Below are 66,915 nucleotides of genomic sequence, written 5' to 3' on the forward strand. Positions count from 1 at the left end.
GAGCTGATCCTCCAGAGTGTTGACTTTAAGGACTGTGTCAAACTCAAGCTGATGAATCTGAGTCTGCATGGCCCTCAGTTTTTCCTCGAGCTCAACATTATTTTGCAAGTCCTCCTGCACGTTGAGCCACTTCTTCTCTTTGGCTTCAACCAGGCTCTCCAGCTCCTTGGTTCTTTTAAAGCAGATGGAATTCTCCGACTGACCATTCCATATCAGACCCTCAAGGTAGTCGACTCTGAGGTTACAGGCAGTCTTGCAATCACGGATCTGATTCTCTGCGGTCTTCAGTTTTGCCATGAGCTCATCATTCTTATTGACCAGCGCAACCTTTTCAGTTTGGAAAGTAGCGATTACTTTATCTCTTTCCCTGCCGACATCCTCCTTCATTATCAACATGCTGTCCTTTTTCTGCAGCTTGGACTTTAGTCGTCTCTGTACCTGCTTGAGAGCTTGGTTCTCCAGCGACAGCTTCAAATTCTTTGACTTTGAGGCTTTAAATTGTTGCAGGAGGTCCGCCATTGCATTCACTGAGTTTGGCTCCAAATTGCTTTTGGAGCGGTTGTCTAGAATCATGATTCGCTCAGCTGTTGTCAGATGGAGTTGTCGTTGTGTTCCTGATGTCTGACTTGTAGAGCTGTCTTGACTTGTTGTCATGTTGAACTGTTTGATTAAACTGAGAAGTGTCTCTTCAGTGGTCAGTTAAGTAACCTGCGGATTAAAGATGGCACCAATGTCTCTGTTCTCTCTGGTCACCAAAGGAACTCAAAGGAAGTAGCTGCTGATTAAAGATGGCGCCAATGTCTCTGTTCTCTCTGGTCACCAAAGGAACTCAAAGGAGGTGTTTCACTGTGTGGCTGTTTTTTTTCTTTTATATAAACGTTTGAGTGTAAAATTAGCCTATTTAGCCTAGTTGGTTACCATGGTTACAAAGGGTCCTTTGGAGTCTCCAAATGGCCTTTGTGGAAAACGCCTAGACATGCCCCTAGGAAAAGATCTGTCAAATATACATTTTCTGTGGTATTGTTATCAAATTTGAACTTGGGCTATTCAAGGCTTCATGCTAGGGTCCCATTGTGTTTTCCAGCTCATAAGTCCAAGCTAGAGTCATCTGCAGGCATCTGTTTATTAAAAAATATTCAAGCGGAAATAAAAACCTTCTACTTCACTGTGTGCCAACTGCTTTTACTCAATGCCAGTAGCACTTCAAGTGATTGTGACTTTTTTTGCGGGGGAATGTTCAGAATGTTACCTTTCAAAAGAGCACAAGACCATACTTGTTTGAGTCCATGGGAATGTGCTATGTTCAGTGTGTGTATGTGCGTGATGGTGGGAAGAGGGGGGAGCTAAGAAAGAATATTTAGTTTAATGTAGTGCTGTCAGTTTAACGCGTTATTAACGGTGTTAACGCAAACCCATTTTAACGCCGTCAATTTTTTTATCGCGAGATTAACGCAGAGCTGCCAACTCTCACGCTTTCGCCATGTGAAACACGCTTTTGCATGTTGGTGGTTGACTAAGTCACAATAATTTTTAAATACATCATCGTATCAGGCCGTCATGAAGTACAAGGAGCGGGCGAGTGTGTGTGTGCGTCTGTGTGTGTGTTTGTGTGGTTCCAGATAGCGCACCATAGCCCCGCCCCCTGCCCCCACGCACTCGCTCAGAGAGACACAGTGAGGTCAGAGCTCAGTGACTGACTGCTTCTTAACTATGGAAACAGTGAAAACACAGAGTTTCTCTGGTCTCAGCTGATCAGAGATCAGCGCATCAGCTTCTCGATCAGAGCAGAAGCTGCAGTTGGTTCCTACCGAGCTTCAGTATCTGTGCTCGCCTCCAGTCTGACCTGCTCTCGCTTTTGTTTTAATATTTCGCCAACTAAAATATATATTTTTAAGCTACTAGGCTGCAGCTATATGTTTTTATTTATTTAAAAACAGGGTACTTCTTATTTCATACATTTTCCACAAATATGGGGAGGACTCAAGTAGCCCTACACAGTTCTGTGTTTAATTTGTCTCAAAGTAGGCCGACACTTGCCAAATTTGCGATTAATTTTGAGTTAGCTATGACATAAATGCGATTAATCACGATTAAATATTTTAATCTTTTGACAGCACTAGTTTAATGCTTTACCCTTAAAAACAAAGTGTTGTTGACCGAATGCTTTAACTTGTCCCTCTCATTTGAAAAGGTTAAAATAAAAGACTGACACAAACCCTGTAATCAATTCTATAATATTTAAAGTTGCTCATTCTGGTGCCAATAGTGCGTTTGATGTCTCGACAATCAGACTGCTTCATGTGGGTGTAAAGAATAAACCGACACCACCGTCTCTTAACCCACTGACTATCACAAAGAACGTCTAATCAATTTCAACAGTCAGCTGCCTTCTGAAATTACAGCCTGCTGCTCTTTCCCCATTTCACCAGTCAAATGATTTACAATATCTCGGCATCAATTTCCTTATTTTCTGCTCCTAACAAGCCGTTAGAAAAAAAGACCCGTATGTGTGAAGATAACTTTTAGGGAATTGCCAGTTGTTTCTTTTATTTGGGAACTGGTGTAGAACAAAACTGCAATTAGAAACACACTGAGGTAAAAGTGGTGAAAGGGATGAAAAGGAAAAGGAGACGCTGCCACACACTGAAACTTCCAATCTCCTGAGGTGTTTGTTAGTGAAACGTTTTGACCTGTGTCAGGCGTAAACAACCATGTGAGCAAAAAGCTTCACTTGGTAGAAATGAATGATGACAGCTCTGACATCACATGAAACTCTGTCCCTCTCTTTAAAGAAATGAAAAGTAATATGTTGGATCACGATGTTGTTTACACAATGTTAAAGTGAGAGAAGATGTTTAATGACCTTCGACAAGGTTTTGTTTTCTTCTGCATTTGTTTATTTGTTCAACAGCAAAGAAGATATTTGACAGATTTCAATGACTTTAAGTGGAAAGATGTTATGAGTCAGAGAAAAAAACATTTAAAAAAAAAGAATTCCGTGTCCTTAACATTGTGAGATTGAACACTTTTCAACAATTCCATTGATTCCTCAGTTAATTGTGTATGAATATTGATTTAGAAATTCAGACATATTATCAACTATCGATGAATGTGTGCAAATTCCATGCAGATCCAAATAAAAGTCTGGATCTAGTTTATATGGGGTTTCAGGTATGTTTACCGCTGTACGGTAACTAATAGTGTTTAAAATCACATAAAACAATATATTTTCTATATTAAGACAATGACAATATCTTTATGACGTTTCTGAAGTCCTAAAATTGAATCATAGGTTTAGATTAGTCAATTATTAATGAAGCTTGGTATATGTGTGCAGTTCCTTTTTTTTCTTTAACCTACAAGCAGATACGATAGAAATTTAGCAGGGAAGCTCAGCTTTTATCTTCTCACTCTCAGCTTCTCTATTAATTCTTTTGCAATCTTCTGCTGCTTCTTCTTCTCCTGATGCTTCTTGTCTTTCAGCTCCATCTCTCTTTTATCTTTCTCGATCTTCTCCTGCTTCTTCTGAACTTTTCTTTCTTCCTCCCTTCTTTTGGCTTTGTCGCTGTCTGACATGAGAGCCAGCTCCTGAAAAGACAGAGATGACATGTGTTTCATTATTTTCACTCCAAACCTCTAAATCTGAAACAAACTCACAAGCCAACAAGTTATTGTTCAAACAAAACTGAGCTGATGTCACTTACCTGAAGCTTAATAGACTTCACGATGAGGAACTTAATATCCTCCTCCATCTTCTGAACATTGGGTGGTTTCACTGTGGTTTCAACCAGACTCTCCAGCTCCTTGGTTCTTTGAAGGCAGGTCTCTTTCTCCACCTGCTCACTCCTGAGCTGAGCCTCCAGAGTGTTGACTTTAAGGTCTGAGGTTTCAACCAGACTCTCAAGCTCCTTGACTCTTTCAGAGCAGACGGAAACCCGCAATACCAGACCTTTGATGAAGTCGGTGTTGAGGTTACAGGCAGCCTTGCAATCGTCGATCAGAGTCTGTGCGGTGCACATTTTTGCCCTGAGCTCAACATTCTTTTGCAAGTCCTCCTGCACGTTGAGCCACTTTTTCTCTGTGGTTTCAACCGACCTGTTCAGCTCTTTGATCTTTTGAAGGCAGGTCTCTTTCTCCACCTGCTCACTCCTGAGCTGATCCTCCAGAGTGTTGACTTTAAGGACTGTGTCAGACTCAAGCTGATGAATCTGAGTCTGCATGGCCCTCAGTTTTTCCGTGAGCTCAACATTATTTTGCAAGTCCTCCTGCACGTTGAGCCACTTCTTCTCTTTGGCTTCAACCAGGCTCTCCAGCTCCTTGGTTCTTTTAAAGCAGATGGAATTCTCCGACTGACCCTTCCATATCAGACCCTCAAGGTAGTCGACTCTGAGGTTACAGGCAGTCTTGCAATCGCGGATCTGATTCTGTGCGGTCTTCAGTTTTGCCGTGAGCTCATCATTCTTATTGACCAGCGCAACCTTTTCAGTTTGTAAAGAAGCGATTACTTTATCTCTTTCCCTGCCGACATCCTCCTTCATTATCAACATGCTGTCCTTTTTCTTCAGCTTGGACTTTAGTCGTATCTGTACCTGCTTGAGAGCTTGGTTCTCCAGCGACAGCTTCAAATTCTTTGACTTTGAGGCTTTAAATTGTTGCAGGAGGTCCGCCATTGCATTCACTGAGTTTGGCTCCAAGTTGCTTTTGGAGCGGTTGTCTAGAATCATGATTCGCTCAGCTGTTGACAGATGGAGTTGTCGTTGTGTTCCTGATGTCTGACTTGTAGAGCTGTCTTGACTTGTTGTCATGTTGAACTGTTTGAGTAAACTGAGAAGTGTCTCTTCAGTGGTCAGTTAAGTAACCTGCGGATTAAAGATGGCGCCAATGTCTCTGTTCTCTCTGGTCACCAAAGGAACTCAAAGGCAGTAGCTGGTGATTAAAGATGGCGCCAATGTCTCTGTTCTCTCTGGTCACCAAAGGAACTCAAAGGAGGTGTTTCACTGTGTGGCTGTTTTGTTTCTTTTATATAAACGTTTGAGTGTAAAATTAGCCAATTTAGCATGGTTGGTTACCATGGTTACAAAAGGTCCTTTGGAGTCTCCAAATGGCCTTTGTGGAAAAAGCCTAGACATGCCCTTAGGAAAAGATCTGTCAAATATACATTTTCCGTGGTATTGTTATCAAATTTGAACTTGGGCTATTCAAGGCTTCATGCTAGGGTCCCATTGTGTTTTCCAGCTCATAAGTCCAAGCTAGAGTCATCTGCAGGCATCTGTTTATTAAAAATTATTCAAGCGGAAATAAAAACCTTCTACTTCACTGTGTGCCAACTGCTTTTACTCAATGCCAGGAGCACTTCAAGTGATTGTGACTTTTTTTGCGGGGGAAAGTTCAGAATGTTACCTTTCAAAAGAGCACAAGACCATACAAAATGACAAATCATGAATTTGAACGGGGAACACATTCATATTATCTGAGGTCTAGCTAAAACGTTACGGAGTTAAGCATGCATAGAGCGCCAAATGTGCTAGGGCCGGCCCTGCGTAGCGCAGTGATTCTCAAACTGTGTGGTGCGCCTCACCGATGTGGCTCGGAGGCATAACCGGTGAGGAGCCAGGCGCGGGACCGGGTGGGGAAAATGCCTCATGCGGCTCTTCAGCCCCTCTGCAGTGGCTCCCTCTGCATGTCGCGCATATTTTCCGCGAACAATGAACCTTACGCTCAGTTTTCATTTGTTGAACGTGCAGGTGAGGGATCGTCATCCACTCTATGCAGCATCTACCAGTGAGAATTGACTTGCGCCTTGAACTATGTTTTTCTTTTACTCAGTAACGAATGTAATTTCCAATGTAGCAAAGTACAATACTTCAGTCAAAATCTACTTAAGTAAAAGTAAAATTACCCATTTCAAAAACTACTCAAAAAATTACAAAGTACAAAAAAAACGACTCAATTACAGTAACGTGACTAAATGTAATTTGTTACTTTACACCTCTGCCAAATGGTTCAAGAACAGCTTTCAATATACTTTGGGTATTCCTCAGACAGGCGTTTTACGAGAATCTCACCGCCTAGAGGTTAATCTTATTTGGTTTCACATTTGGATTAAAATGTCATTTTGAAAACAAACACGATTGTTTGGTCCTAAACAAATCCCGTCCACGAATAGTCGCAGCAGATATAGGTCAGTATCATTATCAGAGGCGGGCTGAAGCAGAACAAGGTCAGATAGGACGGCTGTTTTAGTGTCCACTCTGCCAAACCACTGACAATAATAAGAGGAGGGGGGGAAATCAAACTAGCTGTCGACCCACAAACAAAATATTGGCCCCACATTAGTCCAACATACACTTCAACTTCCTGGCTCTTGACAGGGAAGCTTCTGAAGTGTGGTCAGGATCCATCTATTGAGAAATCCAGAGTGAAGCAGGTTCCAGAAAGAGCGAAGGGTCAAATCATTCATGTTTATTCTATTTGATTAAAGGGATTTTACTAAGTTTACTAAGTTAAAACACGACAATGATTTCAGTATGAGTTGAGCCTGAAGTAAAAGAAGAATATGTAGAATTATTGTTATATAAATGTGGATTATTCCAAAAAAATTCTAAAAACTTAACAAAGGGGGTTTTACTTTCAACCCTGACACATGTGTGTGTGTGTGTGTGTGTGTGTGTGTGTGTGTGTCTGTGTGTGTGTGTGTAATTTGGTCCAAATAAACATCTGAATCTAGTGAATTTAAATGTGGTTTCATAAAGAGGACAGTTGGGCCTTGAAGGAAGTTTGCACTCAACTCAGTTATATCTTATTTAAAGAGCAAAAGTTGTATATTAAAAACACGATCAGCTTAAGGAAAGAGACACTGGATAAAAAGAAGAAAGCGTGATTAATACATTTCAACGTTACACCTGAGATAAATCAATATTATAAAATGATATGTTCGGAGATCACTTAGATAACAACGGGGAGATATTATCAAAATAAACTTGAATCTGGACTTTTTACAGCTCAGGCCTGAAAGGTTCTGACCTCTAACATGAGGAGAAAATGAGGCGCTTCCATATAAATCATTAGTACTTAACAAACATCAGCAGATAATAATGTTATTATCCAGGCACACTCTGACGTTACATTAAGCACAGTGGCAAGGAGCCACCTCCAGTAGATAAACCAGATCTTCTCCTGCTCTGTTGTTGCAGATTTCTGCAGACGGCCATTTTTTTTCACTGCTGCCATAGCAACAAGCTAAAAAAAAAGGAAGCCTGACCTGATGTTAATATGATTTGACAGGCAAGAATGTGTGTGTGCATGTGAGCGCGTGTGCGTGTGTGTCTGTGTGTGCGTGCGTGCTTTATTAAGAGAGTATATACCTTTCTTGTGCGTGCACGCTCTCAACCACAGTCGGCACATTTCAGTGTGAAAGCGTGTTTGTGTTTGGGCGTAAAGCTCATTAGCTCCTCAATGTGCCGTTGCTATGCCTCTCAGCTGAGTCTCAAACAAAAATGAGGGCGGAGAGATCCCCCCCCCCCCCCCCCCCACACACACACACACACACAAACACACACACACACACACACACAGCCACTAGGTTTCAATGACTGTGTGCGTGAACTCTCTTAAAACTCAGTTTCGGGGACAGACCTTTTCTCTGGCGCCAAAGCACAAAATGACCTTATCACATCTGTGGTGGATTGACAGGGATGTTGATCAATAATTACCCCCAACCCACTAATGCACTCAGATAATTAAGGACACGCCACAAGCAAGTGGCCAGTTTGGCAATGGATTCTAATACCTGCATCAAAAAATCTGTTAATAGCAGACCCATAACCTTTTGTGATCCTACACAATCATTTCAGAACATTTAAACTTGATCTAGAATTAGTTAAATGTATATTGCTGCAATATTTGACCCCAGAATTGAGATTATTTTGATGACTTACTCCCCTCGCAAGCAGAGACTCGGCGCTGCATCGTCCAGAAGTCGATCCCTCTGCAGTTAACCACACTAACTAATCCAGGGAGTTAAATGCTGTGTTTACTGTCAGTCCAGCTCAGGCAACATCATTTCAGTAAAAACTGAAGTCTATTTGGACAGCAGCTCACGAGGGCTGGCGCAGCTCGTCCCAGTTAATGTCATTTTAGAGGAGATTAATTTACCAAATCTTTCAAATGGAAGTGACAAGTATAGAGTCAGGGCGGCCAACAGTCACCACAAACAGGATGTAACCGGCTCTGTTTACAACCACACATCAGCTTGTTCTTGTTCACGAGCAGGGACAGAAAAAAGATCAAACCAAACTGCTTCCACCACAACTTATTTCTTTCTGATCTTCAGTGGATAAATGGTCTAGAATTGGAGTTTCTTCTCCAGCAGAAGCTTTTCTTAATTTCCTCGACATGATGTTATAACACGAGGTTGACCAATCAGGTATTCCATGACTTTTACAGCCCCCGTGTCACATGTGCACCACTTCCCTGAGTCCAGAGAAGCCAAATATGACATAATTACCCAGCCAGCTCTGCATCCACTCTGTGTCCGGTGTTGTCCTGTTGATCCTGTTCACTGATCAAAATGCAATTTGGTAAATTAAAAGGTGAACAGGGCGGATTAGAGTGACTGCAGACTGACCAATCACATGCTATCACCAGAATAGCCTCTCAGAAAGAATAGAGCTGTTTAGTGATTGTTACCAGTGACTAGAACGTTCAGCTGCAGCCATTTAGGATCAGAACCTTTTACAACTTTGCCCAAGGATTCAGTTTCCAGTCAAACCATCTGCTGAGATCTCTGTGATGTCACTTATCACTTCAACAACAGGGAAAGATTACTATCAAGAAAATGCTTTCAAGAAATAACGTTACCTTCTTAGTGTTCACTTACAACAACCAATAGAAAAACCCTCAGTTAATTATAAGACTTACTATTATGAATATGTGCTGAAAATGTTTTGATGGTGATGTTGTGGTTATATCTACAGAGCAACGTAATTACCTCTGATGACTGACGTTTGAGAATAACAAAGTCTTTAGCCAGTGTTTAGCTCGATGTGGTTATAACTCCGTGAGAGATGCACTTTCATAGATGCAACATATTCAATAACATGGATTAAAACGTTCAGGGCTAATTGTTGTTTTTCTCTCTGACTCCTGCTATTTGCGGCCTAGCTTAGATTCAGAGTTAACATGAAGACGTCTCCTGTATCTTTCTTTCGTTGGTTAGCGAAGCAACCTGTGCTCCAAAGCTACATTAATGAAATGTGCTCCAGACAAACAGAAAGATAATTGACCTTGACCTGTGCAGGAACCTAATTATACCACAGTCTGCACACCACTGAGGATAAATGAAGACAAGCAGGAATGGCTCAAGATAGAGGTATCGCATGGTGGCCTGTGCACCCCCACACTACTGCTGCTCACCCAGTATATAAGATAACTCAACATACATAAAGAATTGTTATGGTCCCTTTAGTTCAGCATTACATCCTGACTGGAGCATTACCCAGAAGACATAAGAATATACACGCTGAATTACAGGCACACTTATTCCATCCTCCAGTTCCTTATCTACGATCTGATCCTTATTGTAAAACCCTCTGGTTTATATATGTACATACATATATTTTTTGGTGTTCCAACCAGAGTGCTCTCTTTAAAAAAGAGCATCGGAGCATCAGATTGGATTCCAGCAGGAGTTAATCAGAAATGCTGCATGGTGCTCAAAGATGACATGCTTTATAAGCAGGGCGGGAAATAACCATCAGCCTCCAGCCTCTAACAAAGTGCTGGCAATTTGTGACAGAGACTCGTAGGTGAATCAACCAGCCACCTTGGCAGCCGATTCTGAAATGCATTGTAAGTGGACAGTCGGCTCGACAACACCTCTGTGGTCACAATGGGGATTTGCTTCTGATCTATTACTCACAAACATGCAGCTAATAACAAATCTAACCAGATCTGTCTGTTCAAAGGGGGAAAGGAGGAGGAGTGTTTGGTCGGAGCCAGACAGATGTGAACATCGCTGGCGGAGCTGGACAGAGTTGAATCGCGGGTCAGCTACACAAACCAACAATTGGACGCTGTAAACTGAGCGGGCACGGCGGCGGATCTGCTTGGAATGATTTGACAGACTCCCTGCTGGGGTCTGTCCGGTCACTGTGGTGTCACAGCAGATGAGTGTTGGTCATGTGCCTGGAAGCAGAGAGTGGCTCTGCTGGATTCCTGCTGGATTGTGGCTCAAGCTCTTTTATCTGAGCTACAACGAATTTATGGATTTTTGTATTTTTCATGTCAAGGCACCAATAATCTCTGTCTGTATGTCTGTATGTCTGTATGTCTGTATGTCGAAATGTCTGTAGCGGCAAGTTGTGGTGTCGATTAATTCACAAATTTACAACAATATGTGCATTCAAGCCGACAACTAATTCTCCAGTTCTGCTGTGTCGAGCTTAATCAAACTTTTGAATAAACAGGTGAACAGCGTCTTTATTCTCCACGTCAATTAGCATCAATTAGTGCAGATCACTTCAAGCAGCAGATGTGATTGTATTTTATATCACTGGGAAAATGCGATGGGGAAAAATGAGCCGTCCATATTCCTAAAAAACTCAAAAATGTGAAACCCTCTTATGGCAAATTCCGCTCATTTAATTCACTTAGCGGCAAACATCACTCATTTGCAAATTACGGATTCGATTTGTTCAACATATTTAGCGAAATCAGACATGATGTGCAGGCGCACGCCCGATTTCTTTCATCCTTTTATCAACGCTCGCTTCTTCCCTTCTGCCGCGTAAAATGTTTGGTAAGTCCTGTGCAGAAATAAATCCTCCTCCTTCTGAGTCTGACCATGATGAATCCCTGTTAAATTGTGTTATATATGCAATTTTTATGTTGTCTCTGTTGGGTGTGTGTATTCCTACTGAGAATCCATTTCAAAATAGAAAAGATGTTGTGCTGTGTAATCCCACTTTATGATAATTACCAGGATGATGCTACGCTGGCTGTATTCTTGAAGGCAGACAAACACCCGTGATGAATGATATTTATGTTGCCAGCAGCCAAGGCAGAGTCAGACTTCTTTATTTATTTTAACATATGATTACTGTTATTACTTTTATATGAGATCAGAAAAATTGTGTCAATTACAGTTGTACCTTTAACTGCATTTGAGCAGTTTGTACAAAGCAGTGTGTTGCAATTCACTTAAGAGGCTGTTATTCTGGGATTCAAGAGAGAGACTGATATGTGATCGCCTCTCAATGAAGCTCAGTAATTTCTAATCACGTCGAATAAGCTCGGTGGTATTTGGTATTATACGTTTGATCATGTCTAATAACTCAAGTGGCCCTTTGCTGCACTGCTGTAAATTGCTGTAATGTACCATGAGACGCTTGTCAATTTAAATATAAAGTGGATTCTCTCGTGAGCCACGGGAAGAAAACAGCAGCAGGAATTCAAGAGCAGAAATCCAGGAAGATTCATTTCTCTTTCACATATTACAAAATCTGAATATCCTCCACTTCACCTCTGCAATATGGAGTTTTACACATTCCCTGTGAAGCCATGCCTCCGGTTTGAAGTGCTGACACCTGAAGTAGGCTGACGTGTCCTCGCCAGTCACTCCCTGTTATCGTGAACACACAGGCAGCTTCCTCACACAGCAGACTGGACCAGCGCTGCCACTTCTTTTAACCTCCCTCCTCAGACTGGAGCTGAGGTGTTTTCATGCGTCTGCCTCACCGCGATTCAAACTGAATTAGTCCTCTCTGTGTACTACAACCCATGCACTGGTGCTGTGAGTTGCACAGACAGGCTGGGGGGGGGGGGGGCGGCAGAGTACTGCGTGAATAAGCAGGACAGGAAGCGAACCAATTTGCCCACAGGCAAGAATGAAGTCTATAACAAGGACGTTGACATTGTGCATTTTCTAGGGTTGGATTCTCTGGCAGGTGGAGGGATCCAATGTCTTCACTAGGACGTCTGTCTTCTCTAAAGCAAGTGGCAGTTTGGTCTGTTGTTAGAATGTGATGCAAACCAACTGCAAGAAACAATAACAACACACAAAGTGTTGTGGTTTTCAGGAGAGACTCAAATACTCTGCCTCTTTATGCAGATATGTGCCAAACTTTAATGGATTCATTCTTGGCCAATGTCCCATCCTTTATGCAAAACCATTTGGTATTGTTTGTGTAATCCTGCTGAAAAACAACACAAAAAAACAACAACCCACAACAAGGTAGAAATAGGTGAAAAGTCCATTCCAACAAGAACTGGAATTTCCACCAGAGCAAAGCGACAGCACAGTCGACCCTGTTTGCTTCACACATCAGGAAATGGAAACCAACATTTTAAAAACCTGAGTGTTAAGAAAGATTAACAAAACAGGAAAACTTTCCCACAATGGTTCAGATCAGATCACAGACAACAAAGTGAAGGTCTCCTTCAGATGCTGCAATCCGAGCTCTGAACAATGGCTGGTAACTTTCCAGATTGCAGAGTAACAAATCCAGCACCACCCGCTTGGACGTAGCTCATGGTAATTTCCAGCCCAGTAAATAATTGAAGAGGAAGTGCTCCGATCCCAAAGCCTTGAATCAACGGCAGCGGATCTGCACCCTCAGTCTTTTGGAGGACACACATTCCGCTTCGCTCACTGTTCACTTAAGGAAATTCACAGTATATATAGGTCATAAAACATCTAGAAAACACTGTGAGTGCACCTAATTAAAAACATATTTTCCTCCAAAGTAGCAAAGCCCTATTTAAGGGGATCTTCAGGCACACGGTTGATGTGTGTCATTTAGCGCTGGCATTGAAAACAAACCTGCTGCCGATGCCAAGTTAGTCATTGTTAAAACCAACCACCGTCAAAAAGCACTTGCTATTTATTTCTGGCACATTTTTTAATGTCCCCGTCAGATGGTCGCTGCACAAGGCGCCTTGAAAGGACTCATAAATGAGTTTAACAATCACAGTAAAAGTATGGAGAAAAAATACAAAACACACAATATCCTTGGTCCTAAATATTTAAGCAAGATCCAGCTGGCACTCCAAACAAACACTAATTGATATTTGCCAGTGTTTCCCTGACCCGGGTCAGTGTTCAGGCATTACAGGTTATTGCTTCAATTAGCTTTTTTCTAAGTGTACTTCTCCCTCGGCTTGCCAGGCCATGCATTATTCAGAGTGGCTGCTCTGACACACGGAGATTAAACCGACTGAAATAAATCTATTATTGCTATAATTTGATGTTGCCTTGTCGTCGAGAGGATTCTCTGGCTCGGTGCTGCTGAGTGAGACCCTCACACGTGGCACCACACTGCCACCATCTGGCTGCTGGAGAGCACATGGATATTACTATTGTCTACCACTTTCTAAAGTTTCCCAGTGTGTTGGGTCTTTATCTCTTTCTGCGACAAATTCCAGGAAGTTGAGACAGCATTAAACAACCAAAAACAAAAAGCAGGTATGGTACCATGTGGGGGGAGGAGACCATATATTTAATTGCAAATTTGATCTGTGGAAGTCTTCAAAAAGCAACTAAAAACTTGTTTATTCAAAATGACCTCTGTCTGGTGTCCTACTGTTTAGTTTCCCAACTGTGTGTTTACCTTTAGCCACTGTGATTGTGTGAAGCACTTTGTGCCTTTGATCTGTGAAATTAGCTTTATCAAATAAATATTTACTTGGTCTACTGCAGAACAAGTGCATTTACCTTCCTGGAGTAATTTCTGACTCAAATATAAACATATCCAAATATTTCACTGTAATATTTTACTTGAGATGAGATATTAAAGTGAGAAAAATACCCTTGTCCCTAAACGTTGGTTTAAAGTAGTGAGAGCAAAACCAGTAACTGTCCAAACAAAATGTTAGCTACTCTGTTTAGACGCCAGTGGTTTAATCCTCTGGGACAGTTTCCACAGAGGAGCGTCTGTTTTGACCAGTGTAATCTAATAACATGGCAAATTCTTGCTGATTAATGGTGACAATGGCAGCGGTTGTGGGAAAACTTGGACACAGCAGGAGCTTCTCTGACATCTGTCTGTCAGCTGAGGAGATTTTTCCAGGAAGTGCCACCAACACACATCATGAATGGTCTGGATCCCAGTATGTGGGACAGTGTTTTCCAGCTCTGTCCATTTGCTCTGAGGAGAAGAACTAAAACTGTTTTAATTGTATATTCAATATCTACTATACAGTTATAAATGTCTTTTCTTATTTATGATGCTGTCCTGACGCCAGTGGCCTTAAAACGTAATATTTCAATTTTTTAAGTACTTGAAGTGAGACCACCTAAATTGTATGGCTTTTTTCGGGCTAACAAGTACTTTTATATTTGATAAATTAAGTGCATTTATCTGGTTGTACTTTTATTGATTTTGAGGACAGGACTTGTACTTGTATTTTTACTATAAGTAGTAAAAGAAGGGACTCTGCCTAACTGGTACTTTTACTTTACTTCAGTAAAGCATCTTTTATCTGATTGCACTTTTCACCAGAGTAAAGTTTAGAATTTTGCAGCTTTAGTAGTATTTTTTACTCAAGTAGAAGTACTTCTACAGTATTGAATCAGGAGGGTACATGTTGTGCTCAGTGTGATGTCATACCACTGTGTTATCTTGAACACTAGTGTGTTGCTGTAACATTACACAGTGTGTGTGTGTGTGTGTGTCTGTGTCTGCTGACTGTGTTGTAACATTATACAGTGAATGTGTGTGTCAGTGTGTGTGTCAGTGTGCGTGTCAGTGATGTTGAGCTGGAGTCTGGACGCCACCGGCCTCCCCTCCGACACCAGCCCGTCCAATGAGCAGCGGAGGGGGCGGCGGCTTCAGTCCTCACGGGAGAAAGAACCATAACAAAGCGGTGGCGACGACCCGAATGGAAACAGAGACGAACTGAAGGATAAAACAGGTGAGATGTTAAATAAAGATAAAGACAATCGAGATGAACAGTAGAGCTGTTTGTTGCTTCACGCGCTGCAGAACGATCTGATCTGCGAACAGCCTCCGATGATTCATGTCAAATCCAGATTAAAAATGCCGGATTAACCCTGGAAACACTTCTCAGAGGATAGTATAATAATAGAATAAACAAATGCATCGTTCGTTGGTGGTCATGGAGGCAGCGAGCGGGATGTTGTGGTCGTGTTCCCCCGGCCGGGACGTCGTGTTCCCGGCTGAGGCTCAGCAGCAGCATGGCGGTCTGAGCTGCTGTTATCCGTGTTGTGTTCACGGACACGACACAGACAGATCCGGCTCCTGCTCCGTCTGTGCTTTCACAGACACTGTCTGTATTACCTGTGTGTTCGTCTGCTAACACTGTGTAGTGTTAGCTGTTAGCATGAGCTGCTGCAGGGGCCTAACACCCAGTACCACCACCACCAGCACCAGCAGGGATTCAGAATAATCCATCACCACTGCAAGTCATGCACTCATGATCCTATTACTGCAGAAGTGCCTGAGTATCATCAGTAATATGCAGTTAATGTGTTTTAAATTATTCATTATTGCATCTGAAAAGTGTGAGTCACTGTAGTAGAAGTACACCAAAACGCAATAATCTGCAACCAGTTGTCATAGTAGTAGGTTCATGAGAAGTTTTTACAGGATTAAGAAATACAGTATTTTCCATAGAAATGTGGTAGAGTAAAGTACAAGTACCTCAAGAAAGTATATCAGTACTTGAGTACAAGTAAATGAAGGTTTAATGAATAAAACAATTATTCCATTAAGATTAATTTACTGTTGATTGACTGATCAGAGAATCATTGCAGTGCTACATATGTATACCAAATATATTTCAAGCTAAACTAAAAGTATTTTGTATGATGAACAGCCCATTTCAGAATAGTCCATATTATTACATTATGATTACTTATATATCAATGTGTACCTCACTCTCATTCTGCATATACATTGGGCAGCTTGTGAATCTATGTAACAGTATTATAAACATTTGTCCGTTTTTTAAGACTTATTGGTATTTATTATATACATTTTATTTATATTGACGAATATTATGATGATAGAAGAGATGTGATAATCAATTCACCATATTCACTTTTTATTCCAATCAGTTTAACTAGAAAACATGCATTTGAAGGATACTACACAAGTACAAGGATAACAGCTTAGAGAAATTAAGCATCAGTTGAATTCTATCATCTATTCCTCAGCCCACTTACAGGTTCAATAGAGTTATGACAGAATTATGGACGAGGTATAACAGGGGGTGCTTTCAGGTCTTGCAGAGTGCACCACACAGTTGATTAGTTTCCTGGCATCTGTCCAGGTCCAGTTTTACGTTCAAATGGCTGCCTGGTATGTGATTGGTCAGCACGCCCTTCTGCACCTCTGCCCCGGCTCCTCTCTCTTCCTCTCTACTCACGCCATCTTTTCGTGTTGTGCACAGACAGCTGCAGAAATGGGCAAGTCCCAGTCACACTTGGCCAAACACAAGGGCGAGAGTCAGGACGCGCTGACCAATGCCGGCGAGGAGGAGGACGGCAAAAATGGAGACGTGTCTCAGTTCCCCTACGTGGAGTTCACCGGGCGGGACAGCGTGACCTGCCCCACGTGTCAGGGCACTGGCAGAATCCCACGAGGTAAAACCTTCTAGATGTGAGCAGTTCACGTCTGATCTAGTCTATCACAAGCTCAAAAACGTTCTGACAAACAATCAAACAACAAATCTCTTCCCTGAGGCTTCTTATCTTTACTTTCTCTCTAACTGCTGTAACGTGGCAAACCTCCCTGCTGTGGGATAAGAAGCCATCTTATCTTTCAACCACTATCAGTTTTAAGACTATATGAAGAGCTCTGCGCTTTAAAAAACCCTCTGATTCACTCTAAAGATTCTGTGACATGAGGATAGAAAACTACAAGACACATGTTTATACGTAAAAAACCAGTGTCAGAGTGTGCTTCTTTATAATGAAGGTATTTCAAGAGGCAAAATATCTCCTGTAATAAGTGTTAGCAAGTTAAAGTTTCATTTGTACAAGTGTAGAAGCCTCTAAGAAGCTGTTTAATGTATATCAGTGCATGTATCTCCAAATATAAAACTGTGCTACAATGTCTACAAAGCTATTTACAAATCACAGAAAATAAATCATAATAACAAGCAAAAGGAAAAAGAGGTGTTTTCCAAACTTTAAAGATAAAGTTAAAATATTAAATATTAAACCTCTATTGACCTTTATCTTGAGTCTACACCTTCTTCTTTTGTTCTGCTGTAGTACTGGTGTTACAAATCATCAAGCCCAGAATCTGATTCATCAATGCACAAAGTGGTTAAGAATAAACCATTGATAAAAATGATCTCCGATAGTAAAGTGACAGCTTCTCTTTCTTTGAAACAACTCCACAGGTCAAGAGAATCAGCTGGTGGCTCTGATTCCGTACAGCGACCAGAGGCTCCGGCCAAGCAGGACGTAAGTCAGCTCTCACTGTCCCTTTCCACAGATATACCGTGTGAGCCGTCTGTGTGATGAAACTGCTTGAGCACACAGTAGCTTGTCAGACTTTGAGGTCATCAGCTGGTTTCAGGTTCTGTTTCCTCTGTCCCGTAGAAAACGATATGTCACAATATCCGTGGCTCTCTGCCTGCTGCTGTCAGGTCTGGCTGTTTTCTTCCTCTTCCCTCGCTCCATTGATGTTTCCTACGTGGGCGTGAAGTCTGCCTACGTCTCCTATGACCAGGACAAGCGGATCGTCTATCTCAACATTACAGTAAGATTGTGTAGTTTTACAACACAATGCTGCATTTCATTGGGATCGCAATAAACTAAACTCAGGGCTTGAGACTGATGGTTTCCCACTTCCTGGAGAGAATTTGTATTTATTTAAAACCCTTTATTTTACGCTTAGCAAATGACAAGCTAACCCAAGCGCTGACCACTGACTACAACCATGTTCAGGTGCATAACAAGTCACAGCTTGCTGACGGGTCCTTGCATATATGTTTAACTGGTTAAAACAAAACCATATTCTGTAAATAAAGATGGGCAACGCATGTCCATTTCCTCGAAATGTACAAAAATGAAGCCAAAACATCCAGGACCTGGGTGCTGCCATCTTGTGCTTCTGATGTAATTCAGAACCTGTGGTGTGGAGTAGTGATGGTGGTGTGAAGGTGTTGGGGTCCGACATGTGTTCAACCGATGGCGAGTCAATTTCAGCTGAATTTTTCATCATGTTTTTACATGATCAAATTATTTAAAAGCTTAAAGTTTCCCTTGTGGATTCATGGAGAGATTATACAGAGTGAAAGTTGGACTTAGATTACCTCAATGAACATAAACATGACTGAAGATGAATAATAATGTTAGTCTGTGTCTTCTACATGTGTATTTAAGCCTCTGTTTGAAGACCAGGTCATCAAATTAAGTCAAAACGTGATAATAATGTCAGTGTTGTGTCTATAGCTTGTTTCTGCTTCCCACGTTCATCCTTCTATTCTACTGCCAGAGTCTTAAACCTTATTTCCCTCTTTACACAGAACACTTTGAACATCACCAATAACAACTACTACGCCATCTCTGTGACCAACATCACGGCACAAGTGCAGTTCTCCAAGACGGTGATCGGCAAGGCCAAGTTCAGCAACAGCACGTTGATCATTCCACTGGATGAACAGCAGGTGGGTTGAAACACTTTTTACTACACACACACACACACAAACACAAACACACACAATGAAAACTGATTATTTCTGTCTCAGTTACATGGAACCGAAGGAAGTAAACGTCTGATCCACAGAAACATATGACTGCTTCTTGTGAAACCCACACAGCAGCTCGTTGTTACACAAAACCAAGCAAACCTCGTCCCACTCAACTCAGACTGTAAATGAATATGACATTTCTATAAAATCCAGACTTCAAACAGATTTTTTAAAGATCATTAAAGCCTCCAACTCCTAAAGAATTTTCACGTTGCAAATCCTGTTACCATCACTCATTACTTCCAATTGATTTAACAGAATTCAACAAAAAACAAAACTGAGTTCGAGTTTTGTGATATTTTGATTAAATGTTTAATATGTTGGTATTTTTCTCATTCGAATGCTTGATAAATTGTCTCCTTGCAGATCGACTACACAGTCCCAACCACCATTGCTGATGAGATGAGTTATATGTTGTAAGTAGTTTTACATAAATAATTACTATTGAATCTTTTCACGATTTGAATGATGATCATTTTTAATCTTAATCTCTGTTCTTACAGTGACTACTGCACTATGCCGACCATTAAAGTGCACAACATAGTGGTCATGATGCAGTAAGTATAACGTTTTAAATTAGGTTTTGTGAGTGAGGTGGTCTTTGCTGACTCACACCACATCTTCCCACCAAGTCTCCTGGTAGTTTTTTGTGTAATCTTGCTAACAAACACACAAACAGGCAGTGGTGAAAATACTACATAGCCTCCTATTCATAAACCAAGAGTTAAACCGACTAAAGAGACAATCTTCCTCAACGACTCAGCACATCTCCCTCTGTTGTTTTTCTGTTCACTAGTTTGACTGTGTGGTTGTTTTTTCAGGGTGACAGTGACGACCACGTATTTCGGCCACGCGGAGCAGGTCTCCCAGGAGATGTACCAGTATGTGGACTGCGGTGGGAACACCACCTCCTTGCACGGGCATGTGCAGGTCTACCAATAAGGGCAAGCGAGAGAGACCCCCGGTGTCACACACTTCTGTATGTAACTCAGCTCCTCGGAGACTGACTGGGACGACTTCCATGTAGGAGATTCTTGCACAGTGTCAACGGATTACAGGACAGCATCATATCATTTCTTAAATTTGTCCCAGTGGCTCATCCATTTTTAAATTCCCAACCACTTCTTGTTTTCCCCATCCGCACGTCAGATATGATGTTGAGAGGAGGTATCGTGTGTTACTTTTCAAACCGGCTGTCAAGGCCAGAGTTGTTCAGGATTCACCTGGAGGGTTGTCCTCATCTTCCACCCTGGTGCTCGCACCGTGGAGCGATATAATTTGATATTCACATCAGTGGAGGGAACTCCAGTGGTTTCAGATCTGATTGCACTTTAGACCCATTCCTTATCTACAGAGAGTAATACGAATGTTGAATGAATGGGACAGGAATGCTGTGATTGTTTTTCGCCCACTTATATTCTCAGCCCCCTTTTGATAAAGAATACAATAACTATGATGTGAGAGGGTGAGAGGGACTCAACTTTTTTTTGGGGGGGGGGGGGGGGCTAAGTATAGAACCCTGCCCTCTTTTCATTCCTTCCTGTTGCGGTTTTATCTCTTTCCTTTGCAGTACAATTAAATTCTTGGTATTGTAATAGTGCAGTATGTATGAGGTGTCGTCTTTATCATTCGTTTTTCCTTTAGTTTCAGCTTGTGTACAGGTCTAACATGCAGTACCGCTACTACAAACAGTAATAGCTGTTATTTTTATTTTTAAGAGGGTAATTTAAAAGCAAATATGACAACTGTAACAGCTGACATCAGCACATTTACATTCAAGTAAAAAAAACACGTTTATTTTTAAAAGGGAGGATATTTTCAATCTCATAGGAAATGTGGGAGCATGACAGTGGATGATTAAATAGATGAAAGTGTAAATATGAAATATGTGCTTTCCTTCTGGTTTGCTTTAAAAAAAACTTTTAGAGCTGTGTTCGGTCTGGTAATAACTTTTCCCAAGTTTTAAATTGGTTTCCTTGCTGTATTAATCCAATCTGAATCTCTTAGCTGATCGTATTTTGTGTTGAGTGCTGGTTTTTAATTCATGGCTTCTTTCTGTCACTTTGATAACGTGGTGTTATTTGGATGGGCTGATGATTTAAATGGTTTAATGACTTCTACTGACAGAAGATGTCTGTAGCTCTGTTACGCTGAACACTTCTATTGCACTTCTGTCTGTGCTGGGAGAGGGATCCCTCACATGTGGTTCCCTCCATCAAAGTTGCTGGTCTGAGTTATCACACTGGTTATACTGGCAGTTAATATGATTTCTAGTCAGCGTTAGAAAACTGTAACCGTAGCTTCAAACCCTGCCTGATGTTTCATAACAGACGCTGTAGATGTTAAAAACGTATTGTTTCTGCTTAACATCACCTCAATGTTTTTCTTCTTCTTAATGCATGAAGCTGAAAATAAAATCATGATCCACTGTCGGCCTTCTCAGTTTCTTGTGTGTGCTTATAATATTGTCTTTAAACATTGGGTGGCGCCGAGAGCTCCACTAAATTACAATATCATTCACGTCCTGCTGAAGAGCTGAAAACTGAGAGTTCAAAGTCATTTCACTGTTGTTTAAATATATAATTACATATCCGTCAGATAATTACAATAATTATGAATAAACAATTTAATCCGGGTTTATGAGCTCACTTTTTTACATAAAATCTAGAATTTAAAAGCAACTACAGTTGTGTAATTGTCATGATATTAAAAAGCAGAATCTGAAATGCAGTGCAGTAAAGTAAAGCAATAACTACAAATTAGTCCAAATACTTGAAAATACTAATTGACTTACTGTATTTAATTACTTTCCACAAATACCAGACGGTGATAGGGGACCAATTATCAGAGGGACAAAGAGACATTAACTAGGTAATATCAGATAACTTGCTCTGGACTAAATTGTTGAATAAATAGACACAACACCAACTGGCCAACAACAACCACTGACTCACCACTAGAGGGCAATACATTCCTCTAACTCCAGTGCATTAGCATCAAGAAACCATTCTTATTATCTAGTGATGTAATCCAGTAAATATCCACACACTGATGAGCCAAATCTGATTTTGTTAAGACTTTTCATTTAATTATATTAAAAACCAGTTAGACCTTTCTTTCATAGCTTCTAAAAGACACACCATACATCATCACACACTACACATTACAACATGATGTTCCCAAATCTATATTTTATATATATATATATATTTTATGTCTTGCTCGAGCTAAAAGCACACAACGTTTCCTCTGTGATCACATCTGCTGGACTCATTAAAGCTCCAGTTCACTTCCTCTCTAAAGGATCCAGGTCAGTGGTTTGGACCGGAGAAATAAAAATACACACAAGTACAAAAAAAAACACCACATACACAACCACTGAGAAAACGTTTCTGTCCATATCTTGAGGAAGGTATTTCACTCTCTGTATTTCAAGTTCCACACCATGCACATTATTTCGATAAAGATTGTATTGTATGAGACTATGATGCATGTAATTTGTAATTGACATTCACAAATATTTTACATTGAAACTATTTTTTGCACTTTTTGTTGTTTATAAATATGATAGTATTCTGTTTCCCTGCTTCCCTCCCTTGTCATTTGTTTTGGATCTACACTGAGAAGTTGCAGAGTCGGTCCATCTCCGTCCAAGCTGCCTGGAAAGTTAGTTTCAAGCTTCGTCTCACGGCCAAGACTAGACACAACAAACCAGTTCATCCCTCTGCTTGTTTGTGTGCTGCACTCAATCCAACAGATTGAACTGTTTCTGTTATTCCGGCCTCTGAAGCTGCTTCTCTGCAGCAGTGTCTCACGATGAAAGAGCCGTAGAAGTGATTTGAAGTCTTGCCTAATGGAAGTTAGAAGTTAAAGGATGATGCTGTTTGGATGAACTTGTCTTTGTACATGATGGCACATTAGTAGCTCTGGAAAAATTCGTATGGAAAACCACTTTGCTTCCAGCCCCTGGGTTTAACTGGAGAGAGGCTCTGGGAGAAGACAGCCACATCCGCTGCTGGTCGGGTTGTGTTTTTGCCATTAAAGCAGAACTTCCCCTCACCCCACAGTTCATATAGGCCCAGAACCTCCTAGAACCATGTAAAAGGAAATGGCTTTTGCACATGTGCACGCTATATGAACACATGTCCTAAACCACTTACTGAATAGAATACACTGCCACGTGATTTCATGCTGCTCGTTATGGATAAATAAATAATTCTGATTTCAAGAAATTCATCTAAAAACCTGTCAAATAAAAACCAGAATAATCTGCACAAATACATAAACGAAAATATTAATAAAGACTCTATATTAAAATATTTTGAAACTTGACATGAAGACAGTGAACAAGAGTGAGGTGAAATATCTGTCAACTCTCAATAATATTTAATATGAGCAGGTTATGAGTAGTACACTGAAAAAATAGCCAACTTTGCCTTTGATAAAAAACATACATATAATAAATGTAATTCCATTTAATTATACTTGTTCATATCTTGTGTGGAAATCAAATTGATAGTTAATAATGATAAATAAAGGACCTGTAATGTAAGATCTTGAATAGTTTTCAAAAGGCTGTTTTGCTAAGTTTCGACTATTTTAGCCGAAGCTAAGTTTAATAAATATAAACTTGAACAGTAGCTTCCTCATGTGTTTAAATCAGTGTCGTAAGTTTATTATTTAAACTTTATGAAACTTTTTTTGTACCAGTGGCCTGTCACCATCACATTCTAAATAAAACACTGAATTAAGAGCTGTAGCTAGCTAACCGTTAGCTTAGCTGCTAAAGCTAGCGTTAGCACTTTGTAGCATGTACAACTTGTGTTTTTAATAACCTGTGATAAATGTTTGAGAACAGGGGGCCATGTTTACACCTCCCTCCACTTCCTCCATCACCTCCTCCACCTCCACCACCACAGGACACTGTTCCCGCCCCGCCTCACCGGTGGCTCCCCCCGGCTCTGACCTGCCGGTGTCGCCCTTTCCCCGCCTGAAGCAGCCGGGTCGACGTGGAGAAGGCTCGGTCCTTTCTCTTCCACCTCCCTCCTCTCGCCGTCTGTCTCTCCCTCTCTCTCCCTCCTCTCTCTTCCTCTTCCTCTCTCCCCGGCTCGGACACCTCCATCATGGGCTCAGTGGGTCTCGGCGGGCCGCTCCTCCTCCTCCTGGCCCTGGCCGGTGCGTGCTCCGCGGGCTCGGACGCTCCGCGGGGAGTCGCGCTCGGCTTCGTGTTCGACCCCAAAGCGAGGTGCGAGCCTCCGTGCGAACACGCCGGGGTCTGCATCCGCAACAACACGTGCTTCTGCTCCAGAGGGTACGAGGGGGAGACCTGCCAGTTCGGTGAGGATTCACATCTAATGCATTTATTTATAATGTTATTTAAAAACATAATTCTGAATGTGACCCCTGTGCTGTTAGAAATACTGTGATATAGTGTAAAACTTAATTATTCTGTAGGTGTAACTGTTTTACTTTGTTTGTCAGGAGAATTTAGATTTAGGAATAGTACAGAAACAACTTTTTGAGTTTATATTCCATCTCTTGTAGAGTAACTTTATTTGTAGACTATAAAACGTGAGAGTGCATGAAACAGATTATCAATCCTGATTATTCCTTAATTGTTTTGTATGGAATTTCCAGGTGGATTGTTTGACTTATTAATTGTCCAAAATTCAGAAAATGTTCAGTTTATAACCACATATAACAAAGAGAAGAAGCAATTCATGTTATTTGAGAAGCTGGATACAGCAAATGTTTTGCTTGAAATTGACTGAAAGACGTGATTATCAATTCAGTGTTTAATACATTTTAATAGGTGACTAATCCCTTTAGTTCTGCATCATATGCTTCCAACTTAAAGTCTGTTTTAATGCAACATACATCAGTTTACTGCTAAATTACATCACATCAGGTCAAACCTGTCTCTACCTTGATATGAAAATAATAATTAAAAGACATAAAAAGACTTTTCAGCATAAAACTTGTGTTCGTCACTAAACCTTTTGCAGAATCAGCCAAAATATTAAGTTATTTTGCAACTGATGCTTTTTTTTAAATGTCATAAATTCTCTGTGACTGAAACTCCCCCCCCCCCCACATCCGACTCTAACCAGCAGTGTAAATATCCCTTGTGTTTTTGTATGACTGCAGCCAACTGTTATCCCAAATGTAAGAATGGGGGGGACTGTCTTCGCCCTGGAAAATGCAGATGTCCTCCAGGATTCGGAGGAAGATACTGTCACAAAGGTAAGAAGGTTTATCAGGAGTGAATGAAACAGAGGTTGTGTGATTTGGACGTTTTCATGGATTCATTCTCAATCCATCATGAATTAACTTGAAAGTATTTCTGTCTTCCTTGTGATACGACAGATATTGCTTCATTTAAGGGCTCTCAAGTCAAACAAGGACCAATTTCTAATCAAAGGATTTGTTAAATATGAAGTGAATCCTGCTTAAAGACACTTGAGTCTATTATCGACCTCCCTGCTGACGGGTGTGATCCGTGTTTGTCTTTGTGCAGTGACGTGTGATGGAGGATGCTGGAACGGAGGGGAGTGCACCGCCGTCAACGGAGTGGCCAAGTGCATCTGCCCCTCGAGCTGGAGCGGCTCCAAATGCCAAGAGGGTCTGTTTATATCCGTATCTAATTACCCCGTTAACGCAGAGGGTCAAAGTGTCTGAATGGAGCCTGTGTCTCAGCTGCAGCTCCTCGTCAGAATGAGACCACTCACACATTTCCATTCTATCTGTGGTAACGGTTATTAATGGCATTTTATAGCCTATTCATGATGATCAAGACGTTTTGGGAGGTAAATTAAATTCAGCTATGCAAATATACAACATCTTGATGAAAGCAGAACATTCACCGAACACAATTCTGTCCCAACTCTATATTACATAGTGATCTAATGAGGTTTCAGCGTTCATCTTCATCGGTATCAGACTCAAACTTGGTTCCTGACATGCTGAGAATGTCTCTTGTCATTTCCTTCCCCTGCAGCAAGTTGTCCTCAAGGCTGCAGGAACGGGGGAATCTGTGTGGCCCCTGGAATCTGCAGCTGTCCGGAGGGATGGCTGGGCGGTGCCTGCCACACTGGTGAGTTCAAACTGGTCCCACACATCAATGAGCTATTTTCTATATCTTCCTCCTCGCCACCTGTTCAACCTCATTTCCGTTTGTTCATACATTCTTCAGATCCACATATGGCTCTAACTGACTGAGAAGGATAATACTTATTACTGAAGAGGCAAATATAAATTCTCATGTGTTTATTTAAGGAAGTTTGAGTCAGAGATTTCCAGATGTGACCAAAGCCAGACATGGAAACACGTCTCGACTCTGTGGCCAGTTTCTGGATTTGCGATGTCAGGATTTACATCCCTTGTAGACTTCTCAGGGTTTTACAAGTGATTTACACCTTTTGTTCTGTTTCCTCTTGTCTACAGCCGTGTGCACGAAGCCCTGCCTGAACGGAGGGAAGTGTATTTCTCCTGAAAAGTGCCGCTGTCGCCCGCCGTACTCTGGCCCTCGCTGCGAGGAGAGGAAGAAGTTACACTAGTGGGACTTGGCCGGGGGTCGAAGGTCAACGGGGCCCAATCAGGGACTCTGTGGTTTAAGCTGCAAAATTGTAGTTTTTACATTTCCTTTTAAACCGTGTGATATGTAATTCTTTTTTTTTTTATCCTAAACTCCAAGTCTGTGTTTTGTTCTTGTTTTTGCAAACATGTTATTTACTTTACTGTGATTTGTGACATTAAACTAATAAAATAGTTATCGCACAAATCATTGAAGTCTCTTTTGAAACAAAACAACTAAAGCATAGAAATAGATCAATTTCTTTATTTTGTCAAATGTGACTTGTACCACAGTGTAACCTGTTGCTGGTAAAACATTTTTTCAAAACAGCCTAAATCAAACAGGTGGTCATTACATTAATACTTAGATTTACTATCAGTGTAAATAAGTGACTGCCCATAACTTAACTGGGCCTGATCAAACAATATATTAAAGAGAACAGTAAAGAAAATTCAAACATATTCATATTAACGTCTTCAGTCTTAAAGTCACTGATGTGTGTCGTCTAAATCAAGCAGAATGAGAAAGTACACTCACATTTATTATTCTCTCTAAAGTAAGAAACAAACATCATCAGTTTGACAAAAGTTTTGAACAAGACTATAATTTTGTGAGAATATAAATAACCTCCATCTTATGTATGAACCATTTACTTCTTCTACACAATATTCTGCACCAACACACACATCTCATGTGTGAGATCTCCGCTGATGACTCGACCAGATGTGTGTGACTTTCAGCCTTGAGGTAGTGAAACACACGGGGACGCAAAGACAAGTGCAATACATCAAGTCCCTCTGTTCGTGCTCAAGTGTGCACAGAGCCACACAATCAAGCACATGCAAATACACACACGCACACGCACACACAACACACACACAAATACATACAACAACTTGTGGTGCCTCATCTTGCTTTGTGCATTTTGTAGCTTCCTTCACTCCGTCTCTCTCTCTCTCTCTCTCTCTCTCTCTCTCTCTCTCTCTCTCTTCTTTCCCATCATGCTTGTGACGCCTGTAAAGATGTAAAACAAAATTTAAATAAATTTAGATTTCACACAACTTCTTTTCTCTCCATGTTACAGTATTGCAGTTTGTTGAGTCTTTATTTTGTAGCTGCAGTCTGCGTCTCATGTGTCAAGTAACAGAGCCAAGCATTTTCTGTCCAAAATAAAAACCCAGAAACTCGTTTAAGATCCCTAACAGTCGTAGTTCCTGAATCCCCAGACTCCTCTAAACATCTGGATAAAAAACATCTGTTGCACGATGAGAAATACAAACTTCCTCCCTCTACATTCATCCGTTAACATGAGAGGCACATATGGGAGAAAGCAGGACCTCTGAGGGAGTTGAACCTTCAACCCTGGAGGTGTTAGAGCCGTTCCTGCCGTTCCCACTGAGTCAGATTAAATGAAGCGGTGCCTCACACTGACCTTCACTGTGCAGGTCAGACCCTTGTAGCCTCTACGGCAGTGGCAGTAATCCGGTAGGACACACCTCCCTCCGTTCAGGCAACGCTGCTTACAGATCGCTGAGGAGGGAATTCATATCAAAGCAATGATTTAATTATTCATAAACACATAAATCTGTTTTTTATATCATGAATACACTCACGGCTCTGACACTGCAGGCCTTCCCAGCCCATGGGACAGTGGCAGGTGTTGGGTCCAACACACTCGCCGCCATTTTTACACTTTTGCAGGCACACGGCTAAAAGTGCGAAGAGGGAGGAAACACAGCAGCAGCTCGATCAACAGTTTCAACACAAACCTGAAATCTGGTTAAAATGAATCCACCCTAAAGGTCAACAAGCCTGTGGCCGGTTTAAATCCTGATTTTAAACCTACAAAGTTGTGATCTTTATATCAGTTGTGATGTACTTGGTGTGTAAGACACACAGACACAGACACACTCACGTATGTTACACCTGCTGCCTCTCCATCCGGACGCACAGGAGCACGTGTTGGGTCCCACACACTTGCCTTTGTTCATGCACATCGGCTCACACACACCTGGAACACATGGTTTTCTGAACTGTGAGCTGCAGGGGACAACGATCTCTGCAGCAACGTGGTGGGCAGGAAACTCACTCACTCTTTTGACACCTCTTGGCCGTGTAGCCCTCGGGGCAGGAGCACACGTTGTTCCTCATGCACTGACCCCCGTTCTTACAAGGAGGATTACAAACGGCTGAAACACACAACGACGTTCAACTGGAGGTCATCATCATCATCATGGGTAACACAGATATTCCACAGTGATTGTAAGTGGTTGACTTTTCTCCTCAGCTCCTCTCCTGGTGCGCGGAGGTGATGTAATAATTCAGAGCTTAGCCCCTTAACTAAATCTAGATCTGTGTGACCGGGCCCTGACCTCTGACCTCTGTGATGACAGGGAATATTCACCATCTAATCAGTGCAGTAAAAAACAAACTCTATTTAAATAATTTTTTAAAGGGAAGTTAAGAAATTTCTTGAAATGTACAATCATTAGATCGAATGTTTTCCAATAGTTTCATTCATGAAACAACTGTTTAATCATTATGGAAGATTAGCCATGTACTTTAAAATTAAATGGAAGCTAATTTATCCTGGTGGATTCAGAAATACATGATGATCTAAAAACAATCATTAATTTACCAAAAGATTTAAAACCTCCAACAATATAAAGCCAGTAACGCAAATTAATGAAAGTATTTAACCCTGATTAGTGTATTGAAGAGTTTTATCATGTTACCAACTCAAAGTTCCTTCTTCAGGCTTAAACTCATTAAAACGGAGACAGGTTCAGTTTTAGCACGTTCAAATATCTTGTACAAAGCGTGTGTCTGTTGTATTAACACATGACAACTCACCGATTTGACACTGGGAGCCGTAGAAGCCACTGGGACAGGCACAGAAGTTGGGCTTGATGCACGTTCCTCCATTCAGACACACAGGGCTACACAGAGCTAGACGACAGTTAGACGCAGAATATTAACATATTTCATATATGATAGATATCTTGAGCTTTAAGATCAGGCTGTATACAAAAATGTATTAAATTAATCAAAACAAAAACATTCAGAGTGTGAACACACATGATGCTACCTGAGTTACACGTCGGTCCGTTCCAGCCGGGTTTGCATCGACAGACATCAGGGGACACACACTCGCCTCCGTTCTCACAGTGCCTGTTACACACCACTGAGACACACACGTGATTAACACACAAACACAAACACACTTCTGAATACAAGTACACAAACTTGATCAACTGAATTCAAGAGAACTGAAGTCACAGATGTTTAAGATTGTTATTTTTACATCTGGGTTATTACATTAGTTTTATGTCAATTCCAGTTTGTAGGAATTCAGAATCAATAGAAGAAAAAAATGCCTCATACTGTTCACATACTGCACTTAATACACATTGTAATGTCAGAGGTCTAAGTAATAATATTCTATAAATAATAATGTAGTAACATCTCACTGATTTCACATCTGGGTCCCACGTAGCCGTAGGAGCAGGTGCACAGGTTTCTGGCCAGACAGGTTCCTCCGTGCTGACAGGGCGGCTCGCAGCTCGCTACACAACGACACAGGATGTAAGCAACACAAAGATACTCATCATTGTGTTGTGAGTGTATGTTTGTGTGTCAGCATAGTGAACAGAGTTGAGTTTACCTCCCTCACAGGTGGGTCCACTGTAGCCTGCAGGACATTCACACACGTTGGGTTTCACACATTTCCCCTGGTTCTTGCAGCCGGGGCGACACACGGCTGCAAGAGGAGAAACGACTCATCTTCAGATGTGGTTTAAAATTCATAACAACAATTAATATTACAGGTTTTCTGTGATGCATCTACACGTGTATCTCTATATGTCCCATTACATATAGTACTTTGTTCTTTGTCTGTGGTTTTACTCCCTGTTTTAGATAATTTAGACAGAGACACCTTCAGTAATTAGTATTAATGATGATTAATTAATGATTAATTATGGTTAATGGTTAATTGAAGTGTGAACTGATTTAATGAATCGACCCCGTCTCCTCCTCACCTATGTGACAGTTGTATCCGGTGTAACCTTCCTTACACGTGCAGGTGTTGGGCAGAGAGCACTCCATGTTCCTCCCACACTGATACCTGCACACGGCTGAAACACGTGAATCACATGTTTATCACATGCAATCGTCTTCACCTGTCAATAATGTTGTGTCAACTAAATTATGGAATATGAATTTAACTGACGTAAAAGTCAGGGAATCACAAGGACAAAGAAATATGAATTCCTATCTCACACGAGCATATTACCAGATATTTTAAACAATTAATACTCTCATAAGCTGTTATTAGAATCTCTACCTTTACATACGACTCCATCACCGGTGAAACCATACGGGCAGCGTCCACACCTAAAGGACCCGGTGACGCTGGGCTCACAGGGGACACCTGGGAAGCAGGGAGAGTCGGCGCAGGTCACGCGGTGAGACGGTTTCCCCCACTTGACCACGGTGGCGAGGGCGGGGCTCAGCTCCCCCCCACTGGGCTGACCTCTGAGGACAGTGGAGATAAACACTCCTGTTCCAGTTTGATTCTGTGGAGTCGCTGTCGTCCTCCTGTCGGGGGCAGAAACTCTCCTGGCGGTGGAGATGGTGGCTTCTGGTCTGGTCCTCCTGTCAGAGGGTCGTCTGGCTGAGGTGGGAGACGACGAAGAGGAGGAGGAGGAGGAGGAGGAGGAGGAGGAAGAGGTGGTGGTTGGACTCGTTTCCTTGCTGGAATTTGATCTGGTAATGTGAATATGAGCGTCTGCTCGGCTGGTGACTGCTCCCTGACCTGTAAAACACTGGGAGTTAGAGGATATGGCTTAAAAAATAACACAACTACAATTAAAACTTAAACACTTTCCTGTCCCATCTATGTTTTTATCCATGTTTAAAAATGCTAGAGAACTGCCTCACTCTGACCTGTTGCTGCACACGTTCGTCCATTTCCCTGGAAGCCCGTTGGGCAGGGTCCACAGGCGAACCCTGCGGAGACGTGGGTGCTGTCAAAGCACTGAACCCCCGGGTGACACGGCCTCCTGCTGCACGGCGACGGGCCCGAGGGTTTGGGCCTCAGGAAAAACTGTGGAACTCTTGATTGTGTGTTTACAACCTTCGCTGTGGACTCTGTGTTACCTTTGAGATGAAAGGAAGCGAGAAGATGTAACTGGGTTTACTTGTTTTCTCATAAAAGTAACACAACCAAAAACAAATTTGAAATTTGTCTGAGTAGTTAAAACTTTGATCTGTGCCATTGAGATACATTCTTGTATATATCCTATAAATCACATTTCTATTTACTTAATTGTAATTAATTGCCAAAAACTACAGGGTCCAATTGGAGAAGGAATATCATTTATTTTTTCTTTACAGAAACTTTATATATAAACCATTTTTAAGCTTTTATTCCTTTAGTAAGAACTCCGAGATTGGAGCTGAGAGCTGGAGAAAGTTTTGAGAGAAAATTAAACTATTGCTTTCCAAAAATAAAATCTGAGGAAGTGGGCTCACGAGTGCAGTTACTTCCATCACCGGTGAACCCCTGTGGACAGACGCCACAGGCGAAGGAGCCCAGCGTGTTGTTACAGCTCGTTCCAGGGAAACAAGGCTGAGAGACGCACTCGTCCAGATCCTCTCTACACGTACGGCCTGAAAACACAGGAAACACAAAGCGGCGTGAAGTGGGAATACTTAACCCCTTACCAAAAAAAACTATAAACCAAGGTTAAAATACTACAAATGAAAAGAAAAAAGGTGTGCAGCATTTTCAAGGATCATGAAGCTAAAAGAACTGCAAATAAAAACATATATCCATGAAGAAAAACCGTCCTACAACAGTAAATCCTGCAGATCTAAGGCCACCACTTAATGAAAGCGTGGCCCTGCACAAAGGAATCCACTGACAGATGTGTACCTGTCATCCCTGGTGGGCAGACACAGGAGAAGGAGTCCGGTCCATCGATGCAGCGTCCCAGTCTGCAGGGGTTGGGTTTACAATCATCGATATCCACCTCACACCTTTCCCCTTTGAATCCACTGGGACACACACACACGTACTCTCCGCTGCCGACAGGGAGGTTGACGTTGGAGACGCAGGAAGCTCCGTTCAGACAATCACAGGATCGAACAGACACCTGGGAGAAACAAAGAATACTGTCCTATATGCACTGCTGTTTATTCAATTCATTATTTGGACTTCAGTCTCCCTGGATTACGATGTAGAAATTATGTATTTGTAGATCAGTGTGTTGCACATGTGTGGTGTTTACAGTTTCTGGACACACGTGACAAACCAAAAGATGGACAGCAGCAATGGTTGTGAAATTAAATTCTCGTTTTTAACGTCTTTAAACTTGGTTCTATTTACTTTTCTCATATTTTGTCACATGTTTAGTTTGAACAATGTTCAAAGCCTGCAGAGAATCAACGTGTGTTGTGAAGTAAGGAATTGTGACACAGCACCTTCAGTAGAAATAACATGTCCTCAGCTCCTCCTAGTGGCCAGCAGCAGTAAAACACATCAACAGAGAGTAGAAGGCTTCAGAGGCTTGTTTGGTGCTTTTGGAATCATCAACATTTTACTGACCAGCCGAGTAAATGTGTTTTAGACTTTCAAAATGTCTTTAAAAAGTCAAAGCATGCAAAACCAGGTCTCTATGTTTTGATAATGTTTTATTTATATTCATATTATTATATATTTTTTGATGTAAAGACCCCATGACCCATGAAGCCAGCAGTACCTGCACAGACGCTGTGGTCTCTGCGTCACAGTCGTCCATCATAGAGAAGTAGAAGGTCTGTGTGCCTGAGGTCTCAGCCGAGGACTTCCACATCAGCAGACCAGCCGGGGACAGAGACGCTCCCTCAGGACCTGATATCAGGCTGAAGCTGAAGCCCTCAGAGTCCTGAGCTCGGAGCTGGTAGATGAAGTTCTCACCCTGGAAGGAGCGAAGAGGAGACGGCGGCGGCTGCAGCACAGGAGGCTTGTTCTCTGACGGGGAAATACAAAGGAGAAGAAAGAATAACTCCAAATTATGTTGAATCACAAGATGGTGGAATCTTTAGCTTCATTTTTGAACAACGGGAGGAAGAGGAGATGCTTCATCCATCTTTGTTCACATTCTGTGGTAAAAACGTGAGCTTTAAAAACAAATCAGTACTTCTCTGGTCTTTCTCTAAACTCTCAAACATCAGGTCTAACCTCAAAAGTCCAGGACAGGTCCAACTCTACCTTTTAAAGTATAAAGGAATAATTGATTTAACGCATGAATGATCAAACGAGTGACTGATAGTATACATAAATCAAGGAGCTGATAACATCAGCCTGATCACTGATCAGCACCTTGCCCTGTCAGCATTTATCCTCTAACTCCTGTGAAGTGGACGGTGGATTCTGCTGTGAAGGGAGCAGAGCACTGTGTGACCTACTTTAAGTTGAAGAAGTAAAGTTGGTCAGAAAGTGTAACAATGAGGTGAGCTCCTCTGTCAGCGCCGGCGGACTGAAGCAGCTTCAATGGTTCCACTCTGCACAGAGCTGCTGACAAATTATCCAAACAGCCCCGAGCAACCACCGACCACGAAACACACCGTGATGGAGATCCAGCCTCAGCTCCACGAGGAAGTTCAAACAGTTCTACATCACCTGGGGTTTTTAGTTTGGACTTTCTCTCTCTCTCTGCTGTTCGATCTGAACCTATGAGACTAAACAGCTTTGGGACAAGGACGTGTTTGTGTACGTACTCTCTGCTATGGACCATGTGTGTTTGGACGAGTCGGGCCGGCATGTGAGGCAGGGGCTGCTGGGGTTGGACTCTCCCTCGCTGTAACACAGGCCGTCAATGTTGCAGGTTTTCTCCTGGGAAGCAAAACAACATATTATAATGTAAATACATAAAAACACACATGTTCTGTGTTTCTTTCTTGAAACATGAATTTTAGAGGCCACTTATCAAACATCACAGCCCCGGCCTCCCTCGGCGAGCCACACAGCTTCAAATGTGAAACATGCACAGAACATGAAAAACTAAACACATTCTGTTTCCTGTGTTTATGAAAACCTCACACATTCCACTACACTAAATCACAGCCCGATCGGTGAAAGTGCTGCTACGATTTACAGCTGAAGCAGAAAACATGGCTGTAATAACAAGATGATGTCTTCAAAATATATGCAGAAATCCCAAAACACTGTAAAAATCTACTTGTTGAGGAAGATGTGGTTAAAGGACAAAGACAATCAGACAATCTTTAGCCATGCTTCTGATGACGTGTTACCCTCAGGGTGCAGAGGACTTCAGAGTTCAGGCTGCAGATGTGACAGGCTCCGTCGTACAGAGTCAGGATCTTAGCGTTGCTGTAGCTGTAGCCATCGTTGGACACCTGGCGTCAGAGGAAAGAAAATGCATCAAGCAAATAAACTGAACTACAATCAATCAGACGGGCTCATTCTCTGATATTTAACTCATCTACTCTACAGATCTAATCTAAACAGATCTTTAGCTAAATTAAATATACTGATTGACTGACTGAGGCCAGAAACTGAAAACTACACGAAGGGTCACACCTGTCTGCTTCCACCTGCTCCACTGCAGATTTACTGTGGGAGCTTTCATTACTATAGATCCTGCACAGAGAGAATAAGAGAATAAAAACCTGTGAGCTTCCCTGTGCATTACAGAAACTCACTTTGATCTGCCAGCGGGCCAGAGGTCTGTTCATCTCCGTTTCCTGGTCCAGGCCTGCGTGATGTCCGTTGACCTCCAGGGGGAGTGCACACTCCAGGGCCGTCACGTCCAGGAAGGTGGCCAGGACGAACTGGGGCTCGTCCAGGATCCAGTCTCCATCCACAAACTGGACAAGAGATACAGGAGGGAAAAGAGAGAGAGAGAGAGAGAGAGAGACATCAGAGATGATACCAGGAAAGACAAGAGGAATGAAGTGGGGTTCGGTAGTAAGACAGAGAAATAGATTCAGATTGGTTAGGATCACCAGCTTGTAAACCACAGATAATTAGAACCTCTACTGATATGCCCATCATACAGTTAAAATAAATGTGATAGAAAAATAAACAGACCACAGCAGGACACGTACCTTTTCTTGAACAAACTCACACTTGAGCTCGTACGAGTCCTTGAAGCCTTGACCGTAGACCTGGACGCTGGAGCAGTCTCCCTGTCGAACATCACACAGACCCTCCTTCTCCAGCTCGGTGATCTCCGGGATCTGGTCTTCACAACATCAACGACAAAGAGTCAAGACGAGTGGAGACTAATACAGTCATACAGTCTGTCACCATAGAAGTCAAGAGGAAGACAGACGTGTGCGTGCAACTGTCACATGAACGACAACAAGGCTGGAAACTTCGTTTTAATCACTTTGTTTTTCCAAGTGAAGGATTACTGGATCTAGATGAAAAACAGCACATTAAGGGGACTAAAATCTTTGAGTGTGTTATTTCCTGCAGATTCTTATAAGAGTCAGAAAAAGGTGAATTTTCAATGGAAAGTAGTTTTTTCAGCCAGTTTCCAACCTGCTACTTAGACCAACGTGTAGCTGAGATACTGTGGATTCAGTTGGCATAGCTGTATGGGGCTTGATCTCCTTTTCCACAGATGTATTTCTAGCTACTGTGATGTCTAACTTTTTTCTAAATCACATCAGATATATCTTTTAGCATTTCTGTACCTGAATACTTCTTTATCCATAAGTTAAAACTACCTGATATGAGCTTCAGTATTGAGTTTGTGTTGTTGTGTGTTTAGTATGTTACCAGACAGCACACTGCAGTCGTAGGACCCAAATCCCGGGAAGCACACACAACCCCATTCCGAGCACTGTCCGTTCCCATTGCACAGACTGGGACACTTGAGGGCGGCCAGAACATCCTGGTGCTCCGTCTCCCTCCTCTTCTCCTCCACCAGCCTCCTCTCACACTCGTTCTCCAGCAGCGGTAGCGTCGCGTTCAGCCACGACGGCTCGTCCTTCAGCTGCAGGTCGGTGACGCACATAACCACCACATGGTCCATCAGGGACCTCTCTATCAGGCGCCTGCAGCCTATCACGATGCTCGATTGAGCCACAGCCCTCTGGCACTGGGCCCGGGCCTGAGGCTCGGTGAGGCCTGACGGTGTGGGCCACGTTGGGGAAGAGACCAGTTGAGCTGCTGGTTCGTGGTCTTCAGGGAAGAAGTAGGTAAATCCCTCCAAGTCCGACTGGCTGAGGCTTTGGTGCGGGGGGTTGGAACTGTAACGGTGGGTCTGCCGCCTCCCTCTGAGTTGCTGCCTCTGGGACGAGGTCAAAGACTCGTCCCTGGAAGCTCTGGAGTGGGAGCCAACACCGTGATCGTGGGCTTGTTGACCCGGAGGAAGCATCTGTCTCTCGTTGCCTTTGAGCAGCTCCACTGAGCCGATGTACTCGGCCGTGACGTCCAGCGTGGGGATGACGCTGAGGACGTGCACGTTGCCATGATAAGAGCAGGTGGGGTCCGGGGCTGTGAGCGTCTGCAGCCGAGCTCTGGAGGACGCCAGGCGGGGCTCTGCCTGACAGGTACAGTACTTGCGGGGGCTCGGTGCACCCAGGTGGGACGGCAGGGTGTCAAACAGGCTGCTTCCTGGAGGGAGTCTGACAGGGGAGGAATAAAAGGAACAAGATGTCAGTGAAGAGGAAAGAGAGTCGAGTCACAGTAACTCCTGCTCCGACATCCTTAAAAAAAACTGACCTCCATGCGGAGATAAAAGCGTGCAGGTCCCTCAGTGTGGCGCCCCCTGCTGCGTGGAAGTCATTGTCCGACTGTCCATCGTAGGTCCCACACAGACCCTCAGTGTGACCCCGATCAGACCCGGGGGCTCTGACTGTCAGACTCATCCCCCAATCGGACACATCTGCACGGACAAACGCTCCAGACGAGAAGGTCATCTGGAGACAACAAGGACACAAGAGATGATCCTCAGAGTTTGAGTGCAGAGAAGGTCACAGTAACCGTAAGATGAGTCGTACATATTTATATTAAATCTAGAAGTGCTCTGGAAGTTAGCAGGAATGGTCGTGGGTGTGAACATGTGTGATTGTTGCTCTAGCTCACAGTGACTTTTCGTCCCTGGTAGGACTCCGTGATGCGGATGCCGCTCTTGCTCAGGTCTCGGTTCTTCACGGACAGATGAGGTTTGGTTTCCCCCAGTTCCCCGTTGCACATGTCAAAAGCGATGACGTCGCCGCCGTCCCTCGCCACGAAGCCGCAGACGCAGGAGGCGGCGTGCACCACACTGCCGCACTCCCACTGACGCACGTGGACCTCGAACGGCCAGAAGTCGCTCTTGTACAGAACAAAGGTTCCGATTTGGAAGCTCTCATAGTAACTGCACAGAAGGAAAACACAGGTTCCTGTCATTGGATCGTATTAGATATTTGCTAAGTGCGTTTGAAAATGTCACGTTATGTTAAACTACGATTTAAATACACGATGTTCCCTGATTAGCTGCTTGAGACACTGAAGTACCTGCCATCAAATGTGATCATGTGAGGATCAGTGAAGGAGTAGCAGTAGGCCGAGGGAACGTCCTCCACTGTGATCTGAAAATGAGAGATCAGTTAAGATATAATACTTCCAGAGACGCAGCAGCTACCGACAGTCTGGTGCGTTTACCTCAACGGGTTCTGGCGAGTATCCGTTCCACAGGAAGTTACGCGTGACGATGGGTTTCAAGGAGATCTGAGTCGTCCTGTTTCCGTCTTTGACAAAGTCCGTGACGGGGCTGAAGTGGATCAGCGCTCGGCTGCAAACCCCGACTCTGCAGGGGCCACGGGGCAGATCCACCACACAGGAGGACAGGGACACATCGGCACCCAGCCACCCCCCATCTGCAACATATCTCATTTGATCATTTCAACTAACCCACACTTTGTCAGCTGTTTTTGAGATTTGAAAAGATACAGTGAAGTAAAGTGGCTCCACAGCCCTGTTTTTATTGACATGTGCAGATTGGACAATCCTTTTTAAATATATCAAACACACTTTTACCTCTTCTATCTGTACAAAGCAGAAGGTAGCTTCAATTTTCACATACAAGGTGCATACAGCAGCAGATCGAACACGTCTAACACGAGGAGTGACAGCTTTAATGGATCAGAGCATCACTGCTGTGTGACGTCAGTTGCATATTCATCTAAAGGTAAATACTGTATGTGGAGAGTTTTTCTGCTCTTTTTCTCTCTGCTTCTCCTCAGTTATTTAAGATTTATTCATTTTCCAAAATGGAAATTCAGGCAAATGGTAATAAATTACTTTTTTCACTTTGTCAACATGTGTTTATCCTCACCCTGAAACCTCAGTCACTCCCTGATTTTGTTTACTTCAGTATAGAGGCGAGGATTCACTGTTTCGACTTCTCAATCCCCATTTTATAAACAACCTCTGCTAGACTGGAACGTACAGTCTTCTGCAGACTGGTTTATTACAGGACCGGTTTCCAGACCCTCTCAGGACCAATAAGAAGTCTTTATGTGCTCAGACGTTCTCACCTTGGCTGCTGGTGCTGAGCTGCAGCTGCAGAGAGCACTGCTGTGAAGTGGAGGACGTCTCCTCCACACACGGGACAGGAACCGTGCTCTCCACCACCAACTCGTACAGCTTCCCATCCTCAGACACCACGCTCACCTCCGGTATCAGCTGCACGTTGATAAAGAGGAACCTCAGCAAATATATACATACACACTTTATCCCTGGGAATATAGACACAATACACAGTTTTAAAAATTCAGATTACTGGGATTTACCCTAATCCCAGCAAAGAACTCCCGACTTTCCACTGAAGCTCCGCGGACGTCCGGAGACTCCAAGAAGAAACTGGAACAGGAGCAGTAGATCTGTGGAAAGAGAGGAAGATTCAATCGTTTTCTTTCTTTTGAAGTAAAGTGCAGACCCTCAATTATCTTTTCTTTATCAGTGTGACTGGTGCAGTGATGAAATTATAATATAGGAAAAATACAGTAATGAATAAAATGTTAAAACATCCAGGATGATTAAAAGATTTTATAGTTTTAGTTCCAGAACAACTTTCAAATACGTGTCTGTTCAGCTGTTTTTAGATATGGGGGTAACTTAAACCTTAATATAATCTTAGGACATTTGTAAGTCCAGGACCTGGTTGAAACATTAATAAATAGGATTATTATTTTGGGACTCAAGCTGATAAACCACAGTTCTTCTAGAATCCAACCAGGGCCCCACAAAGTAAAGCCCAGTGGCCCGGCCTCAGACCTTGTCCCCCAGGCGGAGGTTGAACCCGTCCAGCTCGATGAAGGCCGAGGTCTGGATGGTGGTCTCCTGCTTCAGCTCGTCCTTCCTGCCCTCAGGGGACAGACGGGACCAGGCCACCACGAAGCCCAGGGAGCTGCTGGAGCTGCTGGAGCTGCTGGAGCTGCTGTCGAAGCTGCACTTGAGGTAAACAGAGTTACCGCTGACCTCTGACACGATCACAGGCTCTGAGGGAAAGGGAGGCTGCTCGGCTGAGAGAGAAGAGAGAGAAGGAGCAGGCAGAAGGAGGATTTTAATACTTACAAGGGTTTGATCACATCTGGAAATGTAAATTTATCATCCACATTAATGTTCACCTAGTGATGGACGGATGGATGGATGGATAGATAGATAGAAAGATAGAAAGCATTTAAGCTTCAGTAGCTTATTACAACTGAAAAGTACTAAACTTACTATATATATATATAAACTTTTAAAATCTCTTTCTTTGTTATATTGCTTTTAACTGGGTTGTTGTTCATGTTGTTGTTTTATTTCATCCATTGTCTCGCTTCAACTTGTTCAAATTTGTAATTGCACTACATGAATCTTCTGTTTTTATGTCAATGAAGCACTTTGTAAACCTTTTTTTGAAAAGCGCTTTAAAAATTAAGTAGATTATTATATCAAGATCATTATTAAGAATATAAACATGAGAATAAGCAAACTGCAGATGTTACAGTGAGTGACTGACGGCTCAGCCGCAGCAGAGGAGGTGGAGACCCCGTCTATAGAGAAACTGTTTTCATAGTTTGGTGGTGGAGGAACTGGGTTGTCATCTCCCTCTAATTAAACCTCCCTCCTCCACCTCTGCCAGCTTCCTCAAACCGGTCCTGGTATAACTCCTGGCCCGGCTGAGGGGCCGTCGCTAGGAGACGAGGCCCAGCGGACCCGGGACACATGCTCGGCTCATTAAGGAAGCGGTGAGGGGCCCGGCGGTGCATTCCTGACCACATGGCAACTCCCCGACCTCCCGATTGTTTTGCTGTTTGACCTAACACGAGGAGACAAGCGTGGGCCGTAAACACAGCAGCGGGATCCTCACTTTTACATGCTCCGTCCACGTCCGCCTCCTCGGGGCCACAGGTCAGCGACGCCGTGGGCAAAGTGTCTGACGTCTCTGTTGGATAGATCGAGCCGTGGGGCAATAACAGAGAGCTGTAAATCAACATTATTAACACACTCGATTGCTGTTCGAAGAAAGTAGGAAGTCCTAAACAGCAGGGTGAGTGGACCGACCTTGAGCGCAGTATCCCATGCAGCCCTGTGTGGGCTGCAGCAGGTAGACGTAGAAGTCTCCACAGTTGCGCACCGTCACCGGGATGCGGAACAGGCAGCAGTCTTTGCTGCTGCTCGGGAAGAACTGCCAGGCGGCGCAGGCCGTCAGCAGCCGGAGCTCCAGGGGCCCGGGCAGGGACTCCCCTTCACGCAGGGACAGCCACACCGGGGCCTGGGTCCCACAGTGGTTCACCTGGAAGTTCACACAGAGACAACGGAGGGCTGAATCAAAGTATCCAAATATCCAAAACATCTAAAAAGGGTTAACGGTCTGGATATGGCCATTTCTCCACCATCATCTTTGAAAGACGTTATTCTGCATCACATGTCCACAGCTCCTCTCTTCCCTCCCCTGCAGGGATCCATCACCCACGGGGAGCGGTGATCCCCCGGGAAGGCAAGAGAGAGGCTGACACTTCAGACGGATCCCACAGGTTCCTCTCAGAGGGTCGCTCGCAGGAAATGAGACACATTCCAGCTCTCCTTCACAAATATATGTACAAACACTCACCAATAACCTGACTACAAAGTCAAATGTGTCCACACTTGCACAATTTAAACACAACCACTTTGATTTCTGCGACACCGGATCACAGATATGTCTGCAGAGGTTTCTGATGAGTTGGTGTTTGAAATTAAAAGAATCATAGATCATCACTTTGTAATTATCACCTCTGGACGTCACCACATGATTCTACAAGGAGACAGAATGAAAACTGCCCAATTTCAGGGGTCATGAGAAATGTATGACCTTTGATCAAGGTCACAGTCATCAAATAGTTAAGAGACATCGAGTTACCTGAGGTAAGACTCAAGGGATGTGAAATCTTGCATTACATTAAAAACCCTGATGCAACTGTTGCTTGACAACTTTATTAAACGTGGCAACTATTCTGAAGATCCATTAATCAGTTGATCTGAGCAAATATCAAAACTATACAACGAGCTACAGCTTCGATGACATAAATGATGACGTAAATGTGTTTAGTATTATTGTTGCATCTGGTTCAATCCCAAGTGGACAGCTCCTAGTTTAGATCAGGTCGACCTCAGCAGCATCCAGATCCGATCACAAGTTTCTTTTAGCAGCGTGTGCACGACCTGAAGAGCTTAAAGGACCGAGATCCTCCGTTTCATAAAGACAATTCATATAAAACTCATGTCCATGACGTCTGACACCTTTAACAAGTGTGTCAAATATCTTAGACAATCAGGTTTGCCTAGAAAATGCCAAGAAATAGACAAGATCTGATCTGATTTCCTGATTCCTTCTTTGAGACAAGTGGAACTCAGAGCTGTCCACTTCAGCGCCTGCGTCCTTGAAAGACCCTTTTTACAGAAGCGGCCATTTACCTCCACGCACTGAGTGGGCATGCTGGCCGGCTTGTCAAAAATCTGAAACTGGTACCAGCCCGGAGTGAGGGAGTGGTCGCAGATGAAGTCCTGCAGGGCCGACTGCTGCAGCCAGCTGGAGCTGAAGGTGGCGCTGCGGTAGGGGTTCTGGAGGATGGAGTGCCCCCCCGGCGCACATTCAGGAGGGAGCGCTGCGAGCAGAGAGAGAGAGAGAGACACTGGATGAAGCAATGGTGAAATACATGGAAGGTTTTCTGCAGGACAAACACTGGATTAATGCACGTGTGCTCATCGTCCAGCTGGTCCAGGTTCAACATAAACATCTGGATGAGAAGGTGCAGAGACATGAACATTGATGAGGAAGTGCAATGACATAAAGGAGACAGCATGATGTTATTATTCAGGATATGGATATACTTTTACTGAATATGACAACAAATTCCACAAATCCATCATGTTTGTTTGGACAAAGTTCAACACTTTTGAAGATACATTGATTCTCTACTGAATTCACATGATCTCAGAGACACATTAGGGCCAGTTTCATGTTTAAAACCTTTTTGTTACTTTACAGCCTTAAAAACACTTTTAAATCAGCTGGAACTGAATTTCTATTTATATAGATATCAGTTCTTCAAACATTGTCATGAATTATTCCCTGAGAAATTGGGGAAATGCCCAAATATGCCTTATCTCACATTGTTAAAGAGGTTTCCTGGAAATTAGTTCAGTCCTTTACAGGGTAAAACATAATCTCTGCTCATGGATCAGTAACTGTACTGATAACACAGCTAATTTATCATTTATAAATAAAGATAAAGCTTTTGGTTTTACTGTAAATCTCCAGGAACAGGTCACCTGTGGTTTATAACCCTGCGATTCAGGGAAATGTGTCATCTAAAAACAAAGATCAGCAAGAGGACAGGTGATTAAGGGGCTGAGGAGATGTTTGACCGGGTAGAGACCAGGAACCATCAGAACATTCTACCCCCCCCCCCCCCCCCCCCCCACCACCGAGCTGTCACCAGGAGAGAGGGAGCAGAGCAGCGTCTGACTCTCATGGCCCTGACCTCAGAGGTCAAGTGAAAGGTGACACCGGGTCTGAGTCTGAGGTGAACTGACCGAGAGACCCTGAAGGAACATGACAGGAGCTGTCAGAGCTGAGCTGTCCCCACACGTCCGTCCCTCATCCGTCCCTCATCCCTCCATCTGGACCTGGTCGGCTTCACCTACCTCTACAGAACCAGGTGGGTGAGGAGAAAGTTTTCAGAACCTTACTGAGACCATGAGACTGGAGCTGTGTGGCCTTGGACGACCGCCACGTGATGGATGAGGGAAGAGGGTCAGCTGATGTTTGGTACAGAACTAGATCCTACCTGAGGCTTCATCTTCCTCGTTCTGATCGAGACCAGAGGAGATTCGATCAGATCCTACATCTCATATTTGGTTCAATTATTTTAAAACTGAAGAGAAAATAACTCAACATCAACACCAGAGGAAAAATACGTCGAGAAGTTTGCTGGTGAAACTTGAGGAAACGGATCGTAACGGGTTTCAAACGTACCTGTCTGAGCGCGCAGTGCGTGAGGAAGGAGAAACACAACGCAGGGCAGAAGCTTCACGAGCGTTTCCAGCCTCATCTTCCTGCAGAGACCAGACCTTCACAGACACAAGCACCCGGAGCGAGAGGAGCGAGAGGACTCACTCCGTTTAAAACCCCCCGGAAGGACGAATGACGCAGGGCGAGACCCGGAGTTGGTGTTTGTGGAGGTTTGCAGGAGCTGATCGGAGGCGCCGGGCTGCAGCGGCTGACCGCACTCTGCCTGCAGGCTGCAGCATCACAGTTAGGAGGGGCGACATGACCCGGACCTGCGGAACATCTGCACACATCTGCACACATCTGCCCCCATCTGCCCCCGAGCTGCAGCACGCGGGTCAGAGCAGAGCCGAGTGCAGACGACACTGGACAGTCATCCAAAGTGTTTATGAGAAGCAGAATCTGTCTGTTTGAGTTTAATATTCACTTTTTATCATCATGTAGATTTATTTAATATATTGGAGACAGTGTCAGGGAAACACAGAAATCTTCTGATAAGAAACTAATGCACAAAGCATTGTAAATACATATAGAAATAAATATATGAATTAATCAAATTCATTACCACCCACTGTAGAAACACAAATATATAAATATATATTAATAACAAATACATGTATGATTTAACTTAAAACCCTATTTTCAGTATTCGTGTCACTGTTGCATGATTTTTATTATTTCTTGTATTTATAAGATCAAACTTTCTAAGTTAAAGTTTGATCTTGTATTTCTCTTTTAGTTTCAGGTTGTAATTTTTGTGTGTTGTTCTTTTTGTCCACTTTGTTCTCTTGTTGTTGAGATGATGAATTCAAATAGATTTATCCCATGATGATACATTTCAAGACAATCATTTTTAAATATTATCCTTACAAGTGAGCATATTTAATGAATCTCCTACACACCACTCCAGTTTACACTTTTACACTTTTTATTTGGCTACTTAGATTCATATTTCTGGTTCTATAATCTTAATATAATCGTTTCCCTTCTTTGCTCACTTGCTTTTGCAGTAACAAAGTGAATCGACAACATGTTGTGACCTCACTTCCTTTAAAAGAGCATCAATCCATCTCATAAAAGCTCAGTTCACCTGGTGCTGTGGATTCAGATTCATGTGACGTCAGACTGACACGATGCTGAGATCAGGACTTTATGAGGACGAGACATCAGATAAGACGAACATAAAGATCTCAAGTGCCTAAGACTTAAGTTTACAGAATATTATATATGCAAAGAAATAAGTATCTTTCCAAAGACTATGTACAGAAAATGACTTTTTCTTAAGCAAATTAAAATAAAACCTTGATTTCTCTCTTTCTAAAGATGGAAAATAAAGTGGACTGATGTTTGGAGGTTCACGTCCGGCCAGTCAGTGATGTTTCATTAGTCACCAGCCAAACCAGTAAACCAGATGCTCCACATGCTGCAGTTTCAGGGAAGCGCCGTCAGCCAAAGAGTTTGGACGAGTCCGATCTCACACTCACATTCATGCCCTGTTTCCATTCTCACGCTTTAACTGCAGCCGAGCTGCGGATGTGGCTTTTCACTGGCAGGAGCTGGTTGTTCTGTCAAGGACCTGAAGCTCATCTGCACAGGAGAAGAAATGGGATCTGGAGGCAGTGATGGATCAAATTGTAATAAAAAAAAGTTAAGGTATTTGAGGGGAAATTCTAAAAAAGTCGTCAATTAAATTAACCCTAACCCTAACCCTAACCCTAACCCTAACCCTGCAATTCATTAGTTGTGTGTCTGTTCTCTTGATGTGATTCTGATCCTGCACTGATAACAAAGTTGAACCTCCACCAAGGCCCAACAGTCTCAATATTAAATTCAACCAAGCTGCACTAAATCTTCCATATTCACAGATTTCAGTCCCTTTTATGTGGCTGAGTTTTCTTCATCAGGATCCTTACTCCTCTTACAATGTTGAAGAAAGTGAAAAAACACATTCCAGGATCTGATCCTTGAGGTTGAATGATTTCTTCACGTATCCACATTGAACATTTTTGTTTGATCTTGCTCACAAACAGTGAAACAAACAATCAAACAAACAAACTTACGACAAATAGACTTGTTGAAAACCTCCTAAGTGGAGATATTGAAGAATAAACAATAATAAACTTGTTATGTCTGACCTGAACCTGAAGATACTCAATTTACCATGATTAGCACAAAATGCTCATATTTGTAATAAAATGCATATTTCAGATTGTTGTTCTGTCTCAGAGTTAGTGACCTGTGTGAGATGATTATGTTTATTTAACCCTACAGGACTGAGAACTCATTTAAAAAAAATGTATAAGGAGGTTTCTCTAAAGTCAGTGAGACAATCTTCTGTGATTAATGATGAGTAAAGCGTCTGTAGATCAGTCCAGCCGATAGGAGACTGACAGCTGTGCAGGTCGTAGACTGATCCCCTGTCTGTGGAACACGAAGGTGCCTGACTGTCTTGTTGAGACGCTCATGTGTTCGACTCCCAGGCGGAGGAGGGAAACACACAACCCCTCCCTCGTAAATCTCCGAGACCATCGACCTGGTGAGAGCCTGGAATAACCATCAGGTACAAAACCCACTTTCCTCCTCGTCCATCTGCCGACTCCTCGTCTTACACAACCGGCAATTAAACCTCCATCGGCCTCTCGGAGGGGAAAACACCGATCTGTGTGTCGAGCAGACGTTCACGTTACATGTACGAGTTTGTTCCTGAAGGAGCGAGAGAAGTGCTGAACAAAGAGGATCATGGGTAATCTATCAGCTCATTTTGTGTTATTTATTTCTTGTAGGAGAAATGGCAGCAGCACCGAGGCCCCGTGGGAAATGTGATGACAGGAAAGCAAACTGTTTAAAACCTCCACCTCTGAACACGGTCGCACAACTTAAACATCTTCAAGTGAACACGAGGAGCCGGAATCTGCAGCTGATGGTGTCGCTCATCTGTCGTGATCACCCCAGGAGTCAAGTGGAGACAAAGGAAATTCAAAGACTTGCTCTCTAGATATTTCACAGAAATTCACTGTATTCTTAATTTTTTTTTAATATGCTCTATGTTTAAACAATGAAAACAAGATCCTGGATCTGCCCCTTTGTCCCAATCTGCGACACAGGGGCAGAGTTTGGAGTTTGTATTTTCTCGGTGCTGCAGTCCACAGCTTTGTGTTATGTTTCTGTAAGAGAACAAATGTGACCTGAGAGCAGCTGAGTCATGACACCAGCTATTTCTGCCCCCCCCCCCCAGTCTGGGTTTGGGCAGACTCAGTCTGTCGAACCCAGACTGACTCTCATCAACAGACAACAGGGACGCTGATCCAGTGAGAAAGAGTCACATAGAAGTGAATAACTGAAGAGTGTAACGGACCCACAGAGAGTTAGAGCAGAGGAAGTTCTTCTGACTGGTGCAGAAATACATGCAAACACACAGAGACGCAACAACAGACTAATGTGCAGGATGTGTCTGATCATCAGATCTTTTCATTCAATTTAAATTAGAAATGAGTTTTGTGTTTTTTCTTTCTAATGAAACCTCTGAGGGACAGTTTGCAGTTATTTTGATATAGGGTCATGCTCAAGGACACTTCCGCAGAACTGGAGGAGCCCGGGTTCAAACCGACAACCTTCCAGTTGGTGGACGACACTCTTGACCTCTTCTCTCGCCACGTTCAGCCAACATGAAGTTCACATGCAGTTTCCAAGCTGCAGCTCTGAAGGGATGAAGTGTTTGTTTTCACTTTGCAAATCCAGTGATGTTTTCAGCAAATTCAAACCTGTGATTTTTTCTTTATCAGCATCTTTAAAAATGATTTATCACAAGTTTATGACGCAGTTTAAAGAAAAGTGGTTCTTCTGAACTCACAGTACACATGTTTCCATATTTATTACATGTCGTTTCTTTTTATCCAGGGTTTGATTTACAGTCTTTCTCCTCCTCTATCAGAAACAGGATGAAAGTAGAGAGGAAAAAGAACGAGGAGCTGGGACCGATGGGACGAGTCGGCCGACGACCGCAGGGACTTGAGAATCGTTTCTTCCCTCAGTGACGACGCTGGAACATCAGTGAAACCAGATGGAGGTCCTGACACACAGTGAGACGCTGGAGAGGAACAGAACAAAGTCCAGAAACCAGACCAGCAGCTTCCTCAGCTCATCCCCGGATAATGTTTCAGCTCGTGTCTATTTCCTCCGGCCGTCGCAGAGCCATAACTTACAAGCCTCCCCGTGTAACTGGGTGATTTATGTGCAGTACCTTTTCTTTTAGTGTCCAAACAACGATGCAATTAGACTCCATCACGGTGCCGGAGTAACACCGAGACGCGTCTGAGGCTCGACGGCAGCACCTCGGCCTGTCAGCTCCGGCTAAAGGCTCCTGTAATCGTTGGAGCTTTAAATGTCACCGGCTACAATGGCAGGAGTTCCTCAGACGTGGCGCTGAGGGGCCGGAGGTTGAGAGGAGCCCCTGAAGGTGGCGGCTCCTGGTCTTTTTACAGGGGCAGCGAGGTCAGCTCCTTCACAGGCGCTCCGGTTTCTTGTTGCCTTTCCCCCCTGGTGTCAGCTGTCAGAACAAAGATGTCCCCTCCTCACTGTCGGCTCCTGTAACTCACAGCTGTGACCTCCGATGCTGCAGATTCCAGAAAACCTCAGACGAGTCTTTATGATAATGAAACTATGACGAAACAACAATGACAAGTTTCTACTGTTTGGCATTTGTATCATACAACAGTTGGACTACATGACAGCTTCCTATAATCAAAGCCAAAACGTGTGGATTGCCCCCTGGTGGCTGGTAGCAGTATAGGTCAAAAGCAGAAGGGACATGGGACCAGCAGGACTAAGTAATTTTATCATCTGTTCCTGACTGCTCCCAGCTGTAGCATTTCTCTGCTGCCATCTAGTGGACAAGTTACGTCCTACACATATCTTTACTTTGTAGAATTCATATCATTTTTCAAATCCAAATTATTTTGTTTGAGGAAACACGAGACAATCCCTGCTTTCAAATTACAGAAGGTAGCATCCCTAAATATAAAAATATCCCCATGATGAGTGTTATTACTCATTTATCTACATTGAGTCAAATATGATCAGCTGTTTTAATGTGAACCAACCTGAAGAGTCTCTGAGATCCAGAAGCTTTTTCACTTTGTTAGTCCAGATTCAAGAACAGCACACGTTTACTTCCTGTAGCAAAAAGTTTACTTTCTGTCGAATTAAGTTTATTTCATGAGGCATAAAGTTTATTTCCTTGAGTGCAAAAGTGACATAAAAATGTTCTTGTAGCACCAAAGTACTTAGACTGTAGTGCTCATTAAATATGCAAATAATATCAAATACATTATAAACTGCCAGGTTGCTTTATCTGAATTGAAAACTTACATCTAATGTTGTGTATTAATAACGTGAATCTACCGAGTTGTAACTATGGTTGTTAAATGAACCGTAAAAACATCATTTTTTTGGGGAATGAAGTTTAGGAATGTAAACGTAAAAAGCAACATAAATTTATAAAGTACCTTGTTAAAATGTAACTTGTACCTTTGTACTGCTAATACTTCAACCACTGGTGTTGTCTTATCCATGAAGTACAATCTACTACATCAGTACATGAGTATTCTCCCTGCTGCCTTCACATGAACTAGTAGAACGACATCCCTGATCTGAACGATTCACAGTTGTTGTTGCTTAGTTTCCTGTTTTGTGTTTTGTTGACGTCGTCCTGAGCTCAGCCAACTCCACTTCTGTCTTTTTGTTAAAGCTTCTCGTTACCAAGCAGCACTTTTATGTGTGTCTTTTGTCGCTGCTTCTCTCTCGCTTTGTGTCCCTGGTACAAACTGTAACTGTACAACAACTGCACACTCTCCTGATGGCTCCGTATGGTTTGTTGGATCCGCTGCCCTTGGTCAGTTTTGAAAGTAAAGCCCAGTTCTCTGCGAGTCGGGCTCTGAGCTTGGCCAGGAGTAAATACTTTAAGCTCCCAGAGACGGAGAGCCGCCAGGTGGACGTGTGGAGCATCAAACCGCCGGATTTCTCCCTCAAACTCTACAGATCTCTGTCGGTTCCTCAGAGGAAAGAGAGGAAGACTCTGACTGTTCCAGCAGCTCGACAGACAACGAGGACAAGTGGAATATTTCTGCCTGATGTTTCACCTGAGACTGACAAGAGGATTGACCGTGTGAAGTTCATCACCTCTCACAGGCCTCGTGATGCTCTGGAGTCAGAGCTGAGGTTCATCACCTCTCACAGGCCTCCTGACGCTCTGGAATCTGAGCTGAGGTTCATCACATCTCACAGGCCTCCTGACGCTCTGGAGTCAGAGCTGAGGTTCATCACCTCTCACAGGCCTCCTGACGCTCTGGAGTCTGATGTGAGGTTCATCACCTCTCACAGGCCTCCTGACGCTCTGGAATCTGAGCTGAGGTTCATCACATCTCACAGGCCTCCTGACGCTCTGGAGTCAGAGCTGAGGTTCATCACCTCTCACAGGCCTCCTGACGCTCTGGAGTCTGATGTGAGGTTCATCACCTCTCACAGGCCTCCTGACGCTCTGGAATCTGAGCTGAGGTTCATCACATCTCACAGGCCTCCTGATGCTCTGGAGTCTGAGCTGAGGTTCATCACATCTCACAGGCCTCCTGACGCTCTGGAATCTGAGCTGAAGTTCGTCAGGACGGGAAAGTTTCCGTCTGAACCGTACGTGAACCCCCGGCCTCACAACTTCAGAGCGGTTAGTGGTTATTATTACTGTGATCGAAATCAAACAAGAAAGAACAAATAGGGTCACACACGTTTTACCTTCTTGCAATATCCCTTTTCACCACCAGGTGGAGATAAACACATTCAAATGAACCAGGGGGAACTTTAAAGTTAAACTTTTTATGCTTGAATCTCACTTCAGCTCGATGAAAACCTTCCAGACATAGTCACCACATACGAGAGGGATCCTGGGAACCTGACTTTAAAATTAAAGCATTTGGACACAAGTAAGTAGATTAACTTTTTTCATTTTGGCTGAAATGTCTCAAAATTTGATTTCGTCTTCTTTGATATTATTTTTGTTTCAAGATAATAATAATATATCTCATTTATATAACACAAGTGAAAAATAACTAATTCATTTTGCTTGTCTGGAGCTTCCCTAGAAAACCTCTTCACATAATTATAGTGAACAGACAATAAAACATCTTGAAAATTGTTATTCCAATCTGAATGGTTTGTCTTTCTGCTCCAGTGTCGACCCCACGATGCGACACTCGCTGCACTTTGAGGGACACCAGGACGAAGATGGACACATTTAAACCTGCAGAGCCTCAATGGGACATGAGGCTCGTCTTCCCTCAGTCTCCCTGGCCTCCACAGTCAGCTTCTTACACTGTGAGTAAAGTGATCGTCTCAGTTTGTCTCAGTTTGTCTCAGGTGGTAAATGCTCCTCCTCGTGGAAACAGTGATATTCATCATTTCATTTCGTTTCACAGAGACATCAGAGAAGAAGAGGAGCGTACAGCGCCTTCATCGATCGGGTCGAGGAGAAACTCTCAAGATCCTGGAAACTTACATCATGACTCTGTTCCCACTGATGCACCAGTTTGACCAGTGTTTCCTGAGTGTGTTTTTATCATCATCTGTGTCCCTTCATGATTTGCATTGATTTCAATACAATTTAAATGTAATAAAAGACCTTTCAACAGAATATAAACCATGAGAAGTTGTGTTATTGTTTGGTTGTGATCCTGAACTGGACAGAAGCAGAGAAATCAGACTCATCCCAGTGGTCGACCGGCGCTGAGAGGAGTCATGAAGTTCACCGACATGATGAAGCCGAGCGGCCGACGGACAGCTGCTTCCTCTGAACCCCAGGAATTAGAAACATGTGAAGCCTGCACATGTTTGAAGCGTGTGTGTAATTAATGCACATACGTGTTTAATGAGTCATCCGTGACTCGGAGTTCAACTCTGAGACTAAATATAAAATGAAAGAAATGTCGGAGGCCGCCATGTGTTGCACTTATTTTTAACCACATGTTTTTCTTTCATACTCTCAACAACGTCATTAAATCTCCCATCAGGGGTTTGTTTTATCATAATTAAAGATGTATTCATATCTTCCTGTGTCCTTTGTTCTTCTCTGTGAAGCATGAACAGGAAAAACAAATGAAGTAACAGGAAAGAGAGAAAAACTGATTTGTAAAAAAAGAGTTTTCTATAGAAATGTGTACCAGTCCTTTTAGGATCTGTCATCCCATAATAAACAGTACTTTGTCCAAACAGCTTATTAAATTCTGTAGTTTTATCTTAAAATGGAAAAGTTAGGAAAACATCAGATTTACGCACTGATTATGTTTCCTGCTTCCAATAAAACCCTTATTTCAACCCAAAATATGAAATTTCTTAATTCCAACCAAATCTATTTGTCTAAATCTAATTTAACAAGAAACTTTATGGTCATTTACCAGAGGAACTTGATGTTGTTCTTTGCTATTTCTCTTTAACTTAACTTATCAACAGCTAATATAAACTTAAAGTAGGTAAACCTTGTGTAGTTTTCATTTAAATAATTCACTGAGGCCTGATTCTACTTTATGAAATCTGTTGAATGTCAGTTGATGAAACATTGTGTTCATGTTGTGAGTCTGTGTGTGAATAAACAGAAGAAGAGTTCTGACACTGAGGTTTTGTGAAGCACCAGTGACTGAGTGTTTTTGTCCTTCGTGCCTGATCTGTGCGGCTCTTCCTGTTCTCTGACCAATCAGTTTAAACCAAAACACAAGGCTGAATGGGGCAGCGCGCACACACACACACACACACAACCACACACGCACACAAACACAAACACAGGAAGGCTGACTGGCTGAGCTGAACCAATGGTAAGTCGGATTTTACTTTTAAACGTTAACATTTAATGATACCAGAGTTTTTTTCTTTTCTTACTTAAGTAGAAACCCAATTTAAAAATGTATTTTCAGATATTTAAACTGCAACTAGTTTAAAAAGCTCAAAATAGGCAGCTTTGTACTTGAGATTAAATGCATCATGGAAATGTAAACAGCACATTTACAGTTATGTAATGTAACTAAGTACAAGTACCCACCGCTGCTCCACTGGGTTTATTTGACTGTATGATGTCATATGAAAGAGTTTATGAAACATGATTATGTTACAACATGTGATTAGACTTCCACAGAAATGTAGATGTTTTTGAAAATAATCATTTCTTGCCGGTCAAATAATTGAAAAGTGTCTCTATTCTACTTCTATATTAATGTACAGCTAATAATAAATAATCTAACATATAATCCCACTTTAATTTTAGCTTTAAGTATATCTATATAAATATATTTTATTATATTTATCAAAATTGTTTGATTTAAAAGGATTGGTTTTGAGGCGGGATTTAAAAATGACGAGAGAATATTTTAAGAATACATTTTACAGTGTAGTGGTATAACCTTATATAACATATTATATACATAATATAATTCTAATGAAAACTCATTAAAGTGAAGTGTCACGAGACGCTGGAGCAACAGGTGATCCCAGGGCAGACCCGTGATTGACAGCCCCTGTCAGCCAATCATCCGAAAGAGAGACGGACACGCGCACCAATCACAGCCGTCCGCAGTGTCCGTGTGGGCGTGGCCCGGGAGCCGACTCCCAGCAGCAGAGTCCTCGGCTGCAGAAACACGCGGGACGCAGAGGACACAGGCTGCGTGTGTGTCCGTCTCCTACTGGCTCTGTCTGTCTCACCGACCCACTGTCCCACTGTCTCCGGTCCTCAGCGACCTGTCTGCGAGGACGTGGCCCGAAAGCAGACGCCGGATCCCGGGTTGGTTTTCCAGGTGCAGAGGACCGAAGGCTGAGTCTCTGGTAGGTGACCTGCTCAATGGAAATGCACGAGTCCACCTGACACATTTATACACAAACACAACACACACACACACACACACATACACACAACCAGTTTAATCTTTAATATACAGATCGGCGTGTTTTATTAGAGTAATGTCACCAACAGGGCCTAACAGGAATTAAACCTTGAGGAGCTAAATTCATTTCATTCTCTACATTATGGACCTTTAAGAACATTATTTACCATTTAAATTCAAAATGAGCACAATAATGTAACTATTGGTGTAAAACGAAGTATGTAGAAGTACTACTTTGGGTACTGTTGAAGTAATATCATCACAGTATTGATCATATTGTGAATATATCCCAGTAGATCCAGGATATAGCTGGTTTTACACAGTCTCTTCCTCGTTGTGCTTCCGGCTGCGTTGATGACACACGTGTGGACTTTGTTCTGGGTGTGACATGAACAGATAAAGATAAAAATATTCACGTTAATGAGTATTTGACTATTTCTCATTGACACGTTGGTTTTATTCCTCAAACATCCTGACGTGTTGTCCTTGCTTCAGTTTCATTTCCTCAAAAGCAAATACTGTCTGTACTCTAATAAGGTTTTTATTGCCACTAGAGGGCAACTGAACAAGTGTAAAACACCACATCATCAGCATATAAAGTTTTTATGGTGAATGTGTTCATTATCATTTGTCTGTTTACACACCCAGAAGTGAAAAAACAGGATTAGTATTCATTTTAGGAAGTTTTTCTAGCTTGTCAAATGTAGAAAATATATTGTTGTTGCTTTCCTGAGCTCTGGTTTGGTCTCCACACATCTTAACCTTGTTAGACTTTCCATTGTGTTTAAAATCGAGGCCAGGACTTGTTGTCAGTCAGTTGCTTGCTCAAGGTGCTTTTCCTTCTGAAACCTAAGTTTAAGCTAAAAGTTGTCTAAAAGCTGATGTGAACTTTATTTGTGAGTCAGCTGTGGTCGCTGTGGTTTTTCACTCACTGCTGCATCGTCTCATTTTTTAAATGCTCCTTCTTCTGTGTTTCACCCACAATAACACGTGTTGTGTGTTTCCAGGTAATTGCTGCATCTTTTTGGAATACAAGCGACTCTTTGCCGGACATTTGGATCAAACCTCCCTCATAACAAATCCTTCCCCATGAGGAAAGATGGGGAATGGATTGTCGGAACAACCTAGCCTCCTTTCCACCATCCCGCTCTTCCAGTCGTTTCACATCGCCATCCTCGGGCTGGACTCCGCGGGGAAGACCACCGTTCTGTACCGGCTGCAGTTCAACGAGTTTGTGAACACGGTTCCCACCAAAGGTTTCAATGCGGAGAAGGTGAGAGTTTCTCTCGGCGCCCACCGGAGCGCCACCTTCCACTTCTGGGACGTCGGCGGTCAGGAGAAGCTCCGCCCCCTGTGGAAGTCGTACACGCGATGCACAGACGGCATCATTTTCGTGGTGGACTCTGTGGACGCAGAGCGCATGGAGGAGGCCAAAACTGAGCTCCATAAGATCGCCAAGACCTCCGAGAACCAGGGGGTGCCTCTGCTCGTCGTCGCCAACAAACAGGACTTGAGACACTCGCTGGGATTGGACGAACTGGAGAAGCTGCTGGCGCTGAAGGAACTGGGCCCGGCGACTCCGTGGCACCTGCAGCCGGCCTGTGCCATCATCGGAGACGGACTCCGGGACGGCCTTGAGAGACTCCACGACATGATCCAGAAAAGGAGAAAGACGCTTCGGCAGCAGAAGAAAAAGAGATAACTGTTTTGTCCCGAGACGAACTTGTCTTCTGTTTTTATGTGAAGGAAACGTAAAGGATTGTCCCCCGGGTGGATTCGAGCTTCCACTCAACACGCTGAGTTTTATCAGTCTGTAACTTTTAGGATTCCCGCCTGTGATCTTGTGTTGATGCTGATGACGAGGAAGTGACACGTAAAGGAATACAGTATGAAGACGAGAAGGTTGTAGACATGTGTGGATATGTGATGAAGAGTTTATATGGATTAACGGAGGGTTCGGGGGTTTGGAAAGTTGGTGGAAGTTGTGCTAAGGGTGGTGTTATGTTTCACGAGATAGCGGCTGTTCCAAAAAGTATTACCAAAAATAATTTAAAAGAAGGTTTGAACTTTTTGACGGTTTTGCTTTGGTTCATGATTCCACATCGTAACACCAGGGGGGGGCCAGAGAGACAAGCCCAAGTTTTATATGAACTGTTTTCTATGATGTTAATTTTTTTTTACACTGGACTTTCTTTGAGGAAGAACAGTATTATCTCGCATTGCCGCATTACTATGGACTTGCTTGCTGTCTAATACTGTATCTGTTGATCTTTTTTTAAAAGCACTTTAGATTATCACTTCTTAAAATGAAGTTTACAGACTTTGAATAGAGAATATTGTGTTGGACTTTACAGAAAATGTTTGGGCAAAAATGCGACAGATACTGCTGTACAGTAAGGCTGCTCTTCGTCGGCCATATTGTCCTTAGACATATATGCATTCAGTTTTGCTCAATAAAAGATATTTAGAACAAAGTTGACGTTGGTAGTTGTTATAATGTCCACTGCGCTAGTCAAGGAAATCAGGTGTAGGGCTGCGATTAACGATTAGCTGGTTGTTCCAGAAAATGGTGGAGAAACTTCAATTAGTGTTTCCAGAAACCCCCAGGAAGGGTTCAAATGTCTTGTCAAGTCTATAAATCAAAGATATTCACTTAGCTGTCGTTAGAGGAGCAAACAAAACCAGAACTAATTCACGTGATTCATTTAAATCGATTCTCAAAATAGTTTGCAATGATTTTAGTAGTGGATTATTGGTTTTACTTCACTCAGGACGCCTTTGCTGCTAACATCCCACATTTTCATACCAAAACGAGGTAACATCACAAACTTACTTTACAGATCAGCCACTTGTCCATTGTATGGAATAAGTCAATATTGACAATGAGTGCCCCCTGCTGGATCACGACGTAAACTACCTACACAGTCTGATGCACTTGTAGACTTTAGATTTTAAATCTAAACAAGTCGTTACAGTTCGAATATGAACTTTTCCCTCCACGTTGGAATGAATGTTTTGAACTTTAAATGAAAGGTGACAACTCTACAGGGAATATTTCATCTTAAATTCACGTGAGAGCTTAGTTTGAGATTATTTGAATCTGCAGAATCAGATTTTTTATTTGCGATAATATATAAAGACCTCACTTTACTGCTGAACCACTGACGTCACATGACCGTTCAGTTGCATCAGATCGTGACTCACAGGCTCTTTTGAAGAACACACTTCATGCTCCTCTGGCCTCTAATCATCACGTCCTCGCTTTCATTTTAAGCATCTTGCTCAATGGTTATGTCGACACAGAATCACACCCAGAACTCACAGCTCCCTCTGAGTGACTGTGTCTATGTGCATGTGGAAACAAACCTGTCTTTGCTTCTTCTACTGAAGCTTCTCCCATCGAATCCCTCTGCTGTGCTCCAGTATTTGCTTGTTATGTAATGTGAATATCAGCAGGTGCAGGTTTGATCTCTAAACAAACGTCTCTCCACCGGAGCTGCCGCGGCGTGAAGGGTTAAGAGGAGCGCTGAGCAAACAGGCCGAGGAGAAAATGTTGTCGGGGCAGTTTGGAGGACCCAGTACAACAGGCTGGGGCAGGAGCATCCAGAGGCATTACCGGGCTCTTTAGGAGAGAGTCGGGCGGATGCCTGCGCTGACACCATGTGCTTCTCTCCCGTCCCTCTGAAACAATTAATGACTGTGAAGCTCAAACAGCTGCCGGCCTCCTAAAACCAGGGTGTGAAGGAGATTACCAGTTTGGCTGAATCACCAAACAGCCCCACCATAAAAATATCTGCTCCAGTTCAGTGTGACAATTATGAGCTTTGATGTGTGTGTGTGTGTGGGGGGGGAATGGTTCTGAATCTCAGATGTCATGCATTTAAAAATAGAAAGAAAAACACGTCTGTAACTCTGGATTTCACACATTTGTCAGATTTCAGAGCTGCGCCACAACTCGCATGAAGAATTCTGTTGTGGCTTCAGAGCGGAGGGGGAGGAGGGGCTATGTGGAGCGGGTGAGGCGGAATGATAAGCGGCAGGGGTCCTGGCTGGACTCGAACCCGCAGCGTTGTGGTCACTTGGCAGCTGATCTCCCCAGAATGCCTTGTGTGTGTGTCAGATGTTGATGAATGGTGTTTTTGTGTCGGGAAGCGCAGGTGCGTCTTCTGGACTTTGTTTGCCAAGTGGAGGAAGGAAACGCAAAGGGCAAAGAAAAGCAAACTCACACTTTTCCCTTACTTCCTTTTCAGTTATCAGTCTGTGTGTGTGTGAGAGTGTGTGAGTCAGCTCGATGTTTATTTACCTCTGGTCATTTCCGTACATCTGCTGGAGGAGTCTCCAGAGGATTACTGTTAATTATTGGCTCTCGGAGTCATAAATCCTGTTCCCTCACTTGTGCTGTACTGTCGCTGACTCGGCCTAACGGGTCCAACAAAAAAATGGTGAGTTATGAAACCACCGTAATCATATTTATGTGTTAGAGCAACAAAGGTGTTTTCAGGAGGGAGGACGTCAGGCTGCAGGGATCACATGTTGTCGAAGCCCCCTAAAAGTCAGTTAATGTCGATATTGGGGAAATTGAGTGGGCGTGTTGTTGACCTTTCTAACATGTGACAGATTTGAATATTACAAATATCTCAGGGTTAAATTGAGGATCCATACATACGTCATCTTGGAGATATGAGATTCTAAGAGATCCTCGTAAAACAAAACAAAACCCTGATTTCCACAGTTGGATTTAGGTCGTTTCCTGCCTCCTGTGTATTCTACCCAAGCTCCTCCCCCCACCTGCATGTTCCTGTTGTTGTGAACTATGATTCAACCTCCTGCTGCTCCTGCTGCTGCTTCAAAACCCAAAGAGAAACTGTCTTGACCCAATTTCCACGACCATTTTCCAGAGTTCACGTCTGAAAGTGGGTCGGCTCCACACAGGAGATCGTACCCGCTCACCAAAGTTAGATTAAAACCCAGAACAGACATCGTGAGTGGAAGTTAAAGTTGAAATCAGTGTGAAGCTTCTGTTTTAAGTATAACAAGCCGCCCAGTGCTGCTGTAACGTTTCTCTACTGTCCCCCCCCCCGCCCTTCATCCCTCCCTGCTCAGCTGAAATCCTCGGTGTGAGGTGGATTAGGGTGAATAAACCTCTTGTCCAGGGGCCGTCCATTAACCCATTAGCCGTTTGGCACCGGGAGGCTTTCACCGACATGAAATAAAAGCACAGTGCAGTGCATGTGTTGTTCTCAGCAGCTCATCCAGAGAAGAATCCCCCAGCTTCCCAGACTTTGTGTCTTTAACGCAGCTCAGGAGCAGTTTGTGCCTGAGTTTGTTTCTCTACTGTACAAAATGTTCTGTGGGTGTGTGGGTGTGTTTGGTGAAAACGTGTGAAGCAATGTGAGTTTTTTTAAAAAACCTGTAAGCTGTGAAGTGGGAGGAGCTGCTGGCTGTAAACGTCAAAGTTTACTCAGAGAGATAAACGTGGTGTTTCTCAACCCGGACACTCCCTGAGTTTACTGCAGGAGCACAAACGACCGGGGCGTCGCACGAGCACACAAACAAAGCTGCAGGTTTAAATCACTTCAGCTCGTTGTTGGTCGGCAGGATTAACACAAAAACTACACAATGGACTTCCACCGAACTTAGCGGGAGGATGGAAGAAAGAATTCGATAAATTAAGTCATGAATCCAGGGATTGAGAGAAGGGAAGTTTATTCACCCATGTTAAAAAAAGGTTATTTAAGGGAATGGTATTTATGAGTTTGTGCAGTTTGGTGCAGATCCAAGTGACAAACCGGATCTAACGGATTTAAAGGTTTCAGAAGGAGACTGTTGGGCCTTGACGGAGGAATCCACTGTCATCTAGAACAAAACATGACGCCACACTTTCTGAATCATTTTCCAGAAATGACCGCACTGAAAATTCCAAATGTGCAAGTTCCTACAAAACATGAAACCTTTCAGCAGCCGCTGGCAGCGCATGACAGACAACAGGAGGCTCTGTAATTGGATTCTCGGGAATTAGAAGTGGACTCGAGTCGTTTTTTACATTTTAATCAAGGACGGCTGATGTTTCATAACGCGATGACTCAACCGGGAGATTGTCATGTTCATCCAAAATCTTGAACGTGTTCCAACCGTCACCGAAGCCAATATTATCACCCTGAGGCTCCCGGGGTGATGCTAAGCTTCAGCTCCTCAAGATCAGCTGTCGTATAAACTGCTCAAAACAAATTTCTGCTATAATATTAACTTCTAAAACAAACATCATATAATGTAACATAATAACCGAGCCAGTACAAGTTGTATCAGGATAAATCAAGAAGTTTCTGGTTTGAAAACAAAGAATAAAATGAAGGTGAAGTCACATTTCAATACTTTTTGACTATCAACATAAGAAAAAACCTGTTTTTTTGGAAGCAGTGTGTGTTTAGTGGGTGTGTGTGTGATGTCCCAGGTATGTCGGGGATTAGAACGCTCACGCAGACGGCAGCACTGGGGAGCCGAGGACAAACAATGTGGATATCTGTGTCGCACAAGCTGCCAACACCAAGTCCGGCCTCCTGTTCCAGCACTGCTCTGTTCCCCTGGTCTCCCCCAGGAGGACAGAAGAGGATCTTTACTGTTCTGGCAACTGTGTGTGTCTGTGTGTGTGTGTGTGTGTGTGTGTGTGTGTGTGTTTCATTTTTCTTAAGGATACCAGAGTCATTCTTTTGTTAGCATTCAAAAACCACGCCCCATGAGTCTTGGCCCCGGAGCTGCTGTCAAACACTGACTGGAGCTGTGGTTGTTGAATGAAGAATTCAATTATGTCACAACCTTTCCCTTGAGACAGAGTTATGAAAAGACAAATTCTAAATCTAAAAGCTCAGCTGACATTCTCCAGAGGTTTTTAATCTTCCATGTTAGAAAACAGCAGGTTTCTGAAAACTGAGAAAAACAAAGAGAACACACATACTGGAACCAGTTGTCTGGAGGAGCTGAGGTGAGAGTTAAATTGTGTTTATTTGGAAAAAAGGTAAAAATAAATAAGATCTAAAAGGGAAGTTTGAGGTCCACCACTATGTGCATGACCTTTTTGACCTTTAACCCTTTGTAAACGTCCTCTGGAGTTGAATAAATAAACATTTGTGTTGTTAAGAAGAAGAAGCCATATTTAAAAAGCACATTAGAGGTTCTCCGTCTGCATATTTCCACAATCCCACCTCCAGAGGGTTGTTGGCTTCTTCTTCTTCTTCTGCTGAGTTCTTGAGATTTATCTTGTGCACGTAAAAAGGAGAAGCTGCAGAACGTGCACACTCCCAGTCTGCTTGTTATGCAAGGTTATTGTGACGCCATTTCTTCTTCTTCTTCTTCTTCCCCCAGTCTACTGAGAGCAAGTGGCCTATTTACATGTGAATTCCTCCTGCGGGCCTGCAGCCGTGCTCGGAGCGGAGAAGGGGGCCACCTGCAAGGGGAGCGGGGGGGGGGGGGGGGGAGGAGGAGGAGGAGGAGCTGTTTGAGGAGCGAGAGAAGTGCACTCCTGTTTTTCTTTTGGCGCAGAGAATAGAAGCTGGTTTCATTAATCCTCAGGAACCAGGGAGACAGAGCGAGGCAGCGGTGACAGAGGGAACTCGAGCTCCAGAAGCAGGCTGTGTGTTATCAGCCTCACGCCCACGTTCAGATGCTGATTTGTTTTAGATTCTTAAATGATTCCGTGATGTTGTGATTCCAGTGAAACATTCGTATCTTATGTCTCCGTGAGGTATAATGAGGGCATCAGTGTTCTTCTCTAAGTAGTCGAACAGATTGTGGACGAGCACCATTCCTAAACCATGACGTCACGTTTGGTGTGTGCACAACACAACATGATGAATGGAGGAGAGCTGTCTCACACTTGTGCCCTGGTAACACGTCAGTAGGTTTTATGGTTTTACAGGTACTCCCACCTGTTTTATGCTCTTTTTCAATTTCTGCAAAAACAAGAAACAGAGTAGAAATGCAGAAATGAATATATAGTCTGAAAAGATTGTCTTGATAAAAGCAAAATTGTGATGTAAAAAACACCTCTACCAATCCTGTGCTGCGCTAAAAGACGGAAATTACAGTAGACAAAACATTTCAGATTTGTGTAAAGTTGTGATGAAACTAATAATGAAAACATCACATTAATTCAATCGAGGTCTAATGGATAATCAGTGAAGGAACTTCTCAGCTGTCAAGACTCTAGTGGGTCAGAATGTGCCAATTGTAGCGACAAAGGGAAAAGAGGTGATCATATTAAAATCATTTGTGGTAAGAATGGAATTACGACTTGTGTTGGTCGTAAACACACATTAAAAACACACAACTTTAACACTTTGCTGCCTCACACCTGCTGTGAGGTTCAGACCTTTAAACTGTTTAATGTCAAACGTAGACAATGGAGACGAGACAACAAGAAAATAAATTCCAGCTCTAAGAAGAAACAATAATTTGGTCGTGAAGCATCATCAGGCATCAAATTAAAGTGAAGTCTGGCTTATGAGCCAAAACATTTAAAATCTATAGGGTATATATGATATTTCCTGTTTTATATTTTCATGTATCTATCAAGGTTTTCCGTGTCATAGTTTTTCTTGTGTTTAAGTCTCTGCCTTGCCTCTAACTTATAGAGATTCTAATATCAAGTTCATCAAACCCCGAGCGCCGGCCTCTCATCTGTCCAGTGATGAAACGCGACCCAACACATCCACCGCTCGCTGAGACTTTCCACGAGTCGGTGCGCCAACACAAAGCTTTGGAGACCAGGGCCTAACCCCGGCATAATCCTTCATGCCCAAACAAGACCAGAGACAGATTTCACAGGCTTGTGTCTCACAATGCCCGGACTGGAGGGGACACGGCTCTCTATGGACCCGATGTGTCTCTGGACCTGCTGCTGTGGAGTGGGTGTGACGGCGTAGCCCGAAGTTCAAGGTCAAAATGAGAGAGAGAATGAAAAAGTGGTCCTACCGTCATCTTCTACCGGCACATGGAGGTTTCCCTCTGCTCTGGATCCAGCTGCTGACGGTCACGCTCACTCAGACGGAGGTGAAAGAGCAAATCATCACCTCCACAATGAGCCTTTCACACCGGCTGACCCCAGGAATGTCATCCTGTGAACCCTCTCAACCAGAAGACACTGCTGCAGCTCGACCGTGCAACATGGAACCGTGCATGACGTGGATCCTGGTGCAGGCTCCAGATCGTGTTGTTCACACCACAGTGGTCTCAGAGACAGATTTCACAGCCGGTGCTTTCAGAGCTGCACTGAAGTCCATCCTGGTGTTTCCCAGAGGAGGTGTAGAGAGAAGGCTAATGTCAGAGTCAGTTGCTTTGGACAATGTAACGGTGGACAAGTGTTGGTGAGGTTTCTAACACGTAACGGACGTGAAACTCAGGATGAAAAAGAGAAACACATAGAAGAAGCAGATGAAGAGTTTTTGGTGATAAAAGCCGATCTTGGTGAAGAGGTTCTGTAAACAACCCTCACCCAAACGTTTCTGAATCAATCTCCTGCTCAAGAATCTCTGGAAAATGTCCCAAAATAGTCTGGATACAGTCTTGAGTCCCGGAGCAGGAGATTGTCTGGGTCAGATTTGTTCATGTCTGAAAACAACAGCCTATAATGACACAGGATCTTACCCTGATGTTTACACAAATACTGAGTATTCAGCCTTTTTTATTAAAAGTGGAGAGATTTTATCTTCATGAATTGTGCACTTGTCAGAAAACCTCTTTTTCCCCGGACTGTTTTTTGTTCTAGACTCTGGGGACTTTGTGATATAACTGAAATTCAAATCAGATCCCGTCTGTGATTCACCCAAACGCCTCTTAGCCCTGAAATCAAACCAAAAGACAGAAGCAGGGTTCAGTCCGAGGTCACATGCTCGTCCTCCCTCTGGATAGTTTAATGACAGGACTGGGATCTGATCACACCACTAAGTTGGTGTTGGTAAGTAGCTGGTTTGAAACCAGTGATTTACTAAATTAGGTGACAAATTTAAAGATTCTCTGCTGGCAAAGTCTAGAAAAGATTCCACGAGCTGCCACGTCGCTTACACGTGAATATACGTATGTTTCCTTCAGAGCTAATGGTTCTCATGCAGTTCAGAGTGAGAGGGAAACATCCAGTTGTGGTAACTTAATCTACAAACACACACAACTTCACCAGGAACACCTGCTCATTCATGCAAATTGATCCAATCAGACGGTCATGTGGCTGCAGTGTGATGAAGTCAATCCTGCAGAAACACGCCAGGAGCTACACGTTCACTTCAAACACCAGAACACAGAAAGTTACTTTGACTGTGATTGTTGATTTATGAGCCGGTTTGAGATTTCATGAAACCACAGATCCTTTGGACATGGACCAAACTGAAAAGTCCCATGTTAAATACATTTTTCTGAAAGATGGTTTCTGTCATTTTAGGATGTTTTTAACACACCCACCCATGTTCAAGTGGATGTAAGTAAGTTGGTTTTAATTAGTTATTTGATGATCACAGGATTGAATCCGGGAAGTTTTGGCTTCACCAACGTTATCACTTCATGATTTGTAATTTGAGGTAAATTGTGTAATTCTATGAAACAATTTCACATAATCTTCCTCATTCACCTCATTGATTTAACTGAATTTAAAGTGTCAGGTCAGATATTTCTTACTGAGGTGTTTTATCATATTAGCTTCCTCTCACATTATCTCCAAACCAGATTGTGTTTATTGAACTCACATGAGGCCGTGAGTCTAATCTGAGACCTGAACACGTCTCATTGCAGCTCCTTGTTGTTCCTCCCTCCTCGTAATGAAGCCGGTCACTGCTGACCTCCTCCTGGTGTCAGCAGCGTGACTCCCCCCGTGTTGGCAGCAACACTGACGGAGGCGTTTAAACAGCGTGAGGACTTCATTAACTGCAGAGAAAAGAAAAGGCTGAATAATCAACTGGGCCCTTTTTTTCAGCAGCCATGTTATATTGCAGTCGCTCCGTGATTAACGCTCCTGACGTGGTTCTCTCCATAGCTTCTCAATCTGCCTCGATTTCCATGGAGATCCGAGCTGCAGGAGACCTCTCTGCCTCGCTCTGCTGCTCAGGGATAGTTTTTGATTGGCCGATGCACTCGATGTCCTAAAGCTGAGCAGACGAAGCAGATAAGACGAGTTTGATTTGTTTTTTATGGAGTCTGGGTTTTATGGAGACTCTTATCTGTATCTCTGGGGAGCCGGGGGATGCCCGTCTCCTCCTGAGCTCACGGCTGAAGGTGACCAGGTCTCATCAGCTGAAGGGTGTCAGGACGTGTGACCTGAATTCTGACCTTATCTTTAAAAAACGGGGCTAAAAGTCAACTTTTGAGTCCATCAGGAGGTTTATCAATGGCCCCCTGCTGCTGTGTCAGACACAAAGGGTGAAGAGTGGAACTATCAGTATTTTTTGGAACAACCAGACGCTCACTCCGACACAGAGGAGATGCTAAAGGCGGGACAGGGGACCGGGGGGGGGCTGATTCAGTCAGATTTGATGGCCACAGTAACTCAACCTTTCTAAACCTGGATGAGATTCAAATAGCTGCTCGTGGTTAAATAGATCTGATCAAACTATTAGAACCCAGAGCTATTTTAAACTTTGCTAATGTGTAAATCTAATTTTATCAAATGTAAATTAAGAAGCTTCTGTAACGTAACTCCCTAAAAGGGACAAATTATGCGAAAACTACTTTATGAGGTGTTAACTGGTTTAATGCTGTGAAGTGTGAATCATCTCATATATTAAATATCACTCTAAAACTAGTTTAGGCCAAATTGAGACCACACAACTTTCAGTCTCATCAGATTGTTGCAAAGTTCTCGCTGCAGAAATTCCCTTCATCAAGTGGAGTAGACAGAAACTGGGACTTAATCCAGTGGCTCCTGAGCTGGGCCCCATCAAGGTCACGGGATTATTCCCAAGGGAAAACACAAGAAATCCAAAAAGAGATTAGAACCAGGATATTTTACCTGAATTTATTACAAAGATAAAAAGATTTAAAATGAAAACCCAGCAAATATAGAAATATGTCATTATTCTTCCACTTTCCTTGGTCCTCACGCGACCCCCTGATGTGATGGAGACAGATTATTGGCAGCACCAGTTCACTGCTCCACAGGAAACACCACGACACCTCAGGCAACGGGCACGTCGGTAATTCAATTTCACATCCTCTGTGTTCTTCAGCCTCCTCAGAGGAAAGTGTTTTTATTCCTGAGGTCGGGCTGAAGAGTTTGTGAACTCCTGCTCTTTGATAATTTACTGTTTTCTGATGTGTCTCACAGTAAAAGACAGGGGGACACTCCGTCTCTTCTTCTGTCTCGTGTGGCGTGAAGTCCGTGTACAGAGCTGCACCGACACTGAGCCAACGCTAAGCCTCTTATCACTTTCCCTCCCACAGAGCTCTTTTGTTCCAGCTCCTTTTACCCCCAGTTCAACCTCACATGTCAAATTTTATTTAGTAATTTCCCCCGTTTGAAGTGAAGATTTTATTTACATGTAAAAGCCTGTTTACAGTTTTCTAAATGAGACGATTGTCAGACATGTTTTTAATTGTCTTGAATTAGTCTGTGAGCTGATCTGAGGTCTGTACGTCCGGACCCTTGAAACAATCTGTCCCTCCTGGTTCCACTCGAGGCTCAAGCTGAATCCTCGTCCTCCTCGATTCCTCTGATCTCCTGCGAGGAGACTGACCAGGTAAAGCAGAGTAATCTTCTCTCCTCCACATGCAAGTGGATCTGTCCTTCATTCTGCCGCCTGACCCACATCTGTCACCTCCTCCATTCAGCACCGCCCTCTAACAAGTGATGAGTTCGTTTACACTGAAAAACCCAAATGACAACATGTGTGTGATGGTTTAAATGGTGGCTGTGGTTTGTAGATAAGTGCGTCACTCACACACGGTGGTGTCAGGGACCAGTGCGGCTCCAGACTGGAATAACAAGATCTGGACTTTTATTTAGAAACTCGCCTTTTTTGTTTACTGCTTAAAAATATACGTGTTTATGCTTCAGAATTTAAATCAAAGGTTGTAAAGCAGAAGTGTAATGGTTTGCAGGAATGGAGACGACACACAAACTTTACTTTATTCAATAAAAGAACAATTTACACCATAATTATTCAATTCGGCATCATCAGTTGCAACTCCC

The 66,915-nt window shown here is 43.1% G+C and overlaps 6 protein-coding genes across 6 annotated transcripts; 4 read left to right on the plus strand and 2 right to left on the minus strand.

Annotated features, from left to right (window-relative positions):
- Window positions 1-3,384: 3,384 nt before the first annotated feature.
- On the minus strand, window positions 3,385-4,724 carry LOC133964791 (golgin subfamily A member 6-like protein 6). Its single transcript, XM_062399033.1, has 2 exons — window positions 3,705-4,724; window positions 3,385-3,588 (listed from the first exon to the last, which is right to left on the minus strand). Exons 1-2 carry the CDS (start codon window positions 4,722-4,724, stop codon window positions 3,400-3,402), a joined length of 1,209 nt encoding a protein of 402 aa, XP_062255017.1. The 3' UTR covers window positions 3,385-3,399.
- Window positions 4,725-14,755: 10,031 nt separating this feature from the next.
- Window positions 14,756-20,193, plus strand: tmem106ba (transmembrane protein 106Ba). The gene is made up of 8 exons (XM_062399596.1): window positions 14,756-14,910; window positions 16,411-16,603; window positions 17,368-17,431; window positions 17,570-17,729; window positions 18,499-18,639; window positions 19,090-19,139; window positions 19,227-19,280; window positions 19,545-20,193. The coding sequence occupies exons 2-8, from the start codon at window positions 16,423-16,425 to the stop codon at window positions 19,663-19,665; spliced, it is 771 nt and encodes a 256-aa protein (XP_062255580.1). The 5' UTR covers window positions 14,756-14,910; window positions 16,411-16,422; the 3' UTR covers window positions 19,666-20,193.
- Window positions 20,194-23,721: 3,528 nt separating this feature from the next.
- Window positions 23,722-26,492, plus strand: seraf (Schwann cell-specific EGF-like repeat autocrine factor). Its single transcript, XM_062399752.1, has 5 exons — window positions 23,722-24,060; window positions 24,871-24,966; window positions 25,241-25,345; window positions 25,721-25,816; window positions 26,167-26,492. Exons 1-5 carry the CDS (start codon window positions 23,847-23,849, stop codon window positions 26,277-26,279), a joined length of 624 nt encoding a protein of 207 aa, XP_062255736.1. The 5' UTR covers window positions 23,722-23,846; the 3' UTR covers window positions 26,280-26,492.
- Window positions 26,493-26,585: 93 nt separating this feature from the next.
- On the minus strand, window positions 26,586-43,882 carry vwde (von Willebrand factor D and EGF domains). The gene is made up of 31 exons (XM_062399450.1): window positions 43,807-43,882; window positions 42,243-42,433; window positions 40,851-41,082; window positions 40,657-40,731; window positions 39,576-39,823; window positions 39,092-39,181; window positions 38,837-38,984; window positions 37,962-38,176; window positions 37,815-37,888; window positions 37,401-37,674; window positions 37,038-37,234; window positions 36,090-36,940; window positions 35,411-35,547; window positions 35,006-35,170; window positions 34,595-34,699; window positions 34,061-34,175; window positions 33,061-33,311; window positions 32,235-32,454; window positions 31,832-31,969; window positions 31,244-31,456; window positions 30,642-31,112; window positions 30,337-30,432; window positions 29,961-30,056; window positions 29,767-29,862; window positions 29,385-29,480; window positions 29,150-29,245; window positions 28,390-28,485; window positions 28,212-28,307; window positions 27,910-28,005; window positions 27,729-27,826; window positions 26,586-27,310 (listed from the first exon to the last, which is right to left on the minus strand). The coding sequence occupies exons 1-31, from the start codon at window positions 43,880-43,882 to the stop codon at window positions 27,296-27,298; spliced, it is 5,367 nt and encodes a 1,788-aa protein (XP_062255434.1). The 3' UTR covers window positions 26,586-27,295.
- Window positions 43,883-49,693: 5,811 nt separating this feature from the next.
- si:dkey-30e9.6 (uncharacterized protein LOC564083 homolog) lies at window positions 49,694-51,452 on the plus strand. Its single transcript, XM_062399034.1, has 4 exons — window positions 49,694-50,554; window positions 50,726-50,810; window positions 51,059-51,201; window positions 51,303-51,452. The coding sequence occupies exons 1-4, from the start codon at window positions 49,694-49,696 to the stop codon at window positions 51,387-51,389; spliced, it is 1,176 nt and encodes a 391-aa protein (XP_062255018.1). The 3' UTR covers window positions 51,390-51,452.
- A 2,027-nt stretch (window positions 51,453-53,479) lies between these two features.
- Window positions 53,480-56,227, plus strand: arl4aa (ADP-ribosylation factor-like 4aa). Its single transcript, XM_062399614.1, has 2 exons — window positions 53,480-53,691; window positions 54,758-56,227. Exon 2 carries the CDS (start codon window positions 54,850-54,852, stop codon window positions 55,450-55,452), a length of 603 nt encoding a protein of 200 aa, XP_062255598.1. The 5' UTR covers window positions 53,480-53,691; window positions 54,758-54,849; the 3' UTR covers window positions 55,453-56,227.
- The last annotated feature ends 10,688 nt before the right edge of the window (window positions 56,228-66,915 follow it).

The sequence above is a fragment of the Platichthys flesus genome, chromosome 11, assembly GCF_949316205.1.
Source record: "Platichthys flesus chromosome 11, fPlaFle2.1, whole genome shotgun sequence".
Lineage (NCBI taxonomy): Eukaryota > Metazoa > Chordata > Actinopteri > Pleuronectiformes > Pleuronectidae > Platichthys > Platichthys flesus.

Coding starts and splice junctions, on each gene's coding strand:
- LOC133964791 (XM_062399033.1), bottom strand. CDS start 4,724: ATGATTCTAGACAACCGCTCCAAAAGCAACTTGGAGCCAAACTCAGTG. Junction 3,589..3,704: donor TGAAGTCTATTAAGCTTCAG/GTAAGTGACATC, acceptor CTGTCTTTTCAG/GAGCTGGCTCTCATGTCAGA.
- tmem106ba (XM_062399596.1), top strand. CDS start 16,423: ATGGGCAAGTCCCAGTCACACTTGGCCAAACACAAGGGCGAGAGTCAG. Junction 19,140..19,226: donor GATGAGATGAGTTATATGTT/GTAAGTAGTTTT, acceptor CTGTTCTTACAG/TGACTACTGCACTATGCCGA. Junction 19,281..19,544: donor AACATAGTGGTCATGATGCA/GTAAGTATAACG, acceptor TTGTTTTTTCAG/GGTGACAGTGACGACCACGT.
- seraf (XM_062399752.1), top strand. CDS start 23,847: ATGGGCTCAGTGGGTCTCGGCGGGCCGCTCCTCCTCCTCCTGGCCCTG. Junction 24,061..24,870: donor GGGGGAGACCTGCCAGTTCG/GTGAGGATTCAC, acceptor GTATGACTGCAG/CCAACTGTTATCCCAAATGT. Junction 25,346..25,720: donor CGGCTCCAAATGCCAAGAGG/GTCTGTTTATAT, acceptor CTTCCCCTGCAG/CAAGTTGTCCTCAAGGCTGC.
- vwde (XM_062399450.1), bottom strand. CDS start 43,882: ATGAGGCTGGAAACGCTCGTGAAGCTTCTGCCCTGCGTTGTGTTTCTC. Junction 41,083..42,242: donor TGCCCACTCAGTGCGTGGAG/GTAAATGGCCGC, acceptor GTGAACTTCCAG/GTGAACCACTGTGGGACCCA. Junction 39,182..39,575: donor ACCTCCGCCTGGGGGACAAG/GTCTGAGGCCGG, acceptor CTCTTTCCACAG/ATCTACTGCTCCTGTTCCAG.
- si:dkey-30e9.6 (XM_062399034.1), top strand. CDS start 49,694: ATGGCTCCGTATGGTTTGTTGGATCCGCTGCCCTTGGTCAGTTTTGAA. Junction 50,555..50,725: donor GGCCTCACAACTTCAGAGCG/GTTAGTGGTTAT, acceptor ATCTCACTTCAG/CTCGATGAAAACCTTCCAGA. Junction 50,811..51,058: donor ATTAAAGCATTTGGACACAA/GTAAGTAGATTA, acceptor TTTCTGCTCCAG/TGTCGACCCCACGATGCGAC.
- arl4aa (XM_062399614.1), top strand. CDS start 54,850: ATGGGGAATGGATTGTCGGAACAACCTAGCCTCCTTTCCACCATCCCG.